This window comes from Ixodes scapularis, unplaced genomic scaffold, assembly GCF_016920785.2.
Source record: "Ixodes scapularis isolate PalLabHiFi unplaced genomic scaffold, ASM1692078v2 ptg001020l_1___fragment_2___debris__unscaffolded, whole genome shotgun sequence".
Classification (NCBI taxonomy): domain Eukaryota; kingdom Metazoa; phylum Arthropoda; class Arachnida; order Ixodida; family Ixodidae; genus Ixodes; species Ixodes scapularis.
This window is the reverse complement of record NW_024610084.1, coordinates 55,615-124,999: the sequence shown is the minus strand read 5'-3', so window position 1 is coordinate 124,999 and position 69,385 is coordinate 55,615. Positions and strand designations below refer to the sequence as shown.

Here is a 69,385-nt window from a genome sequence, read left to right as displayed (position 1 = left end):
TAGTACACGCTACTCCTCAAAAGTAACGAAGTACCGTTACTCGTTACTTGGCCTTCAAAGTAACAAAGTACGTTACTCGCCCCTTTTCTAAATAAGTAACTGAATAGGTTACTCGTTAGCAAATAACGTAACTAGGTAGAACTAGTAACGCGTTGTGTTTTTGTTTTTCTTACATCAGAAACATAAATTATATGCATCGCTGTACGCGCAGATTCCACCAAAAATTAGAGATAGTGGGACCACATGCTCCAGTTTCAGAACTTATCATAATCTAGTTAAAAGGTTATAAGCTATTTTCAAAAATCTTCCAGGAGAAAATGGTGCCGAACGGAGCCCGCGTACACTAAAGGAAGATAAGTGACGAAAGCTAGCGGGAACGCGCCTCATTTTCTCATTGAAAATTGTCAAACATCGCCGATAACTTAAAAAAAAAAAAAAAAATTAAACTAGCGCTCAGTTCTGCAAACTTCGGGTCTGGTTCGGATCGCGCTGGCGCTACATTTGAGAGAAGACTGGGCGTGGTACGACGAAGCGCAGTTTATTTCCGCGGCGATCAAAACAGGCTTCTCTTTCTTCCCAAAACAGCCGGTAGTTGTCCCTTTCCCGCTTCATGCGTAAACAGAGCCAGAACAAAAACAAACGAAACGTCGAACCAAATTACCGTGATCGCGTGCGGATTTTACGCAGAACGTAGTGGTTTCAAAAAGAGGTGCGCCTCGTACAAGAAGAAGCCCGCAATCGTGGAACCGATCGTCAGGGCTCTTTCCTGCTCGGGGAGGAAGCGACAGGACGGGGTGTGTGTTTGCGGACCCCCAGCGGAACGAGACGGAAGCTTGCGCGGCTTGTGCGTGGCTTCGACATGCCGGGATAACGCCGAACGAGCTCCTTCATGACACTGTATGTGACATTTTTCTCCGAGAGTGAAAAGCCTGCGCCTGCGAGAGACGCTGCTTCTGAAATGGGTGAGTTTTCGCGTCTTTCAGTGGTGAGAAATATACATGGCGATAATTTTGGGTCCTCATTTCGAATTCCCTAATTCTGCAATCAAATCGCTAAACAAAAAGTTTTCTTTTTATCGCGTATATGAGCAAACGTAAGAGCTGCATATTTGCGTTAGATTTTGCGTGTTGCGCACTGCGCGTGCGCGGAGCCCAAACTGCGTTGTCTTGGACTCGCAGCGCGGAGCACGCGACGCAAACGCGCAGCACGTGCGTTTGCTCCTATACGCAATACTAAAACACTCTATTTAAAACAAAATCATGGCAAAAGAAGTGGTAATTCGTTACGCTCTAGGAAAACAAGTGCGTCTACTTTCCAGTAAAGCACTTGGGGGGGGGGGGGGCCAACCACCGCAATCTACGAAGACTGTTTAGGTGCCATTTGGCGCGGCTTCAAAAGCTGATAACGCCGGTTCGCTCCATGGGTTGGTTAATGCTTTCGCATTAAAATAGAGACGCTAGGCGTAGTCCAGTCCCTCTACGAAAACAAGCATCCGCACAGCGCTTCCGAAAGCGCGTACTTGCGACAGTTGTTTGCTCCAAACCATGTCGGTTGATGAGGTCATCCTCTGAAGACCTCCGTGAACTCGAAACGACCCGCCCTCCTAAAAATCGACGAGTTCAGCGAGTTTCGCTCGTTCAGCACACCGCCGACGCCGGCAGCCATGTTTGCTAACGTTGTCAAACCAAAGCGGGAGAAGCAATCTCAGAATACAGTCGAAAACAATGATGACTCTATCTTGATGAGTTGCTTCTCAAACATAAAACAAATAGTCGATTAATATATCATTATGGCACGAAGGTGCAAATTTACAACCAACCTTTCACACGTCAGTCATCTCTCCAGCCAATGAAATATGTTAAGCACCTTGTGAGCACTAGGGGGAGCTTAGCGGGCTGCCACCTTCCCATTCTGCAGTTAAATTGAGTATAATTGCGTAAATGTTTCAATATTATAAATATTGTGTCTCGAGCATGTTGGCTTCAAACATCCGTCATGCGAGGAAGAAATACGCCTCAGAAACTATAGGGAGTTGTAGGGAACAGTTTTTGCACATCCGATACGGTATACGAAGGGCCGTCAGGTACGAACTGCGCATGCGCGAGTCTTGGTAGCGCATGCGCAGTTCGTACCGGAGGGCCCATCGTATACCGTATCGGATGTGCAAAAACTGTTCCCTACAACTCCCTATTGTCTGCAGACTGCCGTTTTGTATGATGTCTTCGTAGTGCGACCACGGACCACGTTTTTCTCACCACAAAATTTTAACTACATATATATACACGTAGTTTTCGTCCAAATGTGATGCTTGCGAATGGGGACAAGAGGGCAAGATTTCAGAAAATTCCCGTTATATTATTTGAAACGCGCACAAGGGAATTTAGGAAATGTTCTCCCACCGTAAGTGCGAGCGCCCTCGCTCTACAACCCCTCTAGATAGCGGGGCCTTACTACTGCCGAAAGGGAGAACAGAAAGAAAAGGAAATTTACCCGGGTAACTTCCCCGGTTTGAAGCAAAGAATAAAAAGGCGTAAAGACGCAAAGAATTTCAACGTATACAAACACTGTATACCGTTCACGAACATCGAGGTTCATCCTCTCTAAGCTCGAAAGTGTTCGCGTGTTTCCCTCGGGGAAAAAACGTGAGGTTTTGGTGGCCCTGCCGCCCATTCGTGGGCTTTGCCCTATAACACCAACACCTTTGCGTCGGAGAAGGGCGCGAGCGTTGCTTTCGAATCTACTCCTTTCTTTCCACCGCAACCAAACCGAAGGACATCGCAGGTAGAGATGGAATAAGGGTATTTCTTCAGTGATCGGCTCTAACTCGTATCCTCATTGACTGAACTCAAGTTCCTGCTGAACGCCGAGTCAGCGCTTGTGTGGTGCCCTTCCGTTACGAGAATTCGTTACAGGAAGTGGTCTGGAACCGTAGTCATGTCGGTTTTAACCGAAAACTACCGATGAACATCCGTCAGTGTCAAAAATACAAAATCGGTGTTAACCGAAAAACACCGAAAAACAAACTGTCGATGTCAAAATACGAAACAGGCCAAAACCGGAAAAAAATACATCTATCGATTTCTGAAAATTTGTGCTTCAGCTAGGACTGTTTTTGTCGTAGCCCTCCCCTCTTAATATTTACGCTCTTAAAGCGGGGTCACGCTGCTCATTCGTCATACAAAAGACAGCATGCAGACATCAGTTATCGCGATGTTCGTGGTTCGAATGCCTCGTGCCAAGTTTTCCCCTTGAACTCATTGCCATGCGGCGTTCGAACCACGGATCTGGCAGCGACTCGCGTTCGAATCTGTATGCACACTGCCTTTTGAATGATCATGTATAAGCAGCGTGACACCGGCTTTAGTTTTCCATTAGAGTTTTCACCGATAATCACCGTACAAAATACAATAACAAAAAAAATATTACTGCGTAAAAACAACCCGTATATCTAGAGAAAGGAAACGTCCTGCTTGTTGTAGTGTTTCATATGTATATGTTTATCCGAAAAAGGAAAAAGTAATATTGGCAAAGTAAACAGCTGCGGATAGTCGAGAGCGTTGCGTCTAAATTACGAAAACAAGAAAGGACATATTGCACAATACGGTCATTTGTTTTTCTTTTTGTTTATATATTTTCTCGAAATGGACATTGAATCTGGCTCTTCTTTTTGTTTCGTCACGTTTTTTTTTTAAATACCTGGCGTGATTCATTGTACTTGAATCACGACTTTCTTATATAATGTAATTCACTTGATTTTATAGCTAGAAACTTTTTTCTTGACTATTTACTTTTACTTTAGAATCGCGCTCCTCTGATAATTTCATTTCAATAAATTAATCTGAGAATAACGCCAATGAAGTATGAAGGCAGTCGATAAGAGAACGAAACAACATCTTTTGAAATAATCACGTCTTACACATACACGCCCACTTACCTTCGAATAAAAATATTATTTTCGGGCTGTTCCCCTTTCATAAAAAATACTCATCAATCTCTTTCGGATAAAACTTGTTTTTCCTTTCGGCCGTTGGCGAACCGTAACATGAAGCTCTTTTTTTGTAAAATAACTTTTCCTTTTTTTTTTTTATAGAAGAAAAGAAAGTTCGCGAGCTTGCTGCCTAAAAATTATTAATTGGGGCTCAGATTTGTGTACGTAAACAATCGTATTTACAAAAACGATTGCTCTGTTGTATTGTTAAAAACAACAACAACAACCGCAACAACGGCAGCTACAGCAATAACAGCAACAACAACAACAGCAACAACAACTGTAACAACAACAACAACAGCAACAGAAACAGCAACAACAACAACAAAGGCAACAATAACAACAACAGCAACAACAACAACTACAGCAAAACAACAGCAACAACAAAAACAACAGCAGCAACAGCAACAGCAACAGCAACAATAATTTCGGTCAAAGAAAGAGGGCCCTCGTGCTTTAACAGAACCTACAAAAGTGTGGTTTTTGCACAAGCTCAAGGAGACAAAATGTTCAACTTAATCTATCAACGAATTAACACTTTGAAGATAAAGGAGATTGGGTCTGCGGAGTTTGAAGTAAAGTAGCAATGTTTATTTATTTATTTACTTATTTCAATACCCTCAAGCCTCAAGGCCAACGGCATTACAGAGGGGAGAGGGTTATAGTAAAAAAAAACTGTATATAATGAATAACTTAAAGGCAAAGCACATATTAGTTATTGACAATAGAAATTAGTAACAGCAGTTTTAAACGAATCATCTGCCTGGATTATGGCAATGGAGGTGGGAAGGCGGTTCCAATCCAAAGATGTTTTGGGAATAATAGATTGTTGAAATGTGTTCGTGCCACATAGTGGTACAGCTACTTTATGAGGATGATCCAAGACAGGATGAAACATAGAAAGGGGGTCGGAGGAGACGTGGACAGATGAATGAGTTAGTGTGAAACATTTTGTGGAAGAGACACAAACGGGCTACCTTTCAGCGTGAGGCAAGACAAGGCAAAGATAAGTTAGATTTCATAGAGGTGACACTTGCAGTGCATTGAAGATTACTGAGGATAAAACGAGCGGAACGATTTTGAACAGCTTCTAGGGGGCTAACCAAATTTAAAAGGCTTGGATCCAAGACAGACGACGCGTATTCAAGCTTTGACCGTGCTAGTGTTTTATAAAGAGTTACTTTCAAAGAGGAGGGTGCTAAATAAAAATTACGTTTTAAATAGCCAACCATGCGATTAGCATTACTAATAACGTATTCAATATGTATTTTCCAGGAAAGATCAGACGTTATGTGTACGCCCAGGTACTTGTAAGACGATAGAGAAAGTAAAGGAACAATGTTAGGACAGTAGCAGGAAGAAACTGAATGATTACGAGACACACTCATTACTTTCACTTAGTTCATTGGTGGGAAACTTTCACCAAGTTTCCCACCAATGAAGAATAACGTTAATGTCTGTCTGGAGCTTGATAACATCAGAATCATCATTAATTTCACGGTGAATGACACAATCATCTGCGAAAAGGTTAATTGAGGAAGAAATGTTATTCGGCAGGTCATTAATGAAGATTAAAAAAACAGAAGTGGGCCTAGTACAGAACCCCGAGGCACTTCTGAGGTCGCTGACGCGAGCAGAGATGTATGGTTATTGGTGGTATAACGAACTGGAATCGGTTAGTAAGGAAAGCACTTGATCCAAGCCATAACGTTAGCATCAATGCGGAGGTTATTTAGTTTGAACAAAAGCAACTCGTGTGAGACTTTATCGAACGTCTTCGAGAAATTCAAAAATACGCAGTCCATCTGCTGGGACCCCGGACCCCCTTTCAAGAACGGAGTGCAAGTCGTTAGTAAATAATAAAAGCTGGGACTCGCAGGAAAATGATTTTCGGAATCCATGTTGGGCCGCTTTGAAAAACGTGTTGGACTCCAAAAAATTAACAAGCTGAGAATAAATGACATGTTCAAGTATTTTACCTGGTATGCTAGTGAGTGAAATTGGTCTATAGGGGAATGTTTATCACCTCCTTTGTGCAACGGAACCACCTTCCCAACTTTCCAATCGTCTGGGAGGACACCGAGATCTGGCTATCGGGTGAATATTTTTGACAGTATGTTCGAAGAATATACACTTACGCGACAGAACAGCACACGACAAAACAGCACGCGACAAAACAGCACGCGACAAAACAGCACGGTCAAAACAGCACGCGTCAAAACAGCACAGCGTCAAAACAGCACGGCGACAAAACAGCACGCGTCAAAATAGCACGCGACAAAACAGCATAGCGTCAAAACGGCACAGCGACAGAAGAGCACGTGCCAAAACAGCACGGCGTCAAAACAGCACAGTGACAAAAGAGCACGCATGTAGCAACTTCAAGCGCGTTCTTCACCTCCATCTGCGCGAATAATATCGAACCTCCTTTACCTTTCGCTAGGTTATAGAGAAATTTATTGCCTATTTCTGAGCCTACCAAGCTCCGCAACCCGGAACCCCCCCCCCCCCCCCACCCCCCCCCCCCCCCAAAAAAAAAAAAAAAAATCGCGTCACGACTCCTTCTTGGGCTTTTCACGAGGTTATAAAAGTCAGTTACAATGATGAGTACTAGTATCAGTCCAGATAATAAAATGTATGCTAAAGATGGCTAAACTTAAATCCATAAAAAAAATACGACAGCAGCAATTGCTTCGCGATCCCCCACTGAATCTGTCGAACCCACAGTGGACCACGATTTTTATCACAACAGCAGTTCCCGATCGGCATCCAGCGTAAAGCATTCCCGTAAGGTGACAGGCGGAAAGCTTTAAACAAACGAATGCAATTGTTCGAACCTCCTTCAGCGAAGCTCTTGTTAGTACGTTTGTCGGATTTTTCCGTGTCGTTTATAGTCGGCAGAAAAGAAAAGGTCAGTATTAATTGAAACAGGTCAGTATTTTTGAGGGCATTTGGAGGGGTGCTGGGATTCATTCCTGACTATATGACCACTTCTTTTCGCAGTTTTCAGCTTGTCTCCGAGGTCGGTTCAACCTTCAACAAAAGCTCGGGGGCCGCAGGGGTCTTCAGGATGAAATTTGGATTTTTGACCTGATATGGATTTGTGTGCCAAATTCTTTGTTCGAAGAAAATCTAATCGTGAACTGCACAATGCAAATCAAAAGCGTCCGTATAAATGCCGCTCATTTTTTAACAACCCCAGCTTCCGTCAACTAGAGGAGGGCGTAAATACGATTTTTTTTTTTTGCCATTTCTGTGGTCGGCGCGAATTTACCACCTCTCTCAGTCGTGAAAATGGGGAAAAATCACACTGAGTACCAATGCTTGCAAATTTCTGGATTTTGATATTTGCCTCTCCGACCGAAGTGGTAGTAAAGCTCATGCTCGTCCTGTGTACAAATACGCGCACACGACGATAATCTCAGATCACGATAGGGCCCCAGTCCGTCTTGCTAAAAAGGTCGCGTGGGCTGCCACACAGAGCAACAAATTAAAAAAAAAAGAATACTTTCTTAACTCACTATACATTTTAAACAAAAGCTTTTAAATGTTACATTTTCGTCAGCATACTGATTTGCGTCAATAAACCGAAAAGAACCGAGACGTTTATGAGTCTACAAATATTTACCGCTATAATATCCGAATTTCGGATATTATAGCGGTAAATATTCCGAAACACCTTTTCTTGGACGCTGTGCTGTATTGTCGCTGTGCTGTTTTGACGCCGTGCTGTTTTGGCACGTGCTCTTCTGTCGCTGTGCCGTTTTGCCGCTGTGCTATTTTGTCGCGTGCTATTTTGACGACTGCTGTTTTGTAGCCGTGCTGTTTTGACGCTGTGCTGTTTTGACGCGTGCTGTTTTGACCGTGCTGTTTTGTCGCGTGCTGTTTTGTCGTGTGCTGTTCTGTCATGGTGCCGTGTTCTTTATAAGCTTGGAGTTCATATTATCGACACCGGCGCTGGATGATATCTTAAGGTTATGGATTATTTGAACAATGCCAATGGGATCAATTTCGAAATGGTCCATAGGCATGAGTTGCACTGAGGTAATGAACAAGGTGACATGTTACTAACAATGAAAAAAGATTTAACAAAAGCCACGTTTAATATTTCAGCACAGTTTTCACTGGGTGTAACACAATCCTCCACCCTGATTGCGATTTCGTTCGAATTGTTATCACAGATAATGTTCCAAAACTGCTTAGGATTAGTAGACAACATATTCGGCAAAGTCTGATTAAACTACACAAGCTCCGCCGTGAACGTGGAGACATATGGGCAGGTGCATAAGAAACACAAACGACGTATGAATGAAATAATGAATGAATGAATGAATGAATGGAGGGGCCACTCTCTCCTACGCTTCATTATAACGACCCCTACCGCGATCATTTCAAAAGAGATAACAGCGCCTTCCAACAAAAACATTGAAAAATAAAAAGAAAAGAGAGAAAACAGCGCAGCGGAACTTGACAGCGCATAGCGGAGTGCATTCACACCCGTTCGGCGCTTTTCGCTACACAAGCTGCCGTTTTCTCTGTTTCCCTCCCCTTTCCCAAAACTCGTCCTCGCGGAGAGCCAAGGAGAGCGCGCCAGCTAACGCGGGGAGGAAGTCGACGCCGTCACGTGACCTCGGCAACTACACCTGCGTTTCGTCACGCGCCCTCGGGCTGTAGCAAACAGGCAGGCAACCCGCTGCGGCGTCGTACGATCTGACGTAAAAAAGTCGGTTTCCCGTCGGCGGCGGCCGGCAGCCAGAAAAAAATACAACGACGACGGAAAAGCGATGTCGTCGGTCTTGGCATCCCCCGTCCGATCGTCCGTGCTTTCGTGCTGTTGCTGCTGCTGCGTTACGCCCTTGGTAGCAGCGAGATGTCGTTCGTGAGACTTGTAATCTCAACGTCGTGACGTCGCTTGGCAGACTGGAGTCGAGGTAACGAACGTTGGAGGGACGCGGAGCGGCGCGTCGTCATGACATCTCTCAGCGGATTACCGTAACGTGAGTTCGAAAGTACCATGGCTTTTGTTTTTGCGGGGATCGGCGTAGCGGAGCGGCATGTCGTCGTGACACCTCTTTGCAGACAGTGTCGTAACCTCAGTTTGGTGAGACTGGCGAAGTGAATGGATTCGGAACTTTGTTTTGGGGGACGGGCGTAGCGGAATGGAAAGTCATAACTCTTTTCTTCGGATTACTGTAACCTGAGTTCGAAACTACCATGTGTATACTATACGGTGCGCCATGACACTTCGTTAAGGATTACCGCAACGCGAGTTCGAAACTGACATGCGAATGGCTTTGTTTCGGGGACGGGCGTAGCGGAGCGGTGCGTCACGACCTCCTTTGAAATTACCGTAACGTGAGTTCGGAACTACCGTGTGATGTCAATGGTTTGTACGTAAGTTTTGTTAAATGTTTCAGAACTCAGTTCTGAAGTACACGAATAATTCAGGGAGTAATAGTAGATTCCGATGACTCCGTAAACGATTCAAGATACTCCGTTGGCGCCTTCTGCTCGTGCACTGGATCGTTATCGGAGTTATCGGAACGGCCTCCTCGAACGTATAAATCCGGTGGGAATTCGTTGGTCTCGCCTGATTTGAAATGAGGCTCTATTGACCGTTCATATCGATAGCTACAGGAGTGGAAAGTAAAGGTTATGATGTGAGTGATAACCAGTAATGAACAAGAAAAAAATCGAACGTTAAAAAAAAAGAACGAAAACAAAAACGGACGAGGTTTCTTATTATTAGCAATTTTAATGAAGAGCAGCGATGAACAGTTGTCAAGCAGTGTAATTGTGCGTGCGCGTGCGTGTGTTCATGTGTTTGTGCCGCCCAATATAAAGCAACCCAAACGTTTTAGCTTACCTTTACTCACTATGGTAACGCCAAACTCAACTCTGAAAGAACGTATACAGATACCGGTGCCGAAATGTTTGTAGCAATTAAAGAGTTACCTTTATATTTCATTTTTTGTCTTACTTGATCAGTCACTATCGAATATACTGTGGAATGTCAGTTTTAAATTTTTCGCGTTTATTTTTATCATTTGCACGCAAGGCTAGTTAACATTTGAGATTTTAATAGTTTGAGCCGTGTAACACATATTTGATGTAAGTTCTGCTTGCGGTCATCGACTTTCCCGTCTCGTTCTATACTTTACTCTTTTTTTTTTTTTTACCACAGACTGTTTTTGCGGAGAACATTTTCCCTAAATACCGAATTAAATCGGTTATTTTAGACGATCCAAGGACATTGTAAACTAGACCATGTTGTGACTCGTTTTGATAGTTTTCAAATATGAGTTCTATTGTGAACAGCAAAATTCTGCGCTAACGCAGCGCCAACTTCACGCTATCTCAGCTCTGCGCTGCATCTGTGAACCAGTCGTTACAGGATGCGACGCAAAATGCAAAGCAGTACTGCGGCTTTTTTTCTTTTTTTTTAAGCATTAAATTTAAAAATTAGAATAACCATCAAACTTGATTCATTTAAAGCATAATACCATATAAGTTTGTTGTGTTTACGCGTGCGATTGTTTACACTCATGACGTCATGTCATTGTTTCTACGCGCATGCTCACTGAAGTGCGAGCGCTGTTGCTTGTTTACAAACGTAAACCAGTTTGTCGCGCTCCAGAACGGTGTTAGACGCTCATCTCGTTTCCGCGTTCTTTTCTTTCTTCGCTCGCTATTGACGTCACGGCTAAAGACGCTTACCTGGTCGTGTCTGTGTTCGGTTCAAGCGTCGTATAGGCTGACTACTCCGTAGTTTTATTCTTTGTACAAGCTAGTATGACGTACAATATGTCTAATATCACGCAACACTAATGCTTTTCTCTTTTTTACTTCTTCATTTTCCGTATCTCAAAGGAATTAAACCGGCTTCCCTCACCCGTTGCCTCAGTTAACAATTCCGATTTATTGCACTCTTTTGTGCGAAATATAATAGACTAACGTGCTCTAATAGCGACTGTATAATACAAACCAGTATTTCTTTATTTACTTGATTTTCTGGTGTGCTAGTCGTAGTGTTTTTCCTTCCGTCGGTGCGTCTTATACAACTTTACGACTTATAGGCTTTTTTTCTCTCTCTTGTAACCGTAACCTCAACTGCGGAAATTTGCCACGGGGGTTGTATTTCTCGTTTGATTCGTTCACAAATATATCTAAACTAAATGTATTACCTTGCGTAAACCAGTATCGCCAACCCCAAAGCCAGACCGACCTTTGGCCGTCTAATTATGAAGGGTTAGTTTCATTTTTTTAAGCTTAAGAAGCACAGACCGTGATCACGCGTCTTAAAAAGACACTGCAATAAAAAAAAAATTAAAGTTTGTTTGGGACAAAAAAATTTTTAATATTTTTGGAAAAAAAATATGTTGTGCAATATTTACGCCTTTAGACGCAATTTAGATGGAGGTCATGGCACGCTCTAAGCCCCGCCCACAAATCAGTGTCCCCGCCCATTACTAATGGGCTGGCCTGGCTGCTTGACCGAACACGCTAACAAGCCTATAGTGTGTCCCTTTCGCGACATTCCGTGCATTTATTCTGGCCTCTGACACTGCCTGCTAGTCGTGCGAGCAGACACGCGGCCGCCTCTGGCATCGTCTGCTAGTTCACCACCGCCTATCGTCGTCTGCAATGCCCGTGAGACGCGGACACGAAAGCTGCGTCGGCGTTCGTTTTCACCTCCGTCCGTCTGCTATTCCGCCCCCGCCTAAAAATGTCTGCAACGCTCACAAGGCGCGACCATGAAAGCGGCGTTCTAGCGTTCCATCATGCACGAGGTGCGTGAGGTCCAATAAAAGCGTCTGTAAGCGTCTACCGATGTGCTGTAATCACCGACCGATAGTACTAAAAAAATCAATAAAATAAACACGCAGTCCTTTCCACTTTACTGTTCTTGTCATTGTTTTCCCATAGCATGCGCGAGCAAGGTGAGTGAGCGTCATGACGCAGAATTAAAACGCGACGTAAAATTATTCCCTTTCCAAGTTTCTAGGTGCACAGCAAAACTTGAGTTACTTGCCTTTCAAGGCGAAATGACGGGAAAATAACTAGACAAACTTGGTGCGAGCCGAACGTCCGATCTCCTCCAGCCAAATGCCTCGCAAATTCTTACCTGCATATAGGTATCTCCTCGATATTAAAACCGTGGTCGCAATCACGACGGTAGCACAATTCACAGAGCAGCGGGACTGCTTTTACGGGAACCAACATCTTTATTCAGCAATCAACACGCGCAAAAGATATAAATTAAGCCAGATCGATCAAAATACTTGATGTGGGACGCTATAGGCTTAGGCCAGTCCCTTTACGAAAACAAGCATCCGCACAGCGCTTCCGAAAGCGCGTATTTGCAGCAATTGCTTGCTGCAAAACTATGTCGGTTGATGATATCTTCCTCTGAACACCTTTGTGAAGTCAAAACTACCCGCTATAATAAACATTTACGAGCTCAACGAGTTACGCTCGTTCAGCACTCTACAGACGCTGGCAGCCACCTTTGTTGACGTTTCAGACCAAAGCGGGAGAAGCAATCTCAGAACACACTTAAAGACAATACTGACTCTGTCCTCATTCGTTTCTTCTCAAACAAAACAAAAATAGTCAATTAATATACTATTATGGCACGAAGATACATGTTTACAGCCAATTTTTCACGCGTCAGTCATCTCTTCAGGCAATGAGAGATGTAAGCACCTTGTAAGCACGGGGCGGGGCTTAGCGGGCTGCCACCCGATGCATTCTGCACCTAAATTGTGTCTACAGAAGCGGAAATGTTGCTAGAAAAAATTAACTTTTTTGTGGTAAATCTTTTTCAATATATGTCTCCCTTTAGAAGAAAAAAAAATTTGTTCCATTGCAGTATCTCTTTAAGCATCTCCTTGTCGCTTTTCAGCCTGTGAGATCGCAGCGATAGGAACGCCTTGAGTTTCTTGCATTACACAGAGGTGCCAAGTTACCGCGACGTGCCTTTCTCTTGGGCGCGAACAGCCTTCTCGTCCGACAATTTTCTGTGGCTATGCAGTCAAAGTCCGCCAAAGTTACGTGCGAACGGGCGCTCAAGCACCTAGAGCGCTGACCAAAGCTGTGCAGGAGCACTCTTAATTCACTTCTAATATGCCGCAGAAAGCTGTCCAGAAGTATAGTCCTACGACGGGTATACGCTACGTCCGCTCCGACGACTTAGTCACTCTTCGAAAAGAGCTTCTCGGTAATTATGTTGGCTGACTCACTTAGGATAAGAAAGTCTGGTGTTGGAGTTCCTTACGTCGACGAGTACAACTCTGTGCAGAGATAAGCCTCTCGCGTTGGTGACATGACTCAGTCAACCTTTCATAGTTCTCAAGAACCGCTGAAATGAGGAAACGTCCAAATGTCCGTCCCAGACGCAAAATACCTTCTGAAATCTTAAAACCTGACTGACGCTCGCTACCTAGAGGGACTGTTCCTACATATGTATCGTCTGCAATACGCCTGATTCGCCAAAAAGAAATAGTGCCGCTAAAATAAATTATTGTCTAATTTTAACATTCGTTTCATATTGCTTTTTGTTTTATTTTCATAAAACAGACTTTCCGCTGAAATGTTCACATACAATACAACAAACATGTAAAAAAATACAATAATTTTTCTACTTCCACGGAATCGCGTAAGCGTACCTTGTTATTCTTTTTTTAGGTTTTCGAATCATATAATTAATGAATGGGGTAAAAAGGATACCGGAAGCGTTTTTTAATACAAACCTCCGATACGGGCTTTTTGTTATTTTTTTAACCAAAAAAAAGAAAAGAAAAAAGAAGAAAAATTTGAGTAATGATAGACTTTGAACTCGCAATAGACCCGTTTCAAAAGTTGCCGCCATCTTTTCTTTTGTTTTTATAGTAACTGCTGCGCCGATCACCCGAGTCCGCCATTGTTTGTGCGTGCACATAATTCGCCTTAGCTCGTATCGTAAACGAGTGTGACGTCAGCGTTCGGCGAGGACTCGGATCCAATCAGAGGATTCGTGCCCAAGAGGATGGCAACCGCTGATGTTGCTTTGATAAGGTCCCGAGAGGGGGTCTATATAGAACGGGCTTTCCAGCTAAGTTACCCATCCGTCGATTCCTTATCCACTGCGCGTGGCGTGTCACGCGTTAATCTTTTCATTTTTCCGTATCAAATCGCATTCACATTTTTTTTGTTGTTGTAAGTATGCCATTAATTACTATTTGACTGCGCGCACTTTGCGCCGGGGTGATACGAGAAGCATCGATATGGTTCCTTCTCAGCAGTCTATATAAGGTCTTGTTCGGACATTTTGCGTTTTGTGCACCACCGACTCCGTTAGGACCGATTATGGCCACATACACGCCGGGTTGTTATGGCAACTGCAGCCAACATAGCGGAGAATAGCGCACGTGACTGTTACAGATGTGGCATTCGGAAATCACGCACTGTATTCGAAGACAAACCCGTATAGACACACGGTACATCCACATTCCACCCGTATGACTATCGCAAAAAAAGAAAAAAAGAAAACAGATTTATGCTTGTCAGAACACCTCCCAGTGGGAAACAATGCTTCCCGATCGTTTTTCACTATGACAGGATTGAAGGCTCCCATACACGATGTGTTTTCAGTTCCGGCTTTTACGTTCTCGCTAGCTCTTATTTGTTTCTACCACAGACAGACGCGTGAATCACGCGGCTCTAGACCGTTTTAGTACAGCGTTCTACGGCTCTTACGTATGCAATACGCAATGGTATAGCGTATGCCAAAAAACACCTGCTCGGACCGATTTTAGTTGCTCGTTTTGTAAACGTTGCCGAGTGAACACTTCCCATGATCTTTTTCGTTCAATTTGCCAGAGCCGTAGAATTCCACGTGCTTACAGCGCCACCATGCTCCTCAAACGAAATAATGAAAATGAAAACGTTTCCAATAATTTTATTTCAAATTAAGCCAAGCCGCAGCTGCCTGATCAAGCGCGCTTTTCTGCGGGGTGGCATTCGGAAATCACGCACTGTATTCGAAAACAAAACCGTATAGCGATACGGTACATCCACATTAAACCCGTATGACAATCGCAAAAAAAAAAAAAAAATAGTACGAGTTTAAATCAACTTTGAAAAGGCACCTTTTATCGACGCTATCGCGGGAGGAGATCCATGACTTATTGATGTCCAGTGAAACGCGACAACTTGGGCGATTTTTTTTAAGGGTCGTTCACCCGTAGGCGATGAACTGCACGAAGAGACATGGCGTTGAGGAGATTGCAGCGCTCACGCACGTTGCGAGCGGTGGATATCTTCACTATGCACTCCTTCAACGGCACCACGATCTGACTCGACTGCGGCATATGGTCCCTGAAAGAATTGCCGATCTGAACACCACGTAATTTCACGTAACATCAAACTTCGCAGACACCACGTCGCCCATGCTGCGCCGGTCGAGGTTAGCGCCATCTTGAAACTGGTGCTCTTGATGGGTCCCGAGATCGGGCCCTCAGCGTTGCGTGCGTATATTAGCCCTTCTATTGCGTTCTACGCATGCCCGCTACTGACCCGAAATTTTTCTTTGAGTTCTGTCCACTAAAACTGTCTACTGTTTCCAGGGGGTTGCGTATGTTTCTTCTCGTACAGCTACCGTCAACTCAAGAAACATAAGGTGTGGCTTAGGATGTTCACGGTTGTTGTGACAGTTACTGATACACTGTTCAGTACATAGTCACTATATGGAATACTACATATATAGAGTATAGGAGCTGATAACAGTTCTTCACCGCTAGCCGAGAGCGACGGGTTCAAGGGCTATCAGCTCCGCCCCCGTTGTCATACGGAATGTCATGACGACCTGCGGCTTCACACCCGAAAAGGATTTGATGCCGATCTCCGCAGTATTGAATACGTATAATTGTAGCCGGGTCGAGTGGCAGATTTGGAGACGGACATCTCGACAACACGGGGCTGGTTACGAGAATTACGCAAAATAGACCACACTTGGAATATACGGCCGCTTGGAAGTTTCCAATATATATTTATACGTATTACTTAGTGTAATTAAAACTGTTTATAAATGAATTTTAGTTATCAGGAAATTGCCGGCGACGATTATTCTTGCATTTATATTATAGTGTCCGCCTGCGAGCATAACCTATAGGTGAGAAAAAGGATTTCGCTTACCTCCAGAATATTTTTTTTGTACACCACATTTTTTTTAATATATATTCTGTATATGAGTGGTCATTGTGAGTTTAAGCTGAGTGGAAAAACAAACCTCAGTGTCTGTTGGTGCCTTGTTACTGCAAACCTCGAAGGGTCGAGTGCACGGTTCATACTGATGTCTATAGAGAATCTTATTTGCCCTTTCAGGTAAACATTAATGTTATCGTTGTCGCCTCTTTTCATGTGCTGGGTGTGAATATTTCTAGAGTTGTGCGCGAGTTTTCCTTGTTAGCTGGCATGCTACGGTTACATTTTTCGTAAATTCAGTCCAAGCTGAAAGTTTTTTTCTGCTGTCTGCAACTTTATTTTGTGTACGAGCCAAGTGATGCGAAAGTAGCGCCATTGCCTTCCCTACCTGCTTGCCGGACACAAACAGATACTAACATGCACACGACGAAAACCTCGCAAGGCGATTGGCTAATCTGATTAGAAAATTTATTTACAACACTGTGGACAGTACTATGAAAGAAACGAGCGGGGGTAAGAACAACGCGTACACATATATACGCGAACCAGTCTGTCTACGTTACCGCGGAAATTGCCATCTCGGTCCATTCAAATCTTCGAAGCTTCCAGAGGGTCGTTCTAAACCAGTCGCGTCAAGATCACCATGGAGCATCATCGTATACTGGAACCGTTCCTCGCCATTGTAAGCGTCTTTGGCACTGTGTATGCAATCAACGTGTCAGTCATGCCCATCTCTTCGGATCTCTTACAATTATATTGTTCTTCTTGCGTATTTTAAAACAATAAACTTAATTTTTGGTCCCTCCAAGCGCCGACACAGCATGTGGTGCTGGTACGAAGATGTACGTTTGTTTCGCCTGTGCGTGGATAGCAGAATCTCGGTATACAAGAGACGTCTCCATAAAGCTACCCGTCACCAACGAATTTCGATCGGCTCACCCAGATCAAAGGGGTGAAGGAGAAATTGCTCATTTCACGGACCAAAATGGCGACCATACGGGGAGCTTGGCGCTACTTTCCCAGAATCCATTGAGTTATAGGGATGATATAGAAAGTGGTCAAAACCGTTGCTTTCGATTTTAGAGCGCAGCTCTTAGGCGCCCGTTTCCGGCTTGAGCGGCGTCGGCGTAACCGTAAGGTCACGTGACTCCCCCCCAGGTCACGTGACCCTCCCAGCAGTAGAAGGGAGGTGGAGGAGGAGGGGGATGAGGGGAGGAGGAGTAGCAGGCAGGATCACGAGGGAGGAGGGGTATACCCTCCCCTCAGTATCGTTCCCTCCTCCTCCTCAAGAGCTGCGCTCCAATTCGGCGTTACAGGGAGTTGGAGACGGCTTTCATTTTTTTTTTTTTATGATCGTTAATTTGGTACTACAGTTTATTTTGAATAAAGGAAACTTCTAAAATGACGTAGTTGTACTACTTTAAATCCAAGATGGGAGTGAGATTAATTATATTTTTTTATAAATGTTTTATTGGATTTATGGAGCATTGACCTGATCTCACGTCACTTTTTTGTGTTAACGTTCCAAGGGCGAGTTTTAGGAGTGTCTCCTACTTCTTTTGTTAACCAAATCATCTCAATAGACCGGTCTCACCAGTCAGTCTCGCTACGCTGCCGCGATGCATGGAGGGAACTTAAGTCTTTTTGCACGTGAGGCAACCTGGCTGGAGCATTGCGCGTGCAGAGCACGAGACGGGCACAAACCCCGTCGTGCACTGCTTCCCGCCTCCTGTGAACTAAAGTTATGGCGGCGTCACGCATGCGCCCAGTGCTTGGTGAGATTGGTCTATTAGCCCCATGACCCGCATATAGTTATATAACACCCTCGGTGCAGCGGATAGTGACGTTTCTAACTCAATTTTTTTCGTCATGAAGGACCGTCAGAAAGGACCGTTGTGCAGGTTCGTCATAAAAGAGCGTCATTAACGAGAATCGTGAGCGAGCGTCGTGAACGAGCGTTGCACAATAAATATATAAAAATACAAATGAATAAATACAATTATAAAATACAAATATTAAGAAAAAAGTGTACATGATTTGTGCGGGACACATTCCGTTCTCCCGGCGCCTTTGTTGCATGATCAAAGTTGAGTAATTTCTTATTCAGACATATGGTCTCGGGTAACACCAGGCACCTAGCCAGGATTTTAGGGAGGGGGGGGGGGGGGGGGAGGGGCGCCCATGACAAAATAGTCTATGAGGAGTAGCGGGGAGAGGAGCTATCAAAATAGAAGATTTCAGGTGTGTGTGTGTGGGGGGGGGGGGGGACAAGCCTTCCCCCCCCCAACCCGCATACGTGCCTATGTAACACTTTGACAGTAACAGGTGTGCTTTGAATGATAAGGCCTTGTGAGTAGTTTACATTGCTCAGTAGGCAACAACGACGTAACAACATTGGAGAAATAAAAAAATATAAGAACAGTATAACAATAATTTGTTGCAAAAACTAAACTGCATAATTTGTACAAGGGTCAAAAACGATGTACAGGATTAACAATAAATAAAACACGGAGTACATGCTTGAAATTAAGCAGACAAACTAAATGACAAAGAAAATATAAATAATACTAAAAATAATAAATATTATTATTATTATTATTGTTGTTGTTGTTGTTGTTGTTCAGCAGTTGAGGCTTGAAAAGGGTTGATAAGTACTTGTGTGTCGGTATACGATATCAATCATGTTACTTGCCTTTGTTTAGAATATGCAAGCTTCGGTGTAGCTTATCATCAACAGTTTATTGTCTGTGCTCATGAACAGCAAGATTGCCTTAATTATGATGCGCAGCAGGGTTGGGCAGTATCGCGATACAAATGTATTGCGATAATATTTTGGAAATACATTTCGTATCTGTATTTCTGTATCGCGATAAATTTTTTTCACCAGTATCTGTATTCCTGGATCGCAATACATTTTGAATATTCCTTTGTATTGTGATACAATCAGGGTGAAATGTATTTCGTTACATTTCTTGAGAAATACCCCCCCCCCCCCCTTCACACACACACACACGCACCCCGAGAAAAACAAAAACAAATCCGAACGCCTTTTTTTTTCTCTTTTTTACTTCTGAGGACACCAGGGTCAAGGAGGTGCTGGGGCATTGTTATCATGCTGACCAAGGTTCCTTTCGATTCTACAAACTATTTTCCTATGCGTCTTCTTCTCCTTTCTGAGAAGTGTTGCGTAGTCGGGGACTCGAACCAGGTAGCGTGCAAGAAGGGGAGTCAGAGTATCTTCTGTCGCAGGTCCTTTGGTAAAAATTTCTTGAGTTATTATTTACTGGCATCCAATGCCCGCTGCTAACCGTCTCTCTTGCCTTAGCGTACTCAGTACACCCAGCCGAAAAAGCATAATCACAGTCCGTTGCAGCAAGAGCCTGGCGGTGGTTGACTTGAAATTGTAGGATGACTCACGCAGTGAAGTTCAACACATATTCGAATGCGTCTGCGGCGGCGCCCGTAATATTGCACGGCTCAAGGGTACGTCATCAGCCGACGTGAAAGTAACCCGCTGCTCTGGTGATCCAAAACCCAGGATGGAAGTCAGGCCTCGCTGTGCCGACCCAGACCTCGTACACCTGCGACTAGTCTCGAGCTCGCTGTTTCTCGGAGAGCTCGCACTTGTGCCGGCAATATCAGGTCACAATCCACGCGGTCTCTATTTGGAGTATGCAAGTCGAAACTTGAGGACTGTAATCCATGTGTTAGCAGTCGTACTGCTATGGCGAAATTGCTTATCTACAGTGTAAACCAGTGTCGCCGCATACTGGCAGGTCGACCTTACGCTGTATAAATCACTAAACGTCCAATTTGACTTTGACTTTGCAATCCATGCGTCGGTGGCGGAGGGTCGACAGGAAGGACCTTCACAATAGGGATGCCACCGTATCGTTTTTTCAACCGTAACAGAAGACATGTGTTCCAGGATGCTTCAGGTGGTCCACTATTCTCGAAAAATCCAAATGACACTGCCTGCTCGATCTTCAACGAGGTAACCTACAACGAAAGTACGTATTGTCCTTTCATACAGCAGCGTGCTAAAGTTTCATGTTCAAGGGCACACCTGCAGATAAAGAATACCAGTTCATTCGACCGTTACGTCATGTGATAAATGTTGACAGGGGCGTCCTTATTGTACAGGGGCGTGGTGATTTAGGATGACATAGATTTTATCTAGAGGTCGAAGTCTTTTCGCATCCCTTGTCAGGCAGACAGGATGTCAGAGAAGGGACTGCGGTCAGTCCTTGATGGAACGTTTTTTTGAGCCCATTGAAGACTCCTCGTCGTTCGAAATCACTGCATTCAAGGCAAAGTGCCAAGCCTACGGGAAAGTAATTTCGGGATCAAAAGCTTCCACCTCCAACTTCAAGCTTCATCTCATTTGGCGTCTCAAACAAATTTTAAAAATGTATTGGAGTAACAGTATTTCTGTATTTGTATTTCTGCCCTCCCTAAAATGTATTCCTGTATTTGTATTTCCAAATACTTTTTGCCTCTTTTTAAAATGTATTTCAGATACGTATCGCGATGCACTTTTACAGATATATTTCAGTATCAGTATTTTAGCTACTATTTTACTGTATCCCATTATTTGTATTTCCAAATACATTTTTGAGTATTTCTGCCCAGCCCTGATGCACAGAAAAGATACCACAGTTGAGATGTCGATGCACGATCAATAATGTCGTCATAGAGTATTCTATGTGGGTCATGAAAACTAGCTAAGGTGGGGTAAAATAACAAAGGTAGTGGCCATAGAACTAGAACACGAAAAAGGAATGTAAAAGAAAAATAACTGACACAGAGCTCACTCCAAGTATCTTTTTACATACACAATAAATAGTTAAATATTAGTCAGAAAAGATCTAATAAGTTGAATGTCTGAGTTGAAGATATTCTTACTGGTTGTGCTGAATCTGTTATAGATATGTTGTATGCGGTTCATAGGACTGGTTAGGTTAATTTTTCCAACTGAGAAAGTGGGCGTAACTCTTCATATTACTCAATAATACTTATACATTGTTCTTCTGCTTGTTCGAACCGCAAAACTGCCTTTAAATTTCTTATTGTTCTAGTGTCCGATTGGTGGACTGTGTTCCGTCACTGCCGTGGTGTTTCCGTTTTAATAATTTTTTTTCTCTCCTGGACACTAAAAGAAACACTGACCGAATGATTATTAGTAGTAGTAGTAGTATTGATGTTATTTAGTTTGCTTAATTTCAATTATGTACCCCGTGCTTTATTTATCTCGCTGGAGGCTGGGTTTCGGTTACACATGCCAACTCGGGCTTCGATCTGATCCAATACCATATAATCGGATTCCTAAAAAAAAAAATGAACTCATATTGTTTTTATTCACACCTAAGGTGTGATGTTCATGTGGGCGAAATGATTTCCGGATTCTTACGAGTGCTTGGCATTTTGTGTCGCCTGACTAGAAAATTCAACAAACCATGACTTTTTAAGCCTTTACCGTTCACTGGGCCGCTCGAAGCTAGAATGTGCCTCGGTGGTGTGGAACAGAATCTGTAAAATCAATTCACTGAGAATTGAACGGGTGCAGCGCAAATTCATCTACATTTTTAAGCATCGCTACTTGGCTAGGGATGAGCAAACTTTTGATTATGAAGCCGTCTTGGAACCTCACCTACATCGACGTAGAGAGAAAGCGGATTTGGTATTTTGTTTTAAAACCAGTGTTGTACACGTTCCTCAAAAAAAGAACGAAAGCTGGTTCCTCGTTCCTTCGGATTTTTGGAACGTGTTCCCGTTACAAGTTTCGTGTGAAAAAGGAACTCGTTCCCGTTACAGTTAAAAAAAAATGGGACGTGTCGTTACATATATGTTAAATTTTTATTTTGGTGATTCTATATACAATTAGATTAAAAAAATAGTTTTTTTGTTGTCTTTATTTATTCCATTAAATTTCACTATACGAATTTGAATACCGTGATGGAAAAAAACACCAGGAGAAGAAAACAAGCGGAAACAAGGTTTTATTTTGCTGATATATTAAACTTTAAAAATCTCAGCTTTGGGCCACTATTCTTTGTGATGAGCGATTCGGAGGAGCCAAATGTACTGATACCCTATATTGAACGAGTGTTTTACAACCTCACACTTTTCAATCTAACAAAGTCTCTTGTCCGAAATTAGCAACACTTGCTTCTCGATGTTTCTTTCCGCAACACGAGCAAGTGGTGAAGAGGGTGGGGATTTTGGAAGTCCAGTCTTGAAAGTTGCCTCTCCTTCCTGAACGCTGGATTTGTTGTTTAGCTTCAGGGGCGGGGGGTCAAGGGGAGAACAAATGGAGGTTAATTTGTGTGTATATTTTAAGTGACCAATGCTCGGAATCTAAGGTTGCGTTCGATGTCCGGTAACCTGTTCTTCTGTTGTAACTGTAGGTATTTTCGTAAAAGTTCAGTGATGGCTGTAGTCGGCCTCAGGTTTATGGGTGTATGAGGATGCGTGAAAGCAAAGAAAATAGCGGAGTTTGACTTTAAGACGTCCCTCTTTCTGTGTCTTTTCTATTGACTAAAGCTTTTTTTTTTTTTTTTCACAGTCTTGGGCATTGAAAAATATCTATCAATGTCCGTTAGAACTCCTACAACCAACTGTTACCACGCGAGAACCCCGAAAAATAAACCCTGAGATAAGTAACAAATAAGTTAACGAGACCCTGCTCTTCGTAGTGATATTGTTTTTATACTTGTAAAATTTTCCTCTTGGAAATAAATAAAAAAAAATTACCCCACTGCACAAAACAAAAAAGGAACGCCGTTCCTCTTTCCGTTCCAGTAAAAATGTAACGAATTCCCGTTCCAGTTCCACCGATGTAAAATGGAACGGCGGCGTTCCTTCGTTCCTCCTAAAAGGAACGCGTTCCAGGAACGCCGTTCCTTGGAACGCCGTTCCGTACAACACTGTTTAAAACCCTTCAGGGCTTAATCGACTCCCCAAGTCTCTTACTGAAGTGAAATCAGGATTCCTAGAGTACCTACAAAACTCAATTCACCTTTTTATACATCTATAGAGTTTAGTCATTTGTGCCCAATTCCCACGTCATTGTGTTACAGCGGTTACGCTGAAAAACTGGACATATTTGACACCAGCGGAAAAAAAAATTCGGCCACTCAATCAGAAACCTTTTTCAATTAAGGCAGAACTGAGGGGTATTCAGGTGTTACAGTGAATCGCACGCGAATTTTCATTATTTCTGGTGATTTTGTAGACACGTAGTTTTACTCTTGAAGCTCTTGTAGCCGACACCTTCCTATCACTTTTGAACTGCCCGATAATGATTACAAATCTTATGAGGGCTGCATGGCCACTAATATCTGCAAAAAGCTTTGGCAGTTTACACTTTATTTTTCTTGTCTCTGCGTGATGTACTCTCCACGCTACATACATTCATCTTCACGGCGCACCAACGTATGAACTTCCAAATAATCACCTTCTACTTTGATGTGTCGGTGCTTCTGATCTTCGTGTGTCTTTGTCAAGTTATAATTTTCATGTTTTATCATGTAATCTGAGCGTGATCCTTAATCGTTTAAAAGTGTTTTAAACCGAATGGTTGTTCCTGGACACCTAATAAAATTGGTTGATTGAGTGATTATTATAATTAAAAATGTATTCAATTGAAGATAATGAGGGCTGCCTTTTGTGGTTTTTAAAGCTGGGCATTAACATGCAGTCCCGAATAATTTATAAAACGGCTGGTTGTTTGTCTAGGAAACCAGTATTAAGTATGCAAGCTGACGAGTTCCACAGCTTGTCCTTGACCGAGGTATTAAATAAGAGCCATGTCGAGACAATGACCTCTCAAAATGGGGGCAGCCGCCGGATATCTGACTCACCGATCCCCTCGTCACTGTCTGCAGCGCCGCGGCGAGGTAATGGCGGTGTTAACAAAGCGTAACGGAATTCCTTCCGTATAACGACCCGAGACCTGTTGGAAGCGAACGATTTCTCAACCCCGTAGGTGCGAGAGCTCTTGATCGTGCCAGTATACTATGTACCTCGGTGAACTCGCCACCGCTCGCTCTGTCTGTTATTAACAAGAAGCTTAATCTCTTTCCTTTTTTCTTACTTTTTTTTTTCTTCTTTTGCTTCGACAACATGTGAGTTGGATAGCAACGACCCTCGACTTTTACCCGTCAAGCTGTCGTGAGTAAGATTTATTCCTTCGTTTTTGTATCTAGACCCTTTTCGAAATTCAGTCCTGCACCTTTCGCTGTCATCATCTTAGTGTAGGTGTGTTGTGTACCTGACGGCGGCCTTCTTGAGACCATAAAGGAAGAAGTTGGGTGCGTATTCTCGGCACCGATTGGAAGTCCAGAGGGCGTGGCCAATGATGTCACGGACGTCAAAATAACGACACTCGTCGTTATTTTATTTTATTTGTTATTTTGACGTAAGCACGTTTCGTTTTGGATGCCGCTGACTGTATTTTGAAACGTTGGTCGGTGGGCGTGTGTGTCGTCCTGTGCTCGGCGGTGTCCGCGCTCGTGTGTGTTGTCGACGGGCCGCCTGTGTTCGTCGCGTTCTGTTGCGTATCAATTGCCGACATCCAGGAACTTCAAGGTAAGCGTTTTCCAATTTCGTTCGCCCGGTGCCGTCCGTCACTCCTGTCGCAAATGAAGAATACGTGTACCGAAGGTGACAGAGCCCAGCCGCAGTGATATTGTACGCATTTTTCTGGAGCTGCACCTGTGTGCAATACGACGGTTTATCACCCTTCCATAGAATAGCTGCGAAGGCTGTACAAGCGGCAAGCTAGTAGCCTTGACTGAGCCACTGTATATAGACCTTTCCAAGAAAGAGCGTATGGCCGGTGCCATTTCCAGTGTTCGTGCGTATGGCGCGTGCTTTGCTCGTTTTCCGGAGCGACGCACACGCGCGTGCTGAGCTGTGGACATCGCATGCTGGGCTGCGGATTTGTAAACATTGAAAAGGTCTATATAGAGTGGCTTATAGCCCTGACTGCCATGCCTGGACCACCCGCTGCAGGAGCGCTCGTGCCGCGCGTCATCCAAAGCAACAAGCCAGCGCTTTTAGCACACGCGGTTCAGTGAATAGACCCTTTCCGAAATTCAGTCTGGCCACTTTGGTCACTATCATCATCTGTGAAACGGCATCTGTGCCATATCAATGGCGGCCTTCTAGTGACCGATAAAGGAAGACGTTGAAGATGCTCCTAAGCGGATCTTGCGAGGGCTGTACATTCGGGGGGTCAGTACGACGCGACGCAGGAATGGAACACAAGAGCTACGTAAGCGTTTGTTTCTAATAATTCAGATTCAGTCAATCTGTGGGCGGCACACAATCGGCTTTAAAGCACTTTGGTGTAGAGAATTTTCTCGAGGCACTTGAGTGGGTTGGAGCTTTGTTCTGAATGCAGGTTCTTGGTCACCATCGAACTGAAAGTGATCAAGAAAGAACTCACACTGAACAACCTCGCGTGCCGTTGACTTTCGAAAGCGACGGTGCCGATCCAAGTTCATTTCCGCCATTGATATGGCAAAACCTAAACTGCTTTACAAACCACCAGATGGCACTGAATTTCGGAAAGGGTTAGGGTGCCTGCATGTCTGTCTGTCTCAGGGTGAAGACATCCATTGTTGCACTGAATGTGCCAGCGCGTGACGCTCTCGCGCACTCGGTGCATGACTTGGGCGGTAAAATGGCGTCTATGCATTAGCCAAAGCTACGCGCTCGAGCTGAGTGACACCGGATTGCGCGCACTTCAAAAGGCATGAAAAACAATTGAGCGGAAAAATGGCTGAGATGTCACCACTCAAGCAAAAGCGCGTGTGTATGAAGGCACTCTAGAAAGGGTCTATTTCAAGCCGCCGACTTTCCTTTTATTGCTCAAGTGTCGTGCGTTGCCTTGCGTCTTTGGGTCTGGTAGTGCTCTCGTCGACCTGATGGCTTCTTTGCCAACGCACGACGAGTGACCGTGCTTGAGCAATAAAAGGAAAGTCGGCGGCTGGAATTCACTGAACCGCGTATGCTAAAAGCGCGAGCTAGTTGCTTTGGATCACGCGGCACAAGCGCTCCTGCAGAGGGTGCTCCAGTCATGCTAGTCAAGGCTACTCGCTCGCCGCTTGCACGGCCTTCGCAGCTATTCTATGCAAGGGCGATAATCCGTCGTACAGCTCCAGAAAAATGCGCACAAAATTACTGAGGCTGGCCTCTGTCGCCTCCTGTACACGTAATCTCCATTTGCAACATGAGTGACGAACGGCACCGGGCGAAATTTGAAAGTGGAAAGCACCTACCTCGATGTTCCTGAGAACGCGACGGCACAGGCGGCACGTCGACAACACACACCAGCGCGGACACCGCCAAGCACCCGACCACACACACCCCGAGCGACCGACATTCCAAAATGCAGTTGGCGGCAATCAAAATAAATCGATTTGTTTACGTAAAAATAACAGTAATCATTATTTTGACGTCCGTGACGTCAATGACCACGGCACCTGGACGTCAAAATCGGTGCCGAAAATACGCAGCCGAAGAAGTTGAAAATCCAAATCAGCGGTTCATACATGAGTCCTTTTCGTTCGAGACGTCATTACAACACAACGCGAGAATTACATACAACATCTGCGTAAGCGCCTGTTTCTTGGAGCGTGGTCTATCCGATCTTTAGCACAAGTTTGGTTCCGAGGGGCTTATGGGTTGCCGCTTTGCACTGGTGCAGTTCTTACGTTCACTCCTTTGAAACGGAAACATCTCGAGCAGAAAAAGTTTTGAGGTGATCGAAGAGTCAATTTTCATCTGCCATCGACGTGCCGAAGTGACAGTTTGCCCTATGGAATACATTATGATGGCAGTCACTAGTTTGTCGAAGGTGAAACTGTTTTATGAGGCACTAGATGGGCCACTGCATTTTAAAAAGGGTTATTGAACGGGCAAATATAGTTTTTTTTTTTTTTTTTTAATTTGTTTGCACGAGTATGTGCGCATGCGAGCTTGGGCATGTATATTCCGTAATCGCGTAGCCCGAGTCTGCGATTGTGTTATCGCGCGATCGACTGGGTATGTGCGAGTTAGTGCCACTAGATTAGCTACGCTTCAGAGTAAGGACACTTACCCATCTTGAGGGTTAAAATTATGGTTGCCAGTTATCTGAACGTTTATCTGAAATCACAGGAAACGCTTTTCTTTTCCGACCTCCGCAAATGTTTAAACCGTTCGTGACGAAGCAAAGCAATATTACATTAACTTCCTAACACCGAATCTAATGCTGAGGAAGACGCACTTTTGAATCATGACGATCGGCAGTTGCGTCTCCTTTGCACAAGCACCAAAATGGCGTCACCTACAACAATGTCGGGGTACGGAGTGCCGATACCCTAAGCGCACCTCATTTAGTGGCTTTGGTGCGAGTGTTCCTATGCATACGAAAGTGTGTATATGTACTTTTTGCATGCGTGTGTGTGTGCCTGCGTACGCTGATGAACGCTCGTGTTGCCCGGTGTTAAGTTTTGGGACATTCTGGCGGAGTGACCAATCTTAACAAATTTTTAACACAATGCGAAGACGCATTCAAATTCGTTGATTTTTGTTCTGCCTATCACGGCGGACGGTATACCAGCAATTCCATGCAATCCAGCGCTGTGAACGTATATATGACATCCGCATGTCCACCGCGCGTTGGTGGACATATGGACATAAGGTCATGTGACTTGCATTATATTGGCCCGAATGGCTTGTAGCGTCCTCCGCGGTTTATCGTGAGGTAAAGCGGAGTATACCAGTAAACTTTTTTTTCTATAGATAATGCCGGCAAGTTCACTCTGTGTGGCGCGGTAGAGCGTCGAGCTACCTCTAGCTCGAATACAGACGTTGTGGACGTCAAATCGTGCGACGCTTCGCCTTGTATAAGCTGCAGGGATTTATTCTTCGCTTCAGCTTAAGTCCAGACGTAGCCGACGCTATACGAGCTAATGCGACCAAACAAGGAACGCCGCAAGGGCGAGTCATGGTAAATTTCCTAGGTAATAGAGTGTTTTAGTAGATCGTGTTTTCAAGCCACGCTAATCGTAGCGGGAGCTCGCGCTGCCGCTTCGATGCATGCTGTGAAGCGCGCGCACGTAGCGGTAGCGGGCCTTTGAAAACGATCTACTAAAACTCCCTATTAGTTTGCTACAAGTAGCGACATTCTTTGAAGCGCCGACTGAGTGAAGGCTGGTTCACACATACAGCGGAGTGCTAAGTTAGCGCTACGTGAGCGCTCAAAGGAGCGCTCATGTGGCGCTTCCTGGCGCGTGATGTAGCGCTCTGTTAGCGCTTCAGAAGCGCTTTGTTAGCGCTCTGTTAGCGCTACAAAAGCGCTCTGTTAGCGCTCTCACGCTCCTTGTGCCGTGCTTGCTGCTGCGGAATAGCGCGTGCACGGCGATTCTTTGGTTGTTGTTTTTCCTCCATGGCATTGAAAGAAGAGGAATTAAAAAAGCCGCTCTCCAAGCAAAGGGTCGGGCAGGCGACCCAGAGTCATAGACTCTGAGCGACTAATTGATTGAGTACGACCTCATAGCTTTCAATTCGATATGTGTGACGCTGGTTTCAAGGACACGCAGGTAAAAATGAGCGCCTTCGAAGAGCTCTGTGTCTCGGTCCCTCAGGTAGGAACAAGGTTCACCGGGTACCCGTCGGTATCTCGGTGGCGAAAGATTTCGCGCACTCAGAAGGCTCTTCTGGGAGTTAAGCCGTCCACACAGATATGCACTAATCGCGTATGTAAGAGCATTTGTCGCATTTCTATTTCAGCATCCCACATGTCCGCCATATATAGTGCTGCTGATGCACACCCAACCGCAGGAACCGAAACCGCAGTGCACCTGCTAATCCGCAGCACCGCGGTACAAGGAGCGCTAATGACGCGTTAACACGGCGCTACTGGAGCGCTAACAAGGCGCTACTGGAGAGCTAACAAGGCGCTACTAAAGCGCTAACCACGCGCAATATTAGAACGAAGTCACGCGCTGTATGTGTGAACGTAGCGCTAACTTAGCGCTCCGCTGTATGTGTGAACAGGCCTTGACGGTACAGATATTAGGAAGCGAATGACGGCGCAAAGCAGAAGAGTGAACCGAATGACGCCATTTTGTTCTTATGGAATGTGCTTCGTCACTTGTATTAATTGTCGTTACTTGAAAAAAGAAACATCAAGGGACTTTAAAGGGGCGACGCAACACTTTTTGTACTTTGTGCAAATACCGTTAAGAACGGATCCCTGACGTTAATGACCTATGAAACACGCGTTCGTTTTTAACCCCACGCAATAGAAGTCCCGGAAAAAAATTTAAGAAAAACGAGCAACGTTCGCCCCCTCAACTCGCAGCCAGAACGAGCGGCCACGTGATCTGCAGCCGATTATATATGTCGCTCATGTTGACCATAGCCACGCTGTCGCCAATGCCGCCAATGTTGACCATAGCTGGGGTTGGCAAAGCATATATGACACGCGCTGAGTTACAGACATTGTTATGGTTCGGCTATTGTCGTCGTTGTAACGATTGGACACGGGCCACTACCCGAATTCTTCTCGAGCTAGTAATTATCACGAGTCCAAATCGAGTGCCCACGCAATGCTCGGATCCAGTCTATGAACCGCATTCAAATATCGTCATTGGGCTGTATTGCGATCCCCACGTTACCTCATCAAATTTTTCAAAGGAGAGATTGAATGAAAAGGATCGCTTTGGTCCTTGAAATTACAGCGCAACAAAGAAGTTTCTTGGCCAGTAACGTTGCGCGCGAGTATTCTTGAGTCCCACTAGTGCCAGTAAGCTCGTGTAAAGTGAAAAACATTTCAATTGAATATCGTTGCATCGCCCCTTTAACCGCTCATTCACACTGGAAGCGGATCCGCGTTCGCAAAGCGGTTGCGAACGCGGTTGTATAAAGATCCCGTACAATTGCACGCGCACTTCGCAACCACTTTGCGAACGCGGATCCGCTTCCAGTGTGAATAAGTGGTAAGTGAGGGAACCTAGCTTTTTTGTTTATGAATGGTTCAGCGATTATAGAACCACACGACGTGATGGTGCGATTTTGACGCGGTCTGATTGGTTTAATTCATCAGCTCGTAACGTCGGCCGCGTCGGGATTTAAGCTGAAACGAAGTACAACCAGCTTAACGCTGTGGGCAACTTCATCAGATATATGCTGCTTTCGTGCGAGGGGGGGGGGGGGGGGGGGGGGTGTTATCCACTATCTATTTCGTTGCCTGCTGTGCGAAGTCGCGAGACGCCGTACGCCCGCTGCGCTATCCGTTGGTGCGTTATGATGCCCCAAGTAACGCCGTGAAATCACGTAGGGAGCGACGCTTTGTTTGTCATTCGGGAGTTGGCTGCGCCAGCCGACAGTCGCCTGCTGCCGCAGGCTCCCGTGACTCGTACCTAGATTGTTCGGCCGTTTCCTCCCCCTTTTATCTTCTCCTCGTGGTTCCGAGCAAGGACGTCGGGCTGCGGATTGCACGGTCGGTATCTGATTCCTGCTGCGCCGCTTGGCATATATCTCGCTTAATATAATTATTTATGCTCCATTGTGAGTATGATTATTGACGACTAAGGCATGCCTTCTATATTTTTTAATGCTTATGCATTGTCATGGTATGGACCATGTATACTTCACGTTAATGTGTCCTGCGTTCAAAGCTTTTTTTTTTTTTTTTTTTAAACATTCGAGCGTAAAGGCGGGACACCAAACGATTGGCTTCCCAATCCTTTACTGCAATCCTTCTGTATCTGTAGACTGTTTTTTTTTATGTGTGTGTGTGGCATGTATTAGCGGCGTGAACGTGTCTTGAGAGTGTTATCTTCTAGAGCCTTTCGCTTCAGTAGTTCCCAAAGCCGCATCGACTCGACCCCAACAATAGTCGTCATCTATTCCGTCTGCTGCGCAGGTTTTATCGGGTCTCTCGTCTGCCCCCCGTGTGTACTTTTTGTACCTCCATCGAAGATTCCGTAAATGACGAGCGCCGCACTTTTTGACGGCTCCTATCAGCCGAATTACATCACGCGTTCGCTGCTATCGCGGTACTTTGGCATTGCAGTATGTACTCCTCCAGATATATAGTCTTCCTAACACATTCTACGCATGTCGGGCTCAGTGGGCACTTCGGTTTATCTTGTTGTGACGATTACTCGATCGTTCAAAAGCGGTTTCCCTCCAAACGAATGCTCACATATCACCGTGCAGATGTCATTTTGTTTTCGATTGATTTAAGGTCAGAACGGTTCGAATGCTCGAAACTCTGAGCTCCTTGAACTCGCCACGTAGTACGAGCTTACTTCCTGTCAAGTTTCATCGTGTAATCGTCTCCCTGTTCCGGGAAACAGAAACTCGATGTCCAGCCGATGCATTCGGGTTCCGAGTACGGTATACATTTCGAAGCCTTTCTCCAAAGCCATTATTAATGTGAGTAACGTATTTTTTTTTTAATTTACATTACTTGTAGGCATGTTTCGTGAGAGGATAGCTGTCGAGTAATTTGAAGACATGTCCACTCTATGTTCTGTTGCACGTTATGATTCCTTCACAGCGGACACGCTACGGGCCATCCCAGCCGATCCAGCGATGTGAACGTGACACGCCTCTCCGGAAAGTCACGTGACAGTCCCACGTCGTGATGAGCAAAATTAGCACTAGATTTCGAAAGTAGTTAGTAATTTGAGAAGTTACCTGAAAAACGTAGTTAAATAAGACTACTAATTACCCAAATCAAGTTGTAATTGAAAGTTACCAAGTTACTCGGAAAAGTAGTTAAACTAGTTTGAGTAGAGTAGTTGAACTACGTCCAAGTCTGAGCTGCAGTGAGCGCCTCCTTCGTTTTTGCAAGGCCATTTAAACCCTTTGCGTGTCGTGGGGCCCCCTGGTCACTCCTTTGTGCAGATTGCTGGTGTACGGATGCTGCACTCATTTGAAGTCTGGCACCGCCTCGATGTATATACAGCCTGTCCCAAATTAAATGTACAGTTTTTTTTTTTGTAGCTTAAAAAATATTTAAATGTTGAGTGATTTTATGAAACTTTGAAAGGCAGAATAGGGCCTGTTCTCTATAGTTTTGTGCCATTCTTCCACATGTATTCGTGGGCGTCGTAAAACACCATTTTACCATTCAAAACTTTCCAAAAACGTTCGATTAGCTTTGAATAATATTAGTTAGTTCTGCAACTTTTGCAACCTAGTTCTGGACCGCTAGAGCTACATTTGGACCGAAACTGACCATTCGGCAATGCGTGGTTTAATTTCGCAATTAAAAAATCAGTTCCTTTTTTTTTTTTTTTGGCATAGCTTGCACGTGCGTGAAAGCTGTCCTTGTGTTTCTGTGTAAGGCGCGTCCTCGATCGTGCAATGAAATAAATTGTCGAGCAGCTCTTTGAGAATGTTAGTTTCCAAGAAAAAAAGATATGCTTTGCTTCTCCCAGAAACCGTCTACCTGGATCATTGCACATTCGCCCGTGAAACGCGAACGGCGAAACTCTTGCACTGTGTTTCCCTTTAAGTATGAAAGAGGTATGTGTGACTGGATCCCCGCACGTGTGGGGTACAGCCACACACGCATATGCTTGCATTTGCCAGTGACTAATCTGGAGTAGTTATAGCGTCAAACTCTCCAGTTTCAGACGCGTTGAAACTTAAAACTTTACGGGAAAAAGTGGCTTGGGTAAAAGCTGGCGTTTTTAGTTCCCTGTAGCTCTTACTAACACGGTGCACTTGCCGAGCAAACAGTTAGCAATTTCTCGCCTCATTCCCAGAATAAGGTTTTTGTATGACACGCGGTGCTACAGAGCGATGATGACGCTAATATTTGGTTTATGTCTTGGTAACCGCATTCGATTTGTCTATCACTGCATCTCCCATTTGTTGTCTTTCATCAAAACACTGTGTTTTGGGTTTTTTTCAGTTTTCTTGTCGCTGTTTTATATAGACTGCTCGAGTATTGGCAGCCCCACTTCTATAGATACAATATACCATCTCACCAATTTTGAAGAAACATGTATGCAAACATTTGAAAAAACTATTGAAAAGCGCTTTATTAAAAAAAGCACAAAAAAAAAAAAACGTTGCCTACTATTTGTTTTTGACATAAATAGTTCATATCTATATTTACTCATTTTGAGAGTTGATGTACTTGTTGTCATAAGACGCTATAACGTCCCGTGCTCCTAGTTTTTAATTACTGCCGATTATGATTATCTAACAGGCCTAAATATAAAATAGGGTAATTATTATGTTTGCCGCATAAACAAAAACACGAATGAGACCAAAAACAAGGAGCTTAAAATAAATTTGCCTTAGAAAACAAGATTGCACATCCTCTTCGGACTGCCTTTTTTATTTATATAAATTGAGGCATACCATTATTGATGCTTCTCGGTACATGCGTAAAAACGTTGTGAATTCGGAACACCTAAAGGCATAGAAAGAACAGGCATAAATTCTAAGTAAATTATTAATAGTGACAAATGGGCTATTTGGTGCATAGTTCCTTTTGACAATAAGCGCCGCAAGACAGGGACAGAAAGTCAAAAACACGACACAAGGCGCTGTTTTCAACTGACTGTTTATTTAAGCAACGCAAACTATTTATTCGCTCTTTCGGACTTTTCAAGCAGGAATTCAAATTCTTCATTTGTTAAATGAACAGTCTTATGCTTCTGTCATCACCTTGAATTTTGATGTTGAATGACTCGTACGATTCTCTGGATATCTTGTCTTTTCGTTGCGATAATTCCAAAGGGCGGATGTATATCGTTATGGGATCAGATTCTTCTGCAAACCCATTGTTTGCCAAGACGTCCAGAGAGTAAAACAACCTTCCGGAAAAGATTGTGTACATTGATAAGAAACATTGTTTCCTCCGCTTGTCTGAATACATAGAATAACCTCCCAGTAAAGCCCACGAAGTAATGCAGGTACAATGTAAATAGATAAAGTATGTAAATAAAACAATCAACGAGTCAAGAATTCATTCGCTGGTTGCAACGAAAGAATAAGAAAAAACTAGATCACCAAATTTTAGTTTTTTTTTTTTATTTCGAAATATAAAACCAGCGAATTAAGAATGAATCCGCTAATTGTAACACACACACACACACACACACACACGCACACGCACACGCACACGCACACGCACACGCACACGCACACGCACACACACACACACACACACACACACACACACACACAAACAAACAAACAAACAAACAAACAAAAAAAGATATTTGACGAAATCGCAGTTCTTTTAGTTTCAGGGCTTGCTGAAACGTCAGAAGCGCCGAACGACATTGTAGATTATCAAATGCTCCTGGGCTTACGAGCCGAAGCGTGACTAAATATTTCCGCCTGCTCTATCTTTCCAAGCGTCTGCCTACCCGTCGAAGACCAGTAAAGTCGGGGAACGCGGGAGATACGGAGTTGCCGGTGATGGCCCGATCGTTTCCGGCCGCCTGTGGTGTCCGCTCTAACCGCACTTCAGTTATCCTGAGCTCATACAAGTAGACTAGTAGTCAACGCACTGGGAACGTAGTCAACATAGTGACATCTTTCGCTGCATTGATATTTACCTCAGGAGAACATTGATAGCCGCAGTCAACGTAGTGCCATCCTTAACTGCAGCGATGCTGGCCCCTTGAAAACATTGATAGTCCTATAGCCAACGTGGTCGAAACGTAGTCTATATCGGGACACTTTTTGTTTTGCTGCAGCGATGCTTACGCTCAAAGTGGTGGTGGTCGGGAGCTGCGCCTGCGGCAAGACCACGCTCATCCGGACCTTCCTGAGGAACGACGTTCGGGACACCGTGCCGTCGCCAACCGTGCAGGAGGTCTACACGGGGCACATCCAGCATCATCGAACAGAGGTACTGCGTGCACTCCGTCAGCTGGCGTGTCCGCCAGTTGCTCGTCTGTGCGTAACTCTTTTGTTTTAATTAACGAGTTTCTGGCGGATCTGAACTGTCTTAATCTCTCCGTTGTGAGGAACTACGTGCCGAGTGAGCTTGACAAGTGTCCTGTCTTGCGAGCTCCAAGCCTTGGACGATCTCGCAAGCAGACTTGAAAGTCGGCGTCCTCTCGGTGAACAGGCGGTTGATGTAATACTCGCCTCCTAACCCAGAGACGAATAAAGAAGTAGACAGAGTCACTCCAATCGTGGGTACAAAAAGTGACTCTCGGTTTGAGGAGAGTCGTCGTGAGAGCCGATAAGCACTAAAACACCTGAACGTGCCGTAGATAACGTGTACGCAAGGTACGCTCTTAAACATATGGTTGTTCACATATTTAAATGAAGATATTACGTCTAGTTTTAAGTTGTCATTACGGGAGTGTCCGTCTTCTAGACGGCACTTGCAAGCGCAGAAGGAAGATCAGCTGTTGGAAGGAGCGTACAAGTCTGGTTGACCAGACCGGCATATACGTCCGAAGAGCAACGGAAAAGGACCATCTTAATTTAAAATCTGCAAAAAAAAAAAAAAAAAAAGGCGTGGAAGTTTTTTTTTTATCTATTTACTTTGTTAAAGTTGGTGGGCACAGTGAACTCCATTCGTAAAGCAATTTTAATTTGCTTCTTTGTTGTGCATGCCTATTCGTGAAAAAAAAAGCAACGTGAAGCTCGGCTCGAATGGCGTCGCAACAGTGCTGAGAAGCTGCACGCTGTTTTCATTTTACTGCCTGCATTGTTGGGAATAGGGCTTCATAGCAGTACGTTGATCAGAATACCGAACATCGACGGAAGTTTCTGCCTCGCCAGCTCATGGTGACACACGGCTGCAAAAACGCAAAATGTCTCTAATTCTCTATCTCTTTCCTTCGGATCTTGCCAAGCTTGTACGTTTATCAAGAAGCCGAGAGCCTCACCCCCTGATCTATGGCGCACGAAGCTCTGCATTTAGCCATAGGGCGCGATTGCGTTTTCTCTCTCTCCCCTTCACTGGGACCTCGCAGGCAGACGATCTTTCGGGTTGTACGGTGTACGTTTAAACTGAACTTTTTGAAGACTCACTTCCAATCCATGCTTTCTTCTTCATTAAGACGATCTGAGCGTCCTTGTTTTTCCGATTGTCTTGGCTCGCTAAATGTTTTCTTGCTTTGTGCGGTGGCGTCGTTTGCAGCTAGGTCTTCTTCCACTAGCATGACGACAATATTGTTCCAGGTGCGTCTTGTGATCTGGGACACTGGCGACTCGGACCTGCTGTTGGACCCGAGCCGGTCGTCGTGCTACGCCGAGGCCGATGTGGTGCTGCTCTGCTTTTCCGTCCGGGACATCTTCTCGCCCAGCGAGGTGCCCTCGCGCTGGGCCAAGGAGATTCGCCACTTCAACCCGCTCGTGCCTGTGCTGCTGGTCGCCACGCAGATAGTATGACGGCCATTTCCGATACCCTACAACATATATTTATGTATTTATTTATTTTACCCCCAGGGCCAGAGCCATTAGAGGGGAGTGGTAAAAAAAAAAAAAAAAAAAAAAAGCTTTCAGCCTTTTTGCTCTGGTGAAGAAGGGAGACCAGCGGAGCTGTACAATGGAAAGCAATGGCCGGCCTCAAGTCGGCAAGCCAGAGTGAGAAGGCTGCCGCCATCTATGAGCGACGGCGACAACCAGATACGTGGCTTGCCGCCGTCGCTCATAGATGACGGTAGGTGTCCAGAGTTCGGTGTCTTCATTTCTTTGCGGGGGAGACGATCCTGTGGAAACTAGCCCTTCAGAGCTCCGCTATAATAACAATGGAAAATACAAAAAAGTTAAAGCGAATTTCACTACATTTGTAGCGAAGTTCGCTTAAAGAAACACTGTACTCTCAAAACTGTTTATTTATTTTTTTTTTCTTAAGCGCTTGGATAAGATTCGTATGTCATTAAATGCTCATTCCTCGGAAGAAAAAAGAATAGAGCGATATTTACGTCGCGAAACATATTTTGAATTGGGAGCTATTCTGATATTTGAGCTCGTCAATTCGAAATAGAAGCATGTTTTAGAGTCACTACTAGAGACACTAAAGATATTTTGAAGGGCCTGGATTGCAGACGTTTAGGGTGGGGCGATAATAAACCCTGGAGAAGGGGAACAAGGGTGCTTTGACATGACCTCGATCTGACATTTTGTCGTTATATGCTAGCGCGATGAAACTTGTAAGCTTTTGTGCACTATACCGATTTGAGGGTGTGATATGAATCTTCGGAATGCTCGCCTTATAAACGCGCCAGACAGCACATAACAACAAAATGGGGGACGAAATGCCGTCGGTGAAAATAGCCTATAGCACGACCTAACCCCATCCCTCTTTGAAAAAAGAAGAAAAGAAATTGGAATATTGACAAAGCCAGACACATTTTGAATGACGAGAGATTTCAGAACGTGCCTTTATTTTCACGCGTCATCTCGAAACGAAAGGGATAAATAGAAGACGTCGCAATATACTCAAAATGAATTTCGAGACCTATAAATATTCCGCAAAAAAATATTTCTTTGCAATGTGAATTTTTTTTTTTTTACATACCCAGATTTATGGAAAAAAAATCTTTTGTGTGTGTGTGTGTGTCTTTTTTAGACTGGTCGACACGTTTGTGTTTGAGTGGAACCGTGTTTCAATCGCTTGGGACTATACTTACAAATTGAAAACACGCTGGCACGCTGGCGCCGTCCATCGGGTGGTCCTGGAACACATAGGATTGCGTATAACTATAGACTGAAGGTTTTTCGGTGTATGTCAGATTCAATCTTAGCACTATATATCTTTAAAAGATGGTCGCTTATAACATTGCCAAAATTAGTTCAAACACACACTAAAGAAATGATACAAAAAAAAAAGATGAGGAAATATACGTACATCGAAGGGGAGGTGTTCCTGTTTTCCCCAGTCGATGGCGGCAGTCTGTGCTATTGTCTAAAGTTTTGTCGCTAGCAGTCAGGAGCGATTGCAACGCATTCGTTTCTATTCATACACAAATGTGGAAACCAGCCAGAGCAGCATATTGATTGTAGCGATGATTTTAGGATTTTCACAATTTCTGAAAACTAGTGTAAGGTCGGTATACCGATTATTATATTGAGAGTTGATGGCAAACGAGGACCGTCATCAGAATTTTGCTGACCGTAGCAGTATTGTCACTGCTGCGCCGTCTGCGCCAAAATGCTTACCCTGGAATATCTTGCTGCGTTTTACCAAAACGTGTGGAACTGGCGCCTTCGTTGCGCTGAAGGGATGCTACTTCTCCCCAGCAGTGCAACTGGGCCCAGCTAGACTACCGGATCGATCGCTGTAATATACGGTTGTGCCAACTTTCAAAACGTTCGATTATCCCTTCAAAAAGCCTACTATTTTATTCGATCTCTCTAACGAATAAAGTACTCGTAAGGCACGCAATTGTTTATTATTCTTTATCCATAGGCCTTTCGGGCGGGTTATTCAGCTCCCTTGAGTGCGCTTCTTTGCCACGCTCCTGTGCACTGCGGAGATGTAACCCCCGCGGAGTGGACATCGGAATTTGCGCAAACGTTCTGCGCCGTGACACTGCACTACTTCTTCACGCATTTACGTCACGCCTCAGTTTCACAGCGCGGACGTTCTTTTGTGAAACTTGTTTTCAGCTTCAGTGTGTTAATGTACAAACCATTCCCTTAATAGTGTTCTGCGCGCTGTCCCGGGCATGCGCATGCAGCAGCTCTCAACTACGAAAAAGTCGGCTCCCTGCATATGCGTTACAGGCCAGTGACTCGGTATTCACTGGCTCGAGCCACTGGCTGTTACTGCCGGGTCACAGCCAGTGACTCGGCATTTTTCGCTTGGGCGACAAGCACTGGGATAGTATCCCCCGAGAAACTGAGGGAGATGAGGAGACGAGGTGGGATTTAAGAACGCCGAGGTCTGATTGGAATGATTAGTGGGTAGACCTAAAGCTAGCTGTTGTCTCCACTGCACTCGTCGAACGCTTTAGAACGCCGAAGGCCGGCGTCCGGCGTTTGGCTTTCGCATTCGAACGCGTTCGATGAGTGCAGTGAAACCAATAGGCAGATAGCTTTAGGCCTACCCACTAATCTATCCGATCAGAGCTCGGCGTTCTTAAATTCCCTCTTGTCCCCTCCTCCCCCTCAGTTTCTCAGGGCATATTGACCTATTGAAACACTTAATTAAAGGGAGATCCTTGACTCTCAACCACATCCTAATACCAACGTTTGCAGGACCTTCGTGAGGACCCCAACATCGTCCGAGAGCTGGCCCAGATCAAGTGCCGACCCATCAGCGTGGCCGAGGGCTTCCAGTTGGCCCAGGCCGTCAGGGCCGCCCACTACGTCGAGTGCTCCGCCATGAACCTGGACAGCGTCCGGAAGGTCTTCGAGAGCGTTCTGCAGACCTGCCATAAGGTGAGACTCCCGTGGACCTGTGTCTGTCGACACGGGCCAGTACGAAACCGCGGCCACTCTGTCTGTGTACCCTACTTGTTTGGCTGTCGTTTTTCTAGGCCCTCTTGCTATTATTGATGCGAAACCGCTCTTCAAGAATACCGTATACCTCCGTTTCACCTTAAGGAGCACGAATGCAGACTCGTACCAATCAGGTTATTCGGTAATCGATTACTTTTTGGAGTAATGTTTGTTATCATTGGATGGCATCTATTAGGAAGTAATCCCAAGAGTAATCTCGTTACCTTCGGAAGTGCTAAAATTACCTCCAACCATTACTATTTTCCCCTCCCCTTTCTAATGGCGCCCTTCTGTTCGTACAAGATTCCAATCAAAGAATTCTCGAAGCAAGTATACACCTTTGCAAGTGGGATCCTGACTTAACCTCGAATCGCTCGCCGACGTTAGGCGGACCTACTCTCCAACCAGGACGCTCGCTGCTTGTCGTACAATGTTGCCAAGCGTCTCTTGCTGAAGGACACACAACTGAGCGCAAAAAGAAATTTAAAACAAATATATGTATGTTAATACATAAACACGCACAAAGCAGGTGTTGTCTTCGACCGCGAAAGAGCAGAAACAATTAAATAAAATACCTATACGTGTAACAGATCGAAAAATTTGAAAAATATCTGAAGTCTCAAAGCGCTCATCAGAATGCGCCAGAAGCCGCATGGCAATTGCATCAACTATGGCTGCGCTCGCTGCAGCTCCGGCTTTTATGACGTGCTGGAACAGAGGCTGGGATCGTTAAAGAGTCAGCTCCTAGAATATTTGATGGTGCGATACTGTGTGGATACCTCCTCCTGCGTTCCGAAACAGTAAGCCTGTCGCTCACGCTGGCCGTCGGCGATACACCAGACGCCGCCATCTTGTCATCGCGCACCCCAATGGCGTGCCCATGTCGCACCCCAGCATGGGGGAAATGCTACGCAGCGCCAGCATCGCTCAAGATGGCAGCGCACAGGAGCCTCTCTTGCAAACATATATACCGACGGGATGATGGTCTATCAAAATTGCTGGATTACGAAGATAACCAGTTTACAATTCGGCGATTCTAATCCAATAATGTACAGTGCGAAAGACCCGTTTTCAAACCGGTAAATAACTGTACTGTGTCGTTTTGAAAATCTGATGTAATCGAAAAAGTAACGGTTACTTTTTCAAGTAACGGACCATTGCTGTTTTTGTCTCGGGTAATAAAGTCTAATCTAATTTCCCACTTTTTTAACCAAGAGCAATTGCACTTGTAATCGATTACCTTGTTCGATTAACGTGTACAAGACTGCACGCTTGTCACCGTTTTATCGTAAAAACGAAATAAAAAATCTTATCTGTTTTGTTTACGCGTTTACGTTTACTGTGGGGACACGAGAATCACGTTACCGGACACGGCGAGCGAACGACGTCACGACATTGCTTCAGTCCACCAATCATACTATGGCGGCGAGTCAGCAGTCGGAAATGATGTCACTCGACTTGCCAATCTGAACGTGCTTGTATACAACACAGCTTGACAAATGCCTACTGTATTAGCTCGGAAAGAAGCTTTACTACTCATAAAATCTTTGAAGACTTGTCACAGTGAACGATCTAAAAAAAAGAAAAAAAAACAAATCATTGCATAGTCCGCACCTGTAGAGTGTTCGCATCGGGTAAATTTTCAAATTTTAAACATGTATAGTCAAATACGGTAGGTGATTTTTTTAAACTTTCGATGGGTAAATAGGGCCCCTCTTTTCCCCATTGGTGGCCCCATTTTCCCCATTGGTGGCCTCATTTCTTTTCGTGGCACAAACTACCGGATACGGGCCGTATCGGTAGCTCGTGCCTTTCGGCCCCGTGTATCCCTGGCCGACGTCGGCCACCGTTTTCCCATTGAAAATGTTCGAGAATCGCGTATAACTTCTAAATAAGATAACTCTTCTGCAACTTTAGTATCTGGTTCGGGCCTCTAGCGGTATACATTTGGGTGTAGAATGTGCGCTCGACAACGCATAAAGGCCCGTTCACACTCTTGCAACCGAGTACGACCGAGAGGGACGGCATCTCTTAAAACTTCTTACAATTTCTTAAAACGAGAGAACACACTGGCACGCTGGCGTCATCTATGCGGTGGCCCTGGAACTGCATTTCACAAAAGCGAAGGTTTTGCGGGATTTCCGAGGTCAAATGTGCGTAATACCTGTAAGAAAGGCTCGTTTATAACCTTACGAAAGTTTTGCGAGCCAAGAAAGAAAGGATGATGCGTGAAAGAAATACAAAATATGCCGGACCGCCAAGTTTACACTGCTGCCCAATAGATGGCGCCAGTGTGTCCTCTCGTTCTAAGAGGTTTTAAGGAAACCAGTTTTAACAGGTCGCAAGAGTGTGAACGGGCGTTAATTTATTTCTGCGATTTAAAAAAAACCAAACAAACAAACAAAAAAACAAAAAAAAAACACTGTAATGTTGTTTATTTTGATGGTCGTCGCGGAGGCGTAGTGGTCCATGACGAGCAGATTCTGAGGACGCGCACAAGCTCCCGCGCTTCTCTTTCAAGCCTTTGAAAGCAATCGCAAAAACGACTGCAAAAAGAAAAAAAAAGTTTTCTTAGAAAGTTACAAGTCGTGAAGAGGGCCAAACATGTGGGTATTCGTTAGGTGTAACTAGGACTAGTTTTTTTATGTGCAGTAATACTAAATCCCTGTATGATCTATAAGGATGTCTGTAACAAAAAGTGGTCGCACTAAAAAGTTTGGCTTTGAGAGAACTATCTTCTACGAAACAGAAAGGGGAAAAGCACAGCGACAGAGCGTATTCGTTGAAGTGTCCTCTGCGGACTACCACATCAGCTTCGTCCTACAAACTTCCAAGAATGGACGAATCCCGAAGGCGAACAAGCGGACAGAGAGGCAGTGCTTCAGTCTTTCCTGAAATTCAATCGGGAGGCAGGCATTGGCCACCTATTTTAACATAGTTTCATTGGACATCATCCCCATCGCTCATCTCCTCCCACAAATGATCTGAGATCAAGGTGGTGAGGGCATCAATAAAAACAAAACGTGAACAACAACAACAACCAAGAATCTTTCAAGACTGGCTTGGGCTAGTTGGTTAACTATTTTACAACTGAAGGTGTAAGCAGCACTTTAGTTCTGGCTATCAGACAGGGATGAACAAACAGGGACGAGACGAAGTCACAACTATACAAGGACGTGGTACCCGTCCCCATCGTACGTTTGCCTTAGTTTGTTGGTGTCCTATTTGCGCCGTTTAGTTTCATACCCGAAGTCATCACTTGGTGGCGAAATGTAAGAGACTGTGGAAAGGAAGCGAACAAACGCGCAAAGCTATACACGTAGGCATGTATACCTTTTCTATGGCTTTGCGGTCCGAGTAAGCGTCTCGATACTTTGCTTGACAGTATAGTTCATCCAGCTTCGTACTACAATTGAGACCGCTGTTATTTCCGAAAGGATAAGGAGGTCAAGGAGGTCTTTCGGCCGCCCCGCCCTCAATCTTTGAGCGTGCACGCGCGGTCAAATCCCGGCGTTAGGCCACGAGCGCGGGCTTGAGGGTCGGACATCCGAAAGAGACTCTCTGTCGCTCTCATCCTTTCGGTGACTGTAGTCCTCTTCGCAGATGATTTAAACGACGGTCTCTGTCTTCTTCCCTGCAGACGACAACAGACCAGAGGAGAAGGAGCAAGTGGAAATGTTGTTGGTGATCTCTCACGGAGCCGCGACGATCTAGTCACTTCGCCGACGCTTTTGAGAGCGTCATGGCCCCTTCTTAGGAGAACCCAAGATCTCCACTAATATTTATAGCGTTGCCATCTATTTTTTATATCGTTTATTTTTCTACTTCGTCGTATTTGTATAGCGTGTGAGCACAGGTCGCTGCATATGGATCGCCAGTTTACGTTGTTACATTCCGTTTATTATATGACGTGATTCCACCTGCATTATACTTGCTTACGAATCGAAACTCGTCTCACGATGACACAGCATTGGTTAGGTGACCTACGTTCAGGACGACGTCGTGCCGCGTGATGTACACTGATTCAGAATTACACATATCGAACAGTTGCGGCCCTGCGAGATCATCGAGGAGTCCGAGGTGAAAGTATGCGGAGAACAAGTTCGTCTGCTTCTTTTTGCAGGGGTTCTGGTGACGTCAGAACGTGCAGCTCTGATTGGTTCTGATTGGAAGGATCGTGGGTAGACCTCAGGGCAGCTTGCTTTGAGGTCTACCCTCTATCCATCGATTAGAACCAATCAGAGCTGGCCGTTCTGACGACATCACAACCCCCGCAAAAGAAGCAGACGAATTTGTGCTCCGCATAGTCACTGACAAGTTAAGAAACACAGGGCGTGGTGACTCCAGACCATCTTACGAACGCGAGAGCGTTAAGGAGCTCGTGTCGCAGAAAAGCCGGCCTCGGTGGCGTGACGTGAAAATCCTGTTTGGTCGATCTTTTGCAGGGGCTGTGGTGACGTCAGAACGCCGATCTCTGATTGGTTCTGACTGGAAGGATAGTGGGTAGACTTCAAGGCAGCTTGCTTTGAGGTCTACCCACTATTCATGCGAATCAGATCTCGGCGTTCCGACGTCCTCGAGCCCTCTCGTCTCCTTTTCTCTCTCACTTTCTTGGCGCATAGTCCCCGACAGCGTGACTATTGTCACTACATTAGCAATAAGTGCAAGGTCCGGTGGTATAGATCAACGCCCGGCCGCTGACGTCGCACGCGCTGTGGTGACGCAGCTGTCGGTGCGGCGAACGCGCAAACGCTCGACCTCCCGCGCGTGTGTGGTATCCGCGCACCCGTAATGCCCATCTGTTGTGGGCAAACGCGGACTTGTTTACAGGCGGGATATGGGTCTATATCACGGGGTAAGATGGTAAGGACACACAGCACGGCGAAGGCCTCGACGCGATCGACCAGATAAAGTCCTCTTGGCGCGCATAATGAGTAGCCTCGGCCGAAAGCGTCTCCCTCGTCCAGACGGCGCAACTGAGGGAGAAAAAAGAAACAAACAAAACCATAAAAAAAAATGCCTCGTTCCGATTGCACCCGGGCGCGGGCGCTTTCCGCTGTTAGCGACTGCTCTGGCATTTCACGGACGCTGGCTTGAACACCGCGCCAGAGGCCTCTCTCCGCTTCAACTCGTTCATAACTGTTTTTGCCGCCGTTGAGGCACGGAACTAGGGTCAATAACGAAGCGATGTAAGCTGCATGCGCAGCGTAAGTGTCAAGTTCTACATGGCGTGGCGCATACAGAAAACGACTTCAAAAACAAGCAGGTCTCCCATAGAGAAGCATGGGAAACTGCGCTCGCGACAGGCTTCCATTAGCCGCATATCGAGGAGCCATCTGGTGGCGCCGCATGCAACCAAGGCGAGGAGAGGACCTTATCTGGCAGCTGCGACGCGCGTGGTGTCCACATCTATGCGGAGCTCAAGTTTGTCTGCTCCTTGCACAGGGTTTGTGATGGGGTCAGAACGCCGAGCTCTTATTGGCTGATCGAAAAAATAGTGGGTAGACCTCAAAGCATCTAGCATTAAGGTCTACCCACTATCCTTTCAATCAAAACCAATCTGAGCTCGGCGTTGTTCTGACGACACCAACTACTCCGCAAGAAGCAGACGACTTGCTTTTCGGGTAGGTCTATATGCTCGTTTTTATGTGGGCGGTAGGCATTACAGTTTTGTGATAGTATGTTCGTGCGACTTGTTGAAATAATTGAGAACGAACCATTTTTTTTACAATCCCGCCATGGTACTTACTTGACTCATGAAAAAAAAAAGTGTTGACACGGGTTTACGCGCCTTACGAACAAATCAGCCTTGCGTGCATCGGAGGATAAAACGAAATGTTTGTAAAAGAGTAAAGCATCGGGGTACATTGCGATGCATCACTCTGGCGCCAAAAAAACTTCAAAGTCAATAAAACATGAATTTTGTTGCTGTCGTGTTTTTATTCGCGAGTTTCTACACATGAACTTCATTACGGGTGTCTTCTTTCCAGAAACTATGCATCGTAGAGCGACTAACCATAAACTGACGATTACGCTAACATTTCTGCCTTTCCTCTATGAACATATCTTCGTTGCCCAAGTCACCACCCGATTAAAAGGGGTCCGTTGAATCCAGGCATTCATTCATTCAGTGTGCAAATATGCTTTGTTTAGCGAATATCGGGACACGCGCACGCGCACTGAGTTGGCGTACATAGGCAAAGCCGAAGCCAGTCTCCCCCTCTCTCCCCCCCTCCCCCTTCTCCCCTTTCGAAGTATTGCTAGATGGCAATTGACGGACATATCGCTCCACCTTTTTATCTACCAGCATTGGTGTGGGCATATTTGCAACCTAAACGTCGTGCATGTAATTCCCTTTCCTGTGTCCCCACTTGGACTGTCAGGCCGCGCCAACGTTTACTGCACTCTTTGAACGGTCGATAATTCCCAACGCCACCTAGATAATAAGACCGTAGTGCTGAATTTTCGGCGTCATGTCATGGACGAACATTCAGCATTGCGGCTTTGTTATCTGGGTGCTGATGCATAGCTCCCGGCTTCTCTCTTTCACTATTTTTCCGTTAGGTGGTGTCGCCTCTTCCGGAACCGTGAGCGGATGGCGAAATTTACCGCGAGTTTTATCTCCGACACTTGTCAGCAGTAAACCTAGTACAGAAAATATTCATTGCGTTATACAGAATAGGTTATGACCATAAGACGCAAATTCTTAGAGAGCAGTGGAAGTAGATAAGAGGCACAAAATAGATCAGTCGAGTCTGGTCGAAAAAGACCTGCCAATTTTACTGAAGAACAATATTGTCCTCCATAGCTTGTAAAGCGGTGCGTTAAAACAAAAACAACACTTAGTTTGTCAGGAACAATAAAAAATTTAACCCTACATGAGCTCTGAAGAAGCCAGACAATTGTGCATGGTAAACCTAAAATAAAATGCAATGCTGAAAAAAAGCACAACATAGTATTCTAAAATATGAAGATCAGTAGAGAGCCAAACGGTGGAATAACTGCATGCTTAAAGTCCACACACGAGATTTGAACACACCATAGTGCTAACACATCAACTGATCTAATATCTAAATTTTGTTGAAGCACACAGTGAATAAACTAATAGTTTATTCACTAATAGTCACATTCAACCAAACAAAATATGTGCTTTGTTATTTCAGCAAAACGATTACTGGAACACATTAATGTTGAAAGTTGAAGAATTTCTGAGAGTCCAAAGAAGGTACAAGTTTCTGACACCGGCACAATGAAAAACAGCCTACGCATATAACAAGGCTATAATGTTCCAATGGCTCTAGGCATGTGCTTCCGCTTGTCTAATTATAGTCATGTACATGGTAATCAAGAACAATCTCGGAATAAAAAGTGAACAAATTAATAGCTTCCTTTTTGGGGGGATAGGGGGGTCATTTATAGTTTCCAGATTTAAGATGCCATCAGAATGTTGAAATCATGGGTCTAAACAAATTGCCCGTTCTGAAAATTAATAATTTCCACAATTCTGCGTCATTCACAGCGTCAGCTTGCAAATGTTAAAAAAAAAAAGTTGTGCCCGCAGTGGCAGGAAATACTCGGCGCCACTGAATTGCCATATCTCAGTGGTAACCATGCATGCAAGGAGACAATTCCAATGACAAGGATTATACTTCAAATAAACTCACTGGAACCTACAGGACAGCGTCGCTTGCAGGAAACAATTCCATGCTTGTAGGGAACATGGTAAACCAAAGGTAAAAAAAATGCTTACGGATGCGCCCTTATTACAAACTGTACAGAGGCCGCTATCAACACTGGGCGCGCGCAACCGCAGTTTAGGCGTCAACCAACGGTAGTGGCATCGATCATCTTGCAAACCTATAACCGGAAGTAGCTATTAAGATTTCTCAGAAGCTGCTCAGACGAAAAGCCTCAAAGAAAAACTATTTGCAGATGAACGTTTATGTAAACGTACTGCAAGCAATGCTTCAAACCAAGGTTGGTCAGGTGCTACTCCGTGGCACAGAGATCGAGCCACCTTTTAAGGCAGCCCATGGTACGTCGCCAGCAACAATTCAATTCACCGTTCGCACTGCATGCAGTCTCCTTTGAAACACTCGTAAGCACGAAGAACGTAGTGTACGCTTCCCTACGACGAGGTTTCGGGGTTTCGCCCTTAAGGGCCGTACCACAGTATGGCGACTATATACGACTTGGTAGATCACGTGTACGCACAGCACCAGCTTGACCAGAAGTTTCGACTCCGCGGCTGAAAAGAGACCGGGCATAAATCGAGATTACACAAAAATTGAGTGATACAGAAAGAAGGTCGCAACCGTCACTCCAGGCTGTTTTTTTTTTTTTTTCTTCTAAAGCAGCAGATTAATTACTCGTCCATCATTTAAAAGACACGGAGTTTGCTGCAGACATGATGACATGATTATCTGACAACACGGCTCAAAAAGCATCTCTGAAGCATGTTTCCCTCATGCACATGTATGCTTCTAACATGTCTGCACACAAGACTGTAAGATTAGGAAGAGACACGTCTCAGACAGTGTATGTGGACTGTCTTTTGTAAGAGGTATTAACAATGGGACCGGTGCTTTAGTGCAACCACAAAAACCTTATTTTGTGTGATATTGCAGTTCGTGTGTAATGACACAAATATTTGTATCGAATCGTTTTTATATATCCATACATTCTTTTTATCTTGTGCTATCTCTATAGTTAATTTAGCATGTTAGAGTCAAAGTTAAATGTTCTGTTGTTTTTTGTTTTTTTAGGGCTTTCACTGACTTGTGTAATCATACATCTACTTCGAAATGTCTAGTTTTGTAAACTGCTGACAAATGATTCAGAATCCTTCTGCGTTGTTCATGCTGCTATACTTCGCACTGTATAGAACGGGGGTCTCGTCAGACAGAAAGGCCTTGTTATTACCCCCCTACCTGGCTATGCCAAAGAAAAGTAAAAAAAAAAAGTTATTTGTACGTGCATGGTTTGCACGTGTTGTCATCGTACTGTGCTGGTGGTCATTTCTACTTGTTCTTGCCAAGGAAATCAAATTCAGTGATGCGAATACTCAGGTGCTGCAGGTAAAGGCCAACCGAATGGTCACTGATGTAACGTAATATATATATATATATATTTTTTTTTTAGCAATTTTGAGGTTGTAGTTTTTTAGGTGTTGCGTGAGATCAGTGTAAGGTTCATAACTATATTACTTCGTGCTTTCGGCGTTCATTGTTCTTAGAATTTTTCTTTTATTAAGGGGGGGGGGGGGAGGTTTGGGGTTTTGTTTTTCTCGCAGATTCGGTGTTTTTCGGTGGCGATTTTTGGTGCCCCAAGAAGAAACATGCCTTTATCGGAGCTTATATGTTCGGACAGAATCGTAGGGTTTAGCAATCTCCGGGAAACATGCGCGGGAAACAAATATTTAGAGATCGTCATGGTACTGAAAAGAAGACGAAACAAGTATAAGGGGTATGCTTCCCGAAGAAGGAAGCAACCTTACTCAGTGCAACATGCGTTCGGGTCGACATTGAAAAAAAAGCATACAGTTCATAAATCTCTCCCCGCGAAGGTTAGGTTTATTCTTATTAAAAGACATCCCCAATTAGTTTATTTTTGTTCTACTTCATCGTTATCGATTAAATTGAGCGACTCAGGAGTAATTTTAGGGGTTTAACGGTATATACAGCGTGTACCCCAAAAATATTTACGGTGTTTGTTTGTTTTTCATCGCAAAAAAAAAAAAAATTAAACGTCGCCGAACGCTCGTTTTCCGCCCAAATCTAGCACTAGCGGTCCGAATACTATGCCAAAGTTTCAGAACTAAGCGTTATCGCGATCAAAAAGTTAGAACTGAATTTCTGAAAATTCCAACGGCAAACTGGTGCTCGTTTTCGGTAACTGGTGCCATTGCAGCTCCATGTATTCGAGAGGTCCGTCGGCAGCAATTCTCCGATTGAAAGTTTTTAGAAAATAACTAGTTACGCTTGAATAACATAACGGTCAGTTCTAAAACTTTAGCACCTGTTTCGACCCGTTAGCGCTACGTTTTGGTTTGGGCGGGGAATAAGCATTCCGCGACGACTAGCTTATTTATAAGTAAAAAAAAAAAAAAAAGCCTCGTGTAATTTTTTTTTTTCCGGAGGGGCGGGGAGACATAGCTCGTATATACCGGAAAAACGGAACCCTATCTCCTATCGGTGATTGTAGATCTTCGTGGTAAATGCATAGATTTTTTAGAATTCTTATTTGCAAAGTGCTTACGCTAATGGCCAGCCGTGCGGCCCTCTGGAAGACCTCTTGCACGCCCTGCTTGTCCAGGGCGGAGCACTCCATGTAGGCCTTGGCCTTGATCTTCTTGGCCATCGCAGCGCCCTCCTTGTAGGTCACCGGAGAGAGCCGCCTCTCACGGAGCTCCTCCACCGTGTCCGGACAGTTCCGCAGGTCCTGCGTGCCGTGCAATCACGCGGTAATTAGAAAGCCTAAAAGCTACACCAAGCGGTATATACGTCCATAACTATTTGAAGGGGGACAGAGGTCCGAGGGTAAGGTTAGCTGGATGGTGAAATCAGCCGTTTGTACGGAGAGAGTTCGGCCAATGGGCGGAACTTGTCGCCCACTATTTTTTTTTTTTTCGATCATCCAATAAGAGCTTGTCGTTTTGACGTCATCACAACCTCTGGGCAAGAAGCATACGAACTTTTCCTCCGCATAAAAAAGAAAGCCTCCTGACTGCCACATGAGGTTTGATCTTTGGATGTCGGTTCCAGTGAGAAGACGCACATTTACGTGCGATGAGTGGCGGCGCACGCACGTCGCGTGTTATCGGGCACGAGGAACGGGATCGCTGGCGCGGAGATGCACTAAGATAAAAAACCCAAACCTAAAAGCGCGTCCAAATCGAGCTTTGTTTTCTTTCCGGAACGCCGTAATGTGTGCCGCGTGCCTTATATCATTGTAAAACGGTGAATTTAGTAGTTTTCAAAGATCCGCATCAAGTTTGTATTTAAAACCACACATTTAAAATGATTACAGTAATTAAGATTTAATCACGGGAAAGTAAACAATGGGCAAATTATACTCAACGATAATAATTTTCCTTAATGAAACGTTTGGCGAATACCACTACGGCATCAACTTTTTCCCGTGCGATGCGCGTTTTTCGCAGGAACGGTTCGGCTCCCGTTTCGAGAACAAAAGTAAATCACAAAACTGGCGCCAACACAAAGCTATACGTTTCAAGCTTTCAACGTGTTCGCTAGTCCTAAGATGACATCGAGGCTCACCTTCTTGTTGCCGACCACCAGACAGGGGACCTTGAAACAGAAATGCCGTACTTCGGGGTTCCAGCGGGTCTCCACGTTGTCGAGACTGTCGGGCGCGTCGATGCTGAACACCACGACGACCACGGCAGCGTCTGTGTAGCTGCGCGTTCGCAGCCGGTCGTAGGTCTCCTGACCAGCCGTGTCGCACAGGCTCAGACGAACCTGCGAGGGGTCCCGACAACCGCGATGTATATAGACCAACTAGCTGTTGGCCCTACGTGCACGTGGGCAGCGCGTTCGCAGCCGGTCGTAGGTCTCCTGACCAGCCGTGTCGCACAGGCTCAGACGAACCTGCGAGGGGTCCCGACAACCGCGATGTATATAGACCAACTAGCTGTTGGCCCTACGTGCACGTGGGCAAACGCGCTAATTTATGAAGATTAAGTTGGTGTAGAATAGCTTGAGGTTCGAAACTAGAGGCAACGAAAAGCTTAAAAAAGATCGAGTCATGCGTCTACTTGTTAAACTGCTTTGTGGACATGAGTGTAGACAAAAAGAAGCCGGTTTGCCATCTTAGATTTCCGCTGCAAACGGATGATTTGGCGCATGCGCGACTGCTAACGAGTGCGTATAACGTACTACATTATGCAGCAATGATAATACGAAGCACTAATTTGAACTAAAGCTGCCTCGAGTCTCCACAGCCCGCGGTCTTGATGCTTTTAAACCGCAGTGCGTGTAGTGTATTGGGTCATCCTTATAGCCTCACTTGTAGCACCATCTCCGGGACATCAAATCGACGTTACAAGGACGACATGTCATGGCGCATCGTATAGGGGAAAGGTTCATCTCGTCTCTCATCTATAGTTTCGGGTGCATTGTTCCTTTGAATACAGGAGAGGAATCGTGGCGCAACAGTGCATACCTTCTTATTTCCAACGTTCACGTTGGTGATCACCGTCTCAAGGAGAGTCGCCTGTGGATTCTCTGGAAACACTCCCGTCGCGAAGGCGGTCAGCATGGAAGTTTTGCCGCAGCCTCCGTCGCCCACGATGACAAGCTTCTTGTGGAAGTCGGAAGACACCTGAGACGGTGAAGGAAGGAGCGAAAACGTTTTGGCTCTCGTTGGGTTCTTTGTGGGGACGTCGGCAAGGTGACAATTACCTGGACAGACGAGTTCTCATCCTTTGGGCTGGTGACGGTTTTTGCTTGTGTAGCCATAGCGAGACAGCCACCAGGGCCAGGCTACACGCTCCACTTCGGTAATTCGCTAACACCGCAAAAAACAAAAACAAAAAAAGGTTAAGCAATCGCTTAGCTTGGACATTCCGTCAAATACACTGAAGCTGCATAGCGTCGGCTGCGTGTGCATTGAAGGTGGAACCAAGTATAGCACCTAAAGGCGTTATAAGAAATAGACGCCACGTGACATGACGTCACGGTCTCACGTGACCGAACATTACATGACGCCAGGTCACATGATATCAATTTCCCTGCTAAATTTTATCGCAAAATTATCATGGTGCCACGTAGCGTAAGGGCGTTTCGTGACGTCTCAATGTCAGGGTAATGTGGCGTCACAATTTCCCCGCTAAATTTAGCGGGAAACTGATGTCGCGTGATGTGACGGCACGACTTCCCCGTTCAACTTAGCGGCAAAACAGAGGTCATCATGCGACGTCGGGTTACGTGACCACGTCATTAAAGCTCAGGTCCAGGTGGCGTCCATTTCCCCGCCAGATTTAGTGCGGGAAAACTGTGACGTGACGTGACATCGTGGAGGTGGGATACGCGACACGACGCATTGAAACTGTGACTTCCATTTTCCCGCAAAATGTAGCGCAGAACTTGATATCCCACGACAACATGTGACGTCGTGCGGTCAGACCAATGCGAGGAAGAAAGTCCCGTGGAGGGTTCTCACGCATAAGTATATATGTATTGCTTTGAAGTTGGTTTAGATAGACATTTCGGCTTCGTTCATTGCAGCAGCGATCGACTACAGTGTAGTGATCCTGTGCCTAGCGTAAGTAAAAACCGACGTAGAGAGAAGCTGAGTCGACCGCGCCGCACGCGACATGCCAATTAAGAGCAGATGTACACCCGTGAGCGATATGAAGGTGAACAGCCCTCTTCTTGTTTTTGACGTTTCTGCAAGTTTTGGAACAAGCTCTGTTCCAGAAGAGGGCTAGAACGTAAAGTTTAGACTCCCAAGCCACGTACCATATGAGACGTTGAGAGTTAATATAGCTTTAGGGAGCCGTAAAACAGGCAAGAAACCAGGTAAGGTTTCACCTTCATATTGCCGGCGGGCGTACGCGGGTCGTGAGCGGGCGGTGGCAAGCGACGAAGCCGCTGCAACTGCTCATTGAACTGCACACGCGGCACGAGGTTACGACTGCAATTCCCGCGGCCGCTCGAGTCGAGACAAACTCGATTAACGTTGAAACACCCGCCGGCGTTTGGGGTGACAGTAAAAGGAACTCATCCGTGTCGTCCCGACCTGGCTCGACGAACACTATACTTCGTTTCAGCTTCGGTCCGAGCGCGGCCGTTGCTATGAGCCGAAGGGCCAATCGAACAGCGAAAGAGGCACAATGTCATGGCGTGCTCTCTGCAGTTGATAGAACTAGGAGGTATTCGCCTTCTCTCTATGCGTGCTTCTCCGCCGGCTAGTCCTATCAAGCGCAGAGAGCACGCCATGACGTTGCGCTTTTTGCGCTGTTTGATTGGACCTTCGGTTCATAACATCGTGTGCGCTCGGACATGAGGTGAAACAAAGTAAAACTTTAGCTTTTATCATGAATAGAGAGTTTTAGTAGAAAGTTCCGGTACCCCCGATAACGATGCCCGATAAAATACGATGCAGACGCAAAGGCGGCGGAAACAGAGTATCGGCTTTCTTTATCGGGGTCATCGGAGCGATTTGCTAAAACTCTCTAATGTCACTGACCCTTTCATAAATATACGCAACGTTTGCAAAAAAAGAAAAAGATTTTAAGATGGAGGTTGGGGCGAGTCAGCGATTCATAAAAGCCGCGGTAATACATCGTACAAGAGGCAGTCAAACAGACACTCTCTGAGGCATGCTTCTTTCTTGTATATGACGTAACATTGGACGCAAAAAGAACTGCCTGCAGATGTGTTCGAAAAGTACAGTGTACTTTTCGAACACATCGCGGGAGCGGTGGCCGGAGAGGCTGCATGCGCCATCTACCGGTTCACTCTGGAAGCTTGTGCCGCTGTTGTTTTCTGGAGTTACACTCCCAGCTCCGAAACAATCACCGATGCGTGACTCGGCGATAAAAAAATCGCGTTGTGTTTGTTTTTGTTGTTGTTTAAAGAATTAGAGAAACTTTATTAGAGAAACTGCAAGATCACCGAGATATGGTAGCCCGGCATGGGAAATGCGTAGATGGGACTAAACAGACTGGAAAAAACAACAAAACAAACAAGTAAACATTTAAAGCGTGGGTGATAAAGAAAGAAACGTGGAGGTCGTGCGATAAATGTATCGGGGACTGGCGACAATCCCAAGAAGAGCCGGCTTATTCTCTGCCGCATCATTGATTTAATCGCTAGACAGCTCTGCTATCAGTTTCGGCCACCGCTCCCGCGTTATGTTTAAGAGTTGAGCACACTGTACATAAGTGTATGAAGTAAGCGTGCCTCAAACATGCTGGAGATGTGTCCGCACTTCCTGTCATCGTGTTTGCAACGAACACCCTGTCTTCGGTACGACTGATGATCAGTGCGACCTCTAAAAGAGCCCTTGTTTCTCCTCTTCTGTCCTCGTCTTTTGGCGCTGTTGCCGCTATTATATAACCGTGCTTTTTCTGGCCTAAAAAAAAGAAATAATGATAACAAACGAAGCATTGCCAAATGCTCAGTCTCTGCGCACGGGTGTTGCGCCAGCGGTTGGGACCAGATATGCGCAGAATTTCGGCGCTTTGCTGTTTTATCTGACCGAAAAAGTAATATATAAACGATTTTCGGAAAATTTTAACGAGAAAAATGGGATCGCGCCCGTTCCCGCGGTAGCGGATGTCATTAATCTCCATGTACTACAATCTGGTGCTCCGTTGTTTACCTGCCATTTTCTCATCGAAATTTTTTTCGAAATTCGCCTATAACCTATGTATAGGGCTCCGTGTTTTCGGAGTTAATATTTCGTGAAATTCGGAGGGTCTTTTTCGGAGTTTATTTTTTAGCGAAAACTCGGTGTTTATCGGAGTTTATTTTTCGTAAATCCCCAATTCTCCGAAATTCGGAGATTACTATCGCAGTGCAAGGCCAGGATTCTCGGACATTTGCTTTAGTTCTCCGGGGTGCCCCTAGATGGCGCGATGAGCAGAGTAAGTGGCGGAGAGTGGAAACGGCGGGCCGCTCCCCAGCTGCTCCGCTCTCCCTTTCGGGTGCCGTGGTCAACTCGGTGGCTCGTTACAACAGTGGCGTATCGTTACGCTGGTCGTCTGCTTGAGCACATTGCTACATCCATTTTACCCTCTTCGAGAGGAAGAGGCTCTGAAGCAATGAAACGCACATGTTCTTTCGCTTGTGTTTTTATTTATAATTTTTGTAATGAAGGCTCTTCCTGCTTGCTAAAGATGTGTGTCTCGTCAATGTGTATTGAACCTAAAATATTAAATAGGTAAGAAATATTACTAAAACGGGATAATAATTTTCTTTGCTCCTAAAGTGAGAGCTCTCCGGCATAGAGGAAAGGCACAAAGTGTGAGATCTTCCGCGGTTCCATGCCCTTTCCCCTTTCCTCTTTCTTATTGGAACTATGTAGGCGCTGTTTTGTAACGTAAAATTTAAGGCTGTTGTAATTGCAGCAGAGTGCACAACTGACTGCGATTACGGCGTCTCTGGAGATACAGTTTATGTTTGTTTTCACGTTGGTCAACAGTCACCACATCCCAGTGACGTACCTGGAGAAGAGATTTCTGAGCCCCTTTCCTTCCGTTTGACTACACCCCCCCCCCCCCACCCCCCCCCCCCCCCCCCCCCCCCAAGAAAAAATGCCTGGCTACGCTACTGCCAAACACTACATAATATTTTAGTCGCGGTTTCCACTACAGTGTGTTTTCACCCACAGTCGAAACTCTATTTTTTGGCCCAGCATCTGCATGCTTGAAAAGAATTTTTCGACTTTTATATGCGATTTTTTCCCCCACAAAGAAAATTTTCATGACCCGGCAACACTGCAACCCATCACGAAATATAAGCAGTAATATCGCATTCACAGTGGCGGTTGAGGCGCTTTTGCGAAGCGGTTGCGAATACCGTTCGAAAAGCGGCGTCGTTCACATACACCGAGCCGCTTTTGGCGGTTGCTCGGTAGTTATCCATTTCTTCGAGAGTTTACCAGACTTCCATCGGGCAACCTTGTTTTAGAATCCAAAATCCAGTTTAGTTTTCGATCCAAATCCAAAATATTTTCTCGGAAAGCCCCGCACACGCCGCACACGGCAGAGCTCGCATAGCAGCATTCTTTTTGCGCGCATCCGGACCTCGAAGATACCCGAACAACTATTTTTTTTTTTCGATGTGGACTCTTCTTTTCTGAATAGGCTGACCTCAATCTCTAAATTAAAAAGCCAGCTTTGTCCTCCCGCTTCCCCACGTCGCCCGCTTGCCATCTTCGGAGTGGTGTGCGTCTGTGTGCTTCGTGGCGAGTCATTAGTCAGAACCTTCTAATTATTTAGCGAGTTGGTTGTAGTTTGGAGCGGATATGTCTTCGTCGGTCTGATGCTGTTGCACCCGTGTGTTTGTGTTTGTGCTTCATGGCGTGTGGATTGTGTTTTGAGGCGGATATATCCTCGTCGGAGTGAGGTATCATGGGTTGGATATGGTGTTTGTTTGACATAAAGCTCAAATAAAACGTTTACGGATTACCTTCTCATCATCTGGTACATACTTTTTTTATTTCTTAAGTTGACCGACTGATTGAGACGTGAGTGAGACGCTAGAGTAGTAGACCCCACCAACGTAACCAAATTGGGGGCTACGTGATTATGCATTTCACATCAGCTTCACCCTTCGTATTGACAGCTTTCCGAGTTTTGCGCGAGCAACGAGGCGGTCATAGAAACCTGTCACCTCGGGCGATCGGAGCCGTATCTTCAGTTTGCGGGGAAATTCAAAACGCGGCGACAAGTGTTTTCTCTTTCTCTTTTTTTTTTTTTTTTGTTTTTTTTTTTTTTTTTTTTTGGGGGGGGGGGGGGATTGAAGTTTTGGGCTATCTGATCCGAGCAAAGCCCTTTTGAAGGACCGACCGTGTATTATTTTTACTTACTATCGCTGCGAACTCGTTACCTGCGTGAAAATTACATCGCATCGTTGATTTTGTTGCTTCATTGGAAGCTTCCCAAAAGGCGGAAGCCATGTTGCCTCAAAGGCGAACACGCCAGTCGAACGCCACATGAGCGCCGAGCTGCGATTGGCTAGTCATCTCGCTGCTGGCAAAGGCGGCTGAGAAAGTCGGTCCCGAAGCGGTTGGCCAAAAGCGGCTCAACCGCGCCGCTCCAGCCGCCTTTGCGGTCGAAAACGGGCCCGTCCGCTTTGCGGTTGGTGAACCGCTGCCAGTGTAAATGCGCCATAAGCGATCGATTTCTGCTGATTCAGACTTGATTCAAATTTAATTAAAAAAAGCTCAAGACGGTACATAACAATGTCTTGGGGTTATGGTGACTCTGGAGATCGGGATACAGGAACTTTTATTTACCTTCCCACATAGGCGTTCACGGGCTAAAATCTCTAAATATTAGCAACGTCGGTGCAATAAGCCTATCCTACATAAAGAACAAAAACATTGCTTTGGTGAATACCGTTACAACCGCAGCGAGAGCTATGAAATTTGTACGTCTATTATTGTTTACGAGCATACAGTCGAAAACTCGCAGTGTGCTCCAGGGAGTTACAGAAACGTTCACAAAGAAAAAAAAAAAGAAAAGAAAAACACACAAGTCGAACATCTTTCACAGTTACGACAGCTGATCCGGCAACAGTTGCAGGAACTTTTTCTTCTTCCAATGTAAAAATCGACAAATGAAATAACAGCAAGTCGGACTAAATAAGCTTACGACAATCTTATATTTCATGAAAGGCGATAGGTTGCCGTGCAGTTAAAGTGAGTTCACGTATATTGAAATATTCTCTTTTTAAATGAGTATTGTTTCTACTTAATTTTTGCTTCTCAGCTCTTTCTCGTGCTATTTACCTGTGCGACAATCCCGCTACTCTGCCAGAGGCGTGGGCTCCTTGCTCACGGGCGCACCTCGGCTACACAAACTTTCGCTCAGGAGGAACAACTTTAAAGATAAAGAGCTCGAGTCATTAGCAATTAGCATTGAAACAGATGTATGTTACGGAAATTGTCATGAAAGCGAAAAGCGTAAAATGAAGAAACAATTTTAGACACACTAAATTTGAATAATTATTGAATATTCACCGATTAATCAGCGAATAATTACCAAAATGCAGTCTGATCACCATGATCACCTAATGGTAAATTCTGCTCGTAGATTTTAAGCGATCCGAAAAAGATCCGCGCTCGTGCGTTTAGAGTAGTGTAAGCTAGCTCGCGTTTGCATGAACAGAAAAATAACGAACAAAGACCTTCAAAACCACTTCAAATCTACGAGCGGAATTCGACACGTGTATGGCATCCAAGTCATGCTAATGGCGGCCGGTCCTTCTTGTTCACCATCGAAACCGAAACAGATCGAGAAAGAACTTTATGATGAAAAACACGTGCTTGTCTGCCGTTGACGCAGGAAAGTGACGCTGCAGGGCCCAATTGATATATTGCATTCGGATTACCGCCCTTAGCCTGTCTAATGTTAAACTGATGCTTGAGCCACCAGATGGCACTGCGGAATTTTCGAAAGGGTCTGCAGTGCCACAGGGCAACGACAGTATGCTTGTTCTCTTGCTGCATTGAAAATGCGAGTACATTTACGGAGCGGTGGCATTTTAGTTTTTGGTTACGCCGTGTAAACAAAGCAAAGCTAAAGATAAGTGCCACTGGCCCTTTGAGTTGAATGACTATTTCTCCAGGAAACATTTTTGAGTTGTCGCACTTTGTTGTGCCCAGATGCACTCAGGCTCCCCCCGACCCTACGTTGTTCCTCGACCTTTCTGTGATGAACGATGGGCCCCCACACTCGAACGAGTCTGTAACCTCAGTCTCATTTTATGGGTTATGTTATGCAATTCTGTAAACGTTAACCCGAAAGGGATAAGGGGCGAGATTAAAGGCCGACCTACAAAAAGCTTTTCCTAAGGAAAATCGTCCTCGTTATCTCTACAGCGGGGGACTCCTTTTCGTTGCTGCATCTTGGGGTGGGATAAGCCGGGATAAGCTCATTATCCGGGGTTAAGGGGGGGGGGGGGGGGCAGGGCTAGACGGCGGCGATTTTGTGCCTTCGAGAAATCTTGCTACGTACCTCGAGTCGGCAGCCGAAATTTTTCCTCCGTAGACGCCTCGCCTGTTTGTTTCCCACTGCAGTGCAAGGTTTTCTACTGGACATTTTGGCTATCATTTTCAATGCATTCGAACGTGGAAGTAAATACATCGCATGAACGTTGGGCTGATTATTTGCAAACTAAAAATGTGGCACTATACTGTTGCAACCCAATCAATTTCATCATCGATCATTTTTTGGTATGATTCCATGGTGAAAGTATGTTCATCGTGATTCCACAGAAGTGCGTCGTTTCAGAGGCAGAAATAGGTCGTTGTGTTTATTTTCTGGAAATACTCGCTCCTTTGACGCTCGAGTGCGTAAGGACAATACACTCGAGGGAGTGCGTAATACTTTACAATTGTCGTTGGCGGCGATCAAATGTCTGAGGGAAGTGCACAACTTATTTGCACCATATTGGATCGCCTCTGAGCAGCTTTTGTTGGCTTTCGGATATCGTGGATATTGCTCACCATGAGCCTGGAATGGCTGGTCGTCCTTTTATTTCGCACAACACAAAGACGTTTTTCAAGCGTCATTAAAAACTGAAAAATACAACAATTGCAAAGAAAATGTAAAAAATGAACTTGCGAAAAAAAATTTTTTTTTATTGTTTTTTATTTTTTTTTTTCCGTTTCCGCGCCAATACACAGAGTAGTGACCGAGCAACGAATTTCCGCAAAAACATTGCTCCTTGGAGAGAGGACTCCAGGGTATGTGGTAGTGAACCTGTCATTGAGTTTGTGGAGCTAACAGGCGACCTTTGAATGTAGCCTTCCTCACAAACAATGCCCGGGATATTTCCATTTTCTTGCCACGCTATTGAAAGGCATGAAGCTGGGAAAATTCATGTGCACAAACGCGCTGCTTGTAAGCGTGAGTACCTGGTTTATAGCGCAGGTCAATTTAGATGTAAATAGTTCAAACAGTGTGCACAAACATTCGCGTCCTGGTGGAAGACATGGAAGCATGGCGAAAAGCAGTTTGCTGAAAATTCGTCTCCATTGCATTGTACTGGTGTGAAAAAGTATTACGTATTTTTGTTTTATTCCCGGGTGAAAATAATAACAGCGTTGAGAAACGGAACACTGCGTTTTAGTAACGTCGAAAGGACAAAACAAAAACAGGACAAACTATACGAGGCGTTTTGCGTCGCTCAGCTTCTCCTGGTTCCTTTAGAAACGGGATCAAAAATTATGAACCTACTGAAACGACTTACCACATTACAGCAGTTCATTTCCATTTCGACAAGCCCTTTTCAAGAATCTTGCATAGTTCAGCTTGTACTGTCCCTGTTTCCATTTTCGGTTTCTTTCAATAAAGTGAGCATGCAGCAACTGGACCAACTTACCATTCATAATTTGCGGAGAAGAAGCGGAAATGCGACAAAATAAATTGGTGTTTGCAAAAAAAAAGAGAAAAATGTGTGTGGGAGAGGTGAGTGTCGGAAACATGGCGAATGATTACAGCAGCGATGACAATCAGGAAATAAATTTAAGCTTTACTCATTCGGCCTTTTTGGCCTTCGATGATCCCGTACCAGTCGATGCTTCTTTATGTCGCCCACTTATCCGGCAAGCGAAGTCGATCGAAATGTCCTTGAGCATGTCGAGAAAACAAGTATACCATTTCCCGCACTACCGTAGCAAGGCGGTGGTAAGAGAGAATGTTGTTGCACAAACACGAGTGGTACTCGCGCTGTCGAAAGAGGCCTATGCACGATCTTTTTCGTATCCCTGATGATATTTATATAAGCATTCGAAGATGGCAATTGCATCGAATTATCATACACTGACCTCACCTTACCGGTATAAAAAAAAAGGGGGGGGGGGTTTGTTTTGGGAAGGTGATAATATTTATTCTAACTCAGGAGAGCTGCGGATCATAATAAAGTCGACTCGCTCATACCTGGAAAGCCTGTGGGGCCGGATCTACAGATATGAGTAAAATGTTTTATACAGGTTACAGGCTACTGAGAATTTATGATAGTGCAAACGATAGGCCGTCGTGATACCCATCTTACGACGGTGCCGTCTTCATTAGAAGCCAGAATTTCGGTTTGCTTGTTCCACCCTCCTGACGCCAGTGTTGTCCAATATTGGCTAAATCCGGTAAAGCGTTGATCGCACAGGCCTGTACTAAAATTTAAAGGGCCTCTATCAAGTTATTAAACAGTCACCAAGCAGAGGTAAAGACGAATAAATAAGCAAACTAGTCCAAAATAGGATGAACAACTTATGAGAGGATATATATGTTTCTAAGAGCAATGAAGAGATTAAGGAAAGCCACTTGATTGATATGTTTCGGAAGGAACTATCGACGACCCGAACCCTTTATTGCGCGAGCCAATCCTTCCGCAGACACGGCTCCAGCAGCAGCGCGACCCCTGCAGCTGCCCCGGCCCCTCGATCTTCACCGACCGAGCGGCCTCGCGCCTGCAGAAAGCGTTCGGTCGCGCTGGCTTCCTCGAGAAATTGAGCGTGCCTGCAAGGCGAACACCAGACATGTACAAATTACTCAAAAAAGGTAGTTAAGTTAAGTTATTGAGTATCGATGCCAGAAGTAATTGGAGTAGAGTAGAAATTACGCATTGGTAATAGTAATTGAGTAAACTACTAACTAATGTAAGAAAAGAAGCGACTTACTTTGAAGTTACTTTCGAAGTTACTTTTTATATATGTGTGGTAGCAAAATGAACAGAAGTTTTGATCCGTGAAAAATCCTGCGAACCTAAAATTAATGCAGTAATTTTATGGTTTGCGTTTTCAAAAAATAGTTTATTTGCTCGCAGACGCAATTGTCTTTCAAAGTTCTTATCGCGGAGTTTTCCCCTTTTCCTCCTAAAGACATCCCCAGTCAAGCTAAAAAGACGTTCCACCGTGGCGCTGGATATAACGGCAGCGTTGAATTTCAGAAACAGACTGTGCAGGGTCGGGTATGCGAGTGTCAGCATCTTTGGTGTCTATGACGAAACATGTGAAGTTTGTATCGGCTAGAGGGTCTTTTATAACAAACTCGCCTCCTTTTTTTCTTTTTCTTCGGCAAGTTGAGATTGTTATGACTGGTTCCTCTTTATTCCCACGACGCTCGGAGAGTACGCTGAGTGAGCGCACCTGACCGTCATGGGGTAAAGTCTCGCGCCACGACGTTGAGACCATCCGGATGACTGCGCGTCTCGTTCCAGTCCTAATGCTACGCTACAAAAAAAAAAGAAAAAAGTTTTTTTCGAAACGAAGTAATTTTCGCCACTGACGCCGGGTCCAACAAAATGTTCTCCCAATGGTGACCCGCAATCCTCGCCGGCGATTACGGTATCTTGACACGCCTGACAAATAAATCGTCCTCACCAAAGAGGAGGTCTCCCTGGCGTGGAAGTTCGGAAGGACGCGAAGGATTACGCGAACAAGCATCCTCGCTCGTAGAGTTGCAGGTCGAAGCGGGAACGTGCTTGCTCAAATGAACGGATTATCTGTGTCTGCGTTTGTGCGCGGGGGAGTCCGGCTTCGCAAGGGAGTATGCGCTGACGACGAGGCGACCATGGGAACAGTCGCCCAGGTGCAAGGTCATCCCAGTGGCGTCTCCAGTGGAACCCCCAAACCACTTGAGGTACTCACTAAAAGCAAACAACACGCAGAAAAAAAAAAAAAATCCTTGGAGTGTTTTTTTTTTTTTGGTTTCAGTTGAGGGCGCGGCGCCTGCGTGCATTGACCGGATTAGGTTAATACCCGACCAAGGCTTGTTAAGCATCTCTTCCTGCGTTCGTGCGCGCCAGTGCATAGCCTCTGCTCGTCGCCACCTTGGCCCAAGGACGCCTGTGATGCAGTTTCTACGGCTGCCGAATAGAAGTGCGTAGGAACGGAATGTGAGGGGGCCCCTTGTTCGGGAATGCCACTTCATTTGCCGGCAACTTATTTACTTCTGTGCTCAAACTTTTGTGATCAGCAAAATTAGTACTACATTTCGAAAGTAGTACTAATTTTGCTGCCTGTATGCTGTGGAATAACGGGAAGCGGAAACGATCTGCTAAAACTCCCTACTGTCTCTATGCTGTGAAATAAAGTAGTACTAATTTTGCTGCCTGTATGCTGTGAAACACATGAAACTATCCTAAAACCAAGGTTTGACTCGGCTCGGGGTTCTAGTCATTGGGCAGGACGATTGCGCGTATGTCGAAAAAGTGGTCTTTCTCATATAATTCGCGCCTTTTCTTGGCAGAGTAACCTTTCTTAAATGACCAGATTCTAATTTATTTATGCCGAAATCACGTTTGCACTCGGCGGGACGCCATTTTACACACATGAAACTATCCTAAAACCAAGGTTTGACTCGGCTCGGGGTTCTAGTCATTGGGCAGGACGATTGCGCGTATGTCGAAAAAGTGGTCTTTCTCATATAATTCGCGCCTTTTCTTGGCAGAGTAACCTTTCTTAAATGACCAGATTCTAATTTATTTATGCCGAAATCACGTTTGCACTCGGCGGGACGCCATTTTACACACATGAAACTATCCTAAAACCAAGGTTTGACTCGGCTCGGGGTTCTAGTCATTGGGCAGGACGATTGCGCGTATGTCGAAAAAGTGGTCTTTCTCATATAATTCGCGCCTTTTCTTGGCAGAGTAACCTTTCTTAAATGACCAGATTCTAATTTATTTATGCCGAAATCACGTTTGCACTCGGCGGGACGCCATTTTACACACATGAAACTATCCTAAAACCAAGGTTTGACTCGGCTCGGGGTTCTAGTCATTGGGCAGGACGATTGCGCGTATGTCGAAAAAGTGGTCTTTCTCATAGAATTCGCGCCTTTTCTTGGCAGAGTGACCTTTCTTAAATGACCAGATTCTAATTTATTTATGCCGAAATCACGTTTGCACTCGGCGGGACGCCATTTTACACACATGAAACTATCCTAAAACCAAGGTTTGACTCGGCTCGGGGTTCTAGTCATTGGGCAGGACGATTGCGCGTATGTCGAAAAAGTGGTCTTTCTCATATAATTCGCGCCTTTTCTTGGCAGAGTAACCTTTCTTAAATGACCAGATTCTAATTTATTTATGCCGAAATCACGTTTGCACTCGGCGGGACGCCATTTTACACACATGAAACTATCCTAAAACCAAGGTTTGACTCGGCTCGGGGTTCTAGTCATTGGGCAGGACGAATGCGCGTATGTCGAAAAAGTGGTCTTTCTCATATAATTCGGGCCTTTTCTTGGCAGAGTAACCTTTCTTAAATGACCAGATTCTAATTTATTTATGCCGAAATCACGTTTGCACTCGGCGGGACGCCATTTTACACACATGAAACTATCCTAAAACCAAGGTTTGACTCGGCTCGGGGTTCTAGTCATTGGGCAGGACGAATGCGCGTATGTCGAAAAAGTGGTCTTTCTCATATAATTCGCGCCTTTTCTTGGCAGAGTAACCTTTCTTAAATGACCAGATTCTAATTTATTTATGCCGAAATCACGTTTGCACTCGGCGGGACGCCATTTTACACACATGAAACTATCCTAAAACCAAGGTTTGACTCGGCTCGGGGTTCTAGTCATTGGGCAGGACGATTGCGCGTATGTCGAAAAAGTGGTCTTTCTCATATAATTCGCGCCTTTTCTTGGCAGAGTAACCTTTCTTAAATGACCAGATTCTAATTTATTTATGCCGAAATCACGTTTGCACTCGGCGGGACGCCATTTTACACACATGAAACTATCCTTAAACCAAGGTTTGACTCGGCTCGGGGTTCTAGTCATTGGGCAGGACGATTGCGCGTATGTCGAAAAAGTGGTCTTTCTCATATAATTCGCGCCTTTTCTTGGCAGAGTAACCTTTCTTAAATGACCAGATTCTAATTTATTTATGCCGAAATCACGTTTGCACTCGGCGGGACGCCATTTTACACACATGAAACTATCCTAAAACCAAGGTTTGACTCGGCTCGGGGTTCTAGTCATTGGGCAGGACGATTGCGCGTATGTCGAAAAAGTGGTCTTTCTCATATAATTCGCGCCTTTTCTTGGCAGAGTAACCTTTCTTAAATGACCAGATTCTAATTTATTTATGCCGAAATCACGTTTGCACTTGGCGGGACGCCATTTTACACACATGAAACTATCCTAAAACCAAGGTTTGACTCGGCTCGGGGTTCTAGTCATTGGGCAGGACGATTGCGCGTATGTCGAAAAAGTGGTCTTTCTCATATAATTCGCGCCTTTTCTTGGCAGAGTAACCTTTCTTAAATGACCAGATTCTAATTTATTTATGCCGAAATCACGTTTGCACTCGGCGGGACGCCATTTTACACACATGAAACTATCCTTAAACCAAGGTTTGACTCGGCTCGGGGTTCTAGTCATTGGGCAGGACGATTGCGCGTATGTCGAAAAAGTGGTCTTTCTCATATAATTCGCGCCTTTTCTTGGCAGAGTAACCTTTCTTAAATGACCAGATTCTAATTTATTTATGCCGAAATCACGTTTGCACTCGGCGGGACGCCATTTTACACACATGAAACTATCCTAAAACCAAGGTTTGACTCGGCTCGGGGTTCTAGTCATTGGGCAGGACGATTGCGCGTATGTCGAAAAAGTGGTCTTTCTCATATAATTCGCGCCTTTTCTTGGCAGAGTAACCTTTCTTAAATGACCAGATTCTAATTTATTTATGCCGAAATCACGTTTGCACTGGGCGGGACGCCATTTTACACACATGAAACTATCCTTAAACCAAGGTTTGACTCGGCTCGGGGTTCTAGTCATTGGGCAGGACGATTGCGCGTATGTCGAAAAAGTGGTCTTTCTCATATAATTCGCGCCTTTTCTTGGCAGAGTAACCTTTCTTAAATGACCAGATTCTAATTTATTTATGCCGAAATCACGTTTGCACTCGGCGGGACGCCATTTTACACACATGAAACTATCCTAAAACCAAGGTTTGACTCGGCTCGGGGTTCTAGTCATTGGGCAGGACGATTGCGCGTATGTCGAAAAAGTGGTCTTTCTCATATAATTCGCGCCTTTTCTTGGCAGAGTAACCTTTCTTAAATGACCAGATTCTAATTTATTTATGCCGAAATCACGTTTGCACTCGGCGGGACGCCATTTTACACACATGAAACTATCCTTAAACCAAGGTTTGACTCGGCTCGGGGTTCTAGTCATTGGGCAGGACGATTGCGCGTATGTCGAAAAAGTGGTCTTTCTCATATAATTCGCGCCTTTTCTTGGCAGAGTAACCTTTCTTAAATGACCAGATTCTAATTTATTTATGCCGAAATCACGTTTGCACTCGGCGGGACGCCATTTTACACACATGAAACTATCCTAAAACCAAGGTTTGACTCGGCTCGGGGTTCTAGTCATTGGGCAGGACGAATGCGCGTATGTCGAAAAAGTGGTCTTTCTCATATAATTCGCGCCTTTTCTTGGCAGAGTAACCTTTCTTAAATGACCAGATTCTAATTTATTTATGCCGAAATCACGTTTGCACTCGGCGGGACGCCATTTTACACACATGAAACTATCCTAAAACCAAGGTTTGACTCGGCTCGGGGTTCTAGTCATTGGGCAGGACGAATGCGCGTATGTCGAAAAAGTGGTCTTTCTCATATAATTCGCGCCTTTTCTTGGCAGAGTAACCTTTCTTAAATGACCAGATTCTAATTTATTTATGCCGAAATCACGTTTGCACTCGGCGGGACGCCATTTTACACACATGAAACTATCCTAAAACCAAGGTTTGACTCGGCTCGGGGTTCTAGTCATTGGGCAGGACGATTGCGCGTATGTCGAAAAAGTGGTCTTTCTCATATAATTCGCGCCTTTTCTTGGCAGAGTAACCTTTCTTAAATGACCAGATTCTAATTTATTTATGCCGAAATCACGTTTGAACTCGGCGGGACGCCATTTTACACACATGAAACTATCCTAAAACCAAGGTTTGACTGGGCTCGGGGTTCTAGTCATTGGGCAGGACGATTGCGCGTATGTCGAAAAAGTGGTCTTTCTCATATAATTCGCGCCTTTTCTTGGCAGAGTAACCTTTCTTAAATGACCAGATTCTAATTTATTTATGCCGAAATCACGTTTGCACTCGGCGGGACGCCATTTTACACACATGAAACTATCCTAAAACCAAGGTTTGACTCGGCTCGGGGTTCTAGTCATTGGGCAGGACGATTGCGCGTATGTCGAAAAAGTGGTCTTTCTCATATAATTCGCGCCTTTTCTTGGCAGAGTAACCTTTCTTAAATGACCAGATTCTAATTTATTTATGCCGAAATCACGTTTGAACTCGGCGGGACGCCATTTTACACACATGAAACTATCCTAAAACCAAGGTTTGACTGGGCTCGGGGTTCTAGTCATTGGGCAGGACGATTGCGCGTATGTCGAAAAAGTGGTCTTTCTCATATAATTCGCGCCTTTTCTTGGCAGAGTAACCTTTCTTAAATGACCAGATTCTAATTTATTTATGCCGAAATCACGTTTGCACTGGGCGGGACGCCATTTTACACACATGAAACTATCCTTAAACCAAGGTTTGACTCGGCTCGGGGTTCTAGTCATTGGGCAGGACGATTGCGCGTATGTCGAAAAAGTGGTCTTTCTCATATAATTCGCGCCTTTTCTTGGCAGAGTAACCTTTCTTAAATGACCAGATTCTAATTTATTTATGCCGAAATCACGTTTGCACTCGGCGGGACGCCATTTTACACACATGAAACTATCCTAAAACCAAGGTTTGACTCGGCTCGGGGTTCTAGTCATTGGGCAGGACGATTGCGCGTATGTCGAAAAAGTGGTCTTTCTCATATAATTCGCGCCTTTTCTTGGCAGAGTAACCTTTCTTAAATGACCAGATTCTAATTTATTTATGCCGAAATCACGTTTGCACTCGGCGGGACGCCATTTTACACACATGAAACTATCCTAAAACCAAGGTTTGACTCGGCTCGGGGTTCTAGTCATTGGGCAGGACGATTGCGCGTATGTCGAAAAAGTGGTCTTTCTCATATAATTCGCGCCTTTTCTTGGCAGAGTAACCTTTCTTAAATGACCAGATTCTAATTTATTTATGCCGAAATCACGTTTGCACTGGGCGGGACGCCATTTTACACGCATGAAACTATCCTTAAACCAAGGTTTGACTCGGCTCGGGGTTCTAGTCATTGGGCAGGACGATTGCGCGTATGTCGAAAAAGTGGTCTTTCTCATATAATTCGCGCCTTTTCTTGGCAGAGTAACCTTTCTTAAATGACCAGATTCTAATTTATTTATGCCGAAATCACGTTTGCACTCGGCGGGACGCCATTTTACACACATGAAACTATCCTAAAACCAAGGTTTGACTCGGCTCGGGGTTCTAGTCATTGGGCAGGACGATTGCGCGTATGTCGAAAAAGTGGTCTTTCTCATATAATTCGCGCCTTTTCTTGGCAGAGTAACCTTTCTTAAATGACCAGATTCTAATTTATTTATGCCGAAATCACGTTTGCACTCGGCGGGACGCCATTTTACACACATGAAACTATCCTTAAACCAAGGTTTGACTCGGCTCGGGGTTCTAGTCATTGGGCAGGACGATTGCGCGTATGTCGAAAAAGTGGTCTTTCTCATATAATTCGCGCCTTTTCTTGGCAGAGTAACCTTTCTTAAATGACCAGATTCTAATTTATTTATGCCGAAATCACGTTTGCACTCGGCGGGACGCCATTTTACACACATGAAACTATCCTAAAACCAAGGTTTGACTCGGCTCGGGGTTCTAGTCATTGGGCAGGACGAATGCGCGTATGTCGAAAAAGTGGTCTTTCTCATATAATTCGCGCCTTTTCTTGGCAGAGTAACCTTTCTTAAATGACCAGATTCTAATTTATTTATGCCGAAATCACGTTTGCACTCGGCGGGACGCCATTTTACACACATGAAACTATCCTAAAACCAAGGTTTGAGTCGGCTCGGGGTTCTAGTCATTGGGCAGGACGAATGCGCGTATGTCGAAAAAGTGGTCTTTCTCATATAATTCGCGCCTTTTCTTGGCA

At 45.0% G+C, this 69,385-nt stretch overlaps 2 protein-coding genes across 4 annotated transcripts; one reads left to right on the top strand and one right to left on the bottom strand.

The window, feature by feature from the left end:
- The first annotated feature begins 8,803 nt into the window (after positions 1-8,803).
- LOC8028891 (ras-like GTP-binding protein rhoA) lies at positions 8,804-45,542 on the top strand. Of its 3 annotated transcripts, none has more exons than XM_040222072.3 (5): positions 8,804-8,985; positions 34,903-35,057; positions 36,347-36,550; positions 39,371-39,553; positions 43,254-45,536. In XM_040222072.3, exons 2-5 carry the CDS (start codon positions 34,905-34,907, stop codon positions 43,299-43,301), a joined length of 588 nt encoding a protein of 195 aa, XP_040078006.1. In that variant the 5' UTR covers positions 8,804-8,985; positions 34,903-34,904; the 3' UTR covers positions 43,302-45,536. The 3 variants fall into 3 exon arrangements, with proteins under 3 accessions (XP_040078006.1, XP_040078004.1, XP_029844174.1); XM_040222070.3 differs by lacking the exon at positions 8,804-8,985 and adding an exon at positions 30,377-30,668 and having other exon boundaries at positions 43,254-45,542; XM_029988314.4 differs by lacking the exon at positions 8,804-8,985 and adding an exon at positions 31,270-31,609.
- LOC115327320 (ras-like GTP-binding protein Rho1) lies at positions 45,534-52,160 on the bottom strand. The gene is made up of 5 exons (XM_029988313.4): positions 52,036-52,160; positions 51,797-51,955; positions 50,893-51,093; positions 49,871-50,053; positions 45,534-47,861 (listed from the first exon to the last, which is right to left on the bottom strand). The coding sequence occupies exons 1-5, from the start codon at positions 52,090-52,092 to the stop codon at positions 47,814-47,816; spliced, it is 648 nt and encodes a 215-aa protein (XP_029844173.2). The 5' UTR covers positions 52,093-52,160; the 3' UTR covers positions 45,534-47,813.
- Between the last annotated feature and the right edge of the window lie 17,225 nt (positions 52,161-69,385).

Coding starts and splice junctions, on each gene's coding strand:
- LOC115327320 (XM_029988313.4), bottom strand. CDS start 52,092: ATGGCTACACAAGCAAAAACCGTCACCAGCCCAAAGGATGAGAACTCG. Junction 50,054..50,892: donor TGGTGGTCGGCAACAAGAAG/GTGAGCCTCGAT, acceptor CACGGCACGCAG/GACCTGCGGAACTGTCCGGA. Junction 47,862..49,870: donor CCGCACGGCTGGCCATTAGC/GTAAGCACTTTG, acceptor GTCTCTTTTCAG/CCGCGGAGTCGAAACTTCTG.
- LOC8028891 (XM_040222070.3), top strand. CDS start 34,905: ATGCTTACGCTCAAAGTGGTGGTGGTCGGGAGCTGCGCCTGCGGCAAG. Junction 35,058..36,346: donor TCCAGCATCATCGAACAGAG/GTACTGCGTGCA, acceptor ATATTGTTCCAG/GTGCGTCTTGTGATCTGGGA. Junction 36,551..39,370: donor TGCTGGTCGCCACGCAGATA/GTATGACGGCCA, acceptor CAACGTTTGCAG/GACCTTCGTGAGGACCCCAA.